We start from the raw sequence: 72,089 nt of genomic DNA, 5'->3' as shown, positions 1-72,089 counted from the left end.
TTCTAACAAGGGGGGGGATAGAAACCATTCTACAAATTATTAACAGAGAGAAAAAGAGGAAAAATAACCTTCCTAATCAGTTATTTTTTAAAGATTTTATTTTTTTTTCTTTTTCTCCCCAAAGACCCCCGTTACATAGTTGTATATTCTTCGTTGTGGGTCCATCTAGTTGTGGCATGTGGGATGCTGCCTCAGCGTGGTTTGATGAGCAGTGCCATGTCCGCGCCCAGGATTCGAACCAACGAAACACTGGGCCGCCTGCAGCGGAGCGCGCAAACTCAACCACTCGGCCACGGGGCCAGCCCCCTCTAATCAGTTTTTTAGTGTTCTAATCTGGATCTAGAACCAATAAATTGCCATTCTAATTCATTTTATACCGCCTTGAATTTATTTCTTCCGTCCAAAATTTATGAGTTTAATTTAAAATCTATTTAAAGACAATAAATATTACACAGGTATTGTAAGCTCAAAGAATGGACACTTTAAGAACATCACATCAGAATTTTAAATGCACATCAGAAATTTATAAACTTCTCGTCAGAAATGGTAAAGATTTTTGATAGTGAAAAACAACCTTGCTTAACTCTTGAGGACTTAAGGGGAATAAGCGAACAGCATTATATGGGAAAATCAGAAGAGATAACTGATTTCTACGACTTTTTAACTGGGGTTTGGCATATATGATCTGCACTACATTATGAAGAGGTTGTGGAAAGATTAAAAAGTGAGTGTTGTAGGTAGAAAAGCCAAGAGAAGGTATAGGTCTGTGGTGAAAGAAGAAAAAGATTAAGGTTTCCTCCTTATCCTGGCTGCTGGAGACCTTGGCAGAAGCTTTACGATATAGTGCAGGCTGGGTACTTATTGCAGAGCTGAGTGACCACCACGTTCTTCACCACACCCAGCTTCTCCAGGCTGTTCTCCATCACTGCAGAACAGAATTGACATCCCATGGCTTTCACTCCCACACTAAGTTGGACAAAGACAGGCAAACTGCCACAATTCGTTTCCACATCAATATCTGATTCACATCTGTTACTCGCATTGGTTGGAGGTCACAGCTACTTGCCACTTTATAGATTAACTCTCTGGCTAAACATATTATAGGCTAGATCTGGTATTAACATTGCCATGGTTAATAAGTTGTGTTAAAATAGCATTAAAGGGAGGCAGCACAAAGTGTCAGGAGCCTGGGTTCCCATCTGGACTCTGCCACTTATTACCTGAGTCACCTATGGCAAGCCTCTGCTTCCTCATCTGTAATGGGGGATAATAATAATAATACTCCCCTAATAAAATTGTTGTGAACGTTCAGTGGGTATATGTATCATGCACTCTTACAACAGAGCCTGACATATTGTAAGCACTCAGTAGATGTTAGCTGTTAGCCCTACATTTTATATAGTAATATCAGTAAAGGAAATGACTTGCAAAACAAAGTAAACTTTAATCACAAGATGGGACTTTAGGGGCCAGCCCCGTGGCCGAATGATTAAGTTTGCATCTCTGCATCAGCGGTCCAGGGTTTCACCGGTTCTGATCCTGGGCATGCACATGGCACTGCTTGTCAGGCCATACTGAAGTGGCGTCCCACATGCCACAACCAGAGGCACTCACAACTACAATATACAGCTACGTACCGGGGGTCTTTGGGGAGAATTAAAAAAAAACAACAAGATGGCACTTTAAAAATTTTCTTGAAATTCACATATGCATTCTATTTTACGGATTAAAATTTCTTTACTGGTCCAAAATCAGTAAAGTATATTTGAAATAAACACGTCCCCTCTAGCACCTTTAATCACATACCAACTCCCTAGAAAATTAACATACCTGAATTATGCTAAAAGAGTGAGATGGAAGGAAAGAGAGAACAACCTAACATCTGGGGATGTTTTATACAATGAGATCAAACAGATCTAAGTTAAATGGTGGTGAACACTATTGAAAAGTAGGACATGAGCTATTTGCTACATCTAGTACAACATATCAGTATTTTCCTGGGCAGCTCACCACATTTCCAATCACAATATCCTCAGAGAGTTCAGTGTGTTCTCTACAGTAAGTGCATTCCTTCCGTTTGATCTCTCGTTCATTCTCTCTCTCTCTGTATATATATACATATTTATGTCTGTGTATTTATGTACATGTATATATTTATATATACACATATGTATAATTGTGTTTTATATGTTTCTGTATACATGTATAATATATATATATTTGCAGTAGTGTCTCACTTAAGATAAAACATAAACAAATCAAACTACATAGTAATTTATTATTGATCTTTAATAAAAATATTAAAAATATATTTGTCTTTTGTTTAGGACTGGAGAAGCTTGCACAAAAAGGGAAATCTTTGTCCCCTTTAGCAAGTATAACTGGAATATCACTCTTCTTGATTATTTCCATGTGTCTTCTCCTCCTATGGAAAAAATATCAACCCTACAAAAGTAGGTTAAAATTAGAAAAAAAAATTTTTAATGGTTTTATGTATCTACTAAAAAGTATCTTACTGTGTTTCTTTCTTTCTTGGTTTTAGTTATAAGACAGAAGCTAGAAAGCAGGTAATGCATATGTTTCTATGAAAGTTTTCTTGAATGCTTTTTCCTCAGTTATTGATTCACAGAAATGCCAATTTGTCTTTTCAGGCCAAAAATGGAATACAGGAAAACTCGAACATTTTCAGGTAATGGCCAGGCTGCAAGGGGCTATTATCAATCTTAATGTATATTAATTAATCTTGTTGATATTAATTATTATATCTAACGTTCTGTTTATATAATAGAATTCATATAAGCTAATATTGATATAATGGTAACAGTCCCTTACCTTTCAATAGTCCTTCTCTTTACAAAGTGCTGTCCCTTGTATTGGTTTCATTTAAGTCCCACAAGTCTGTAAGATAAGCCTGAAGGGCACTCTTAACTCCATTTTACAGTCAAGAGAACTAAGGCTCAGAGAGATTGTCACTTGCCCACTGTCATTGGGTTCTGCTGAATTCTATTCCATTGATCGTATTCTTGGTTTGAAAATGCCCAGGGCTCTCCCTCCTTGTGAGTTCCTAAGGTAGCTCAGTGCTGGCAGCTCCATCCCAGGGAGAAGAGGAAAGGGGGTTTGACAGGTTTGCAGCTTCTCAGGCCCCCCGCTTGCCCCTCATTGCCATCACTGCTGACTACCTACTGAGTGGTTACAAGTTAACAATCGGGTTTTTGCTCAGGCCTCAGAGTCACACGGAGCTGGGTTTCAGCCCCATATATGCCACTTTACCCCAAAGTCACTTTGGGAAAATTTGTTACCTTTCCTGACCTCAACTTCCTCATCTATATAATAGAGATAATAACTTCCCCCCAGAGTTGCTATGAGAATTAAATACGATGATGTAGGTGGACTGCCTAATACATGCCTGGATGCTTAGTAAGTGCAGGTCTGCTTCCCCTTATCTAGTCGTTTCTCACAAATAGGAGAATGTCAGAGTCCAGCCCCAGAGACTATCTCGTTCCTCCCAACCACTACACTCCCGTCATTTTACTGATGATAGTAAATTGCTATTGTATTGGTTTATATTTTGAATATATGGGCAGCTATAGTTATTTATTCTTATTAGTCCTGGTGATCTCCGTTAGATCAAGCAGGGTGCAGTAGATATTATGGGTGGATTAAGAGCCACTATGACTGCCAGGCTGAAGCCTTAATGTCCGTAAGCCTCTGGTAACTGAGAGTTACAAAGGACAAGCCTGCCCACCTGTGTTTATTTGATGTGTTTATGTAATACACTGTTCCCACATCAGGCTCTAAAAATAATTGGTCCAGTTCAGTTTCAATTCTCAGCTTCAGAAAGAGTGATTTCCAACACTGCTTAGTGGCAATATAACTAGAGGGGATTAGGAAATGTTAAATTCGTTTTATACACATACCACTTGAAGCAAACAATAAAGATAAGTTTTACAAAGGTTTGAAAAGAAAAACAATAGCAATTCAAGGCATTTGGTTTGTAAGTAGTATTTGTTTTCCATTTCAGGCCATGAAGATGCTCTGGATGACTTCGGAATATATGAATTTGTTGCTTTTCCAGATGCTTCTGGTGTTCCTAGGGTTGGTTTTCCTAGTGGCTGATTAGCCAAAAAGTAGAATTCTGCTTCAGCAGAGGTGTAAACAGCATTCACTTAAGCCCTCGGACAGTATGGTCAAATGGCTACATTACCCTTAGCAGTGTTTACTCACTCTACAATGAATGACATTGCTGGATCCGGGGAGCTAAAGCGCCTTTCTCAGCCTTTATAAATAAGGCTAACACGCACAAGGAAGTTACACTAATTCATAAACATTCTTTACTTGGTAAGCTCAGTGAAGAAAGAACTAACTGGGTTCAAGGTCAAGAGAACTGAATAAATCAGGAGACCCTGATTTAAATCATTCTGCATCGCTTTGATGACCACAGCCTGTCACTTCACTGAACTTTCTGTTCCCCAGTTTCCCCTTCATTTTCCCCTCATTTCTCTTGAGGAAATTGCAAAGACAATTGAGCATACCCTTGAAGGTACCATATAAACCCAAAGTATGCAGGTACATATCTTTATTTTTATCCTAAAGTTACCTGAGATGTGAGAGGGGGAGCTTTTAAACAGTTGAAGCCATTTTTTTGGTCTGCAAAGACCAGGTCTTTTAAACGAATCGCTTTTGTCTAACAGGCATGCAGAATGTTTCTCTCAGCTAATCAGCTCATTAACATTTCTATAGATTTGTGTAGGACCAATCTTTCCTCTGCTTCCTTATTCTCCTAATTCATGTAAGGAAGGGGCCATAAACTGACTACTTGCTTCTGGGCATTTTCATTTCCTCTTTTTTGAAGAACTGTTTGTCATTAGGGATTGGTTACCTCCCTTGTTCAGAGAACTCTATCCATGTGTGAGGTTCATCCAGTAAGTTTCCTGGACACAGACTTTACTTCACAAATGCCATGTGAGTAATGGAGGGGGTTGATTAGATTTCACCCTCCTAAGGGTGAGTCAAGAGCACCAGTGCCCATGTCATCACAGATGAAGGGCAGAACTTTTGCAATGCCCTATTCAGTCTCAGATAAGATTGTCTCACCCTTCACTTCTACAACCAGAAAAGACAAAAATAAATATTTGGTGGATCAGTTATTTCAAACAGCTTCTCTCCGTGGCAGAAAGCACCCCTCTCAGGTGTGGCTTTTAAACGGAAGAGCAGGAAACTGAAGAGCTGATAAGACTTGGAATTGAATTTTTGAAGTCAGGAGTTTATTTAAAATAATGCACAGTTTTTATTCCTAGGAATTCATTAGAAAGGAGTGAGATCTACGTAAGAAACTTTAAATCTAACCTTGTCGTTAATCAGTATTTAGTTGTAAGATTTATTGTGAGAACCTCTATTTGCTCAAAATACTACAATCCTCAAGACTTGAGGCAGAGAAATGCATGCTTTGATTATATATCAGAAGCCCCACTTATTTCTGTCATAATTAGAATAACTTGATTTGCAGCCGTGCCCATCTTCAAAGCTGAAAACTCCTGATGAATCAGCTGAGGTTCTTCATCGGTGGTGTCAGGTGCTTTGGATGGAAGTGAGAAATCAACAGCAACCACCAAAGGAGGAGATGAGGGCCAGAACATGAGTAGGAGGATCTGTGTGAGAAGGAGCCAGAATGGCAGTTATGTGTGAAGATTAGCAGCTGAATACAACCGTTTCAAGAAGAAAAGGAAAAATAATAATAAAACCAAGGTCTCAAAATGGATGTTAAGAAAGGAAATAAGTTGAATTACTAACTTTTTGAGTTTTTAAAAATCAGATGCATCTCTTAGCTTGTTGTGATATGTGTGCAGATGGAATACTCCTCTCTATTTGCTGTACAATTCACTGTCCATTTTGCACGTCTTTGGAGGGTTGGACAGAAAGCAATGGCATGAAATGTACAAATTTATTACTTTTTAACAGCTCTAGTGTGAGATGAGTTAGTTATTATCTATAGATTGCATTTATCATAGCCCCTGAACACCTCACTACCAAAGAAAACCAAGAGTTGATCTCAAGTACAAACTGTAAACCAAAAATCTCCTTGATACAGAAAAGATGGGATGAAACTCATATCCTAGGACTGCCCATGAGAACTTTAGCAAGTGGATTGGAAACAGGAAATTGCCGAAAAACATAAAGCTAAGATCTTCCAATATAACCTAGCAGGTCAAACTGAGGTGAGAGAGAGAACTCCTCAGATGATTTATCAAGGGCCGAGTCCTCTAGGTGGAGCTATATAAATATAAAGAACAGAAAGAGGTTGGAAGTGTGATGAAAACAGGAAGAGTTTGGGATGAGGAGGGGAACCAGACTTTAGCTAAATAATTGGAAAGCAATGTTTACAGGAAGAAGAAAATTATCAAATACAAAGAAAGGGAGTTAATCAAACATGAATGCCACTTTCAATAAAATATATCTTGATTTTTATCTGACGGGAATACACTACTATACTTTCCACATTCATCCAAGCCCCATTACTGCATTCAAACTAAAACATCTCCCTTTGTGTGTTCTATATTTCTTGGTACTGTCTTTACGAACTTGCAATGTGATGAGGGCTTTTGACTGTACATTATTCTTTCTTTTCAACAATTATTGCACACATAATTGGCAAATAGGGTCAAAAAGATAATCGAGATGTAATGTAAAAGATAGTAATATATGCTCTCTGATTCTAAACTTTCCTGATATCTTCTCTTTTGCTACTTTTTCTTTCTGTTGTATTCCCTTTACAGTACTGCCAGCTTTTTTCTTAAATGAAGAAAAAAAAGTGATGGTTTAGTCAAGCTATTCCTCTTCTGACCTCATAGCTATGCTGCTGCACAGACTACCATAGGGTAAGTGCAGGGAGCTGTAGCAAGGAGGAAATGAACATTGTAGGGAAGATAAACAGTTCCAGTTCTCTAACCATCACTACTTCCAGTTGCTTTCAACTATGCAGCATAGTGGAAATACTATTTACTAGTCCGCTAATTTCTTTTAATGTGCCACATTTTCTAGATGCCAAGGTCTGTTCCAGCCTCTGATAGTATATCAGGACAAGATTTGCACAGTACAATTTATGAAGTTATTCAGCACATCCCTGCCCAACAGCAAGACCATCCAGAGTAAGTATGAATTTGCATTTGGTGATATGTTGCTTTGGAGAGATTTGGCTTTCAGCCCCTGCTTTCCCCAGAATTTATTGAAAGGCTCAGAAGAAAAATATTAGAATGGGAAATTATAGCCTCTGTACATTTGAACACACTTCCCCACCTGAAAATAGTTTTAAGAAATAAAACAGGCAAACACACAAGTGTCTTCTGGGGCTGTGCACTTGGGCCTGTGGACTAGATGCAGATCTCTAGAATCCAACATTTCCCCCAGTGAATCTAAATCCGGGTGAGAAAGGGATCTTTAATCCAGTTCTCAAGCCATCTTAGTTATCTGGGTGATTTTCCAGTGGCTATGGTGGTTTTAGAATGAATGATCTGTCACTACAAATAGGACCAGGAAAAAAACCCTACAAAATGTGCACAACACTGTCACCATCAAATGCCCAACCTCTTACAGATACAAAGCAATCTACCCCCAAGTGAAGAGAACCACAATGAGGACTGGCCTTGCACCTGGAGATGATAAAACCTGAGCTGAGGCCAAAGCCAGGAAACTACTTATTGAGTTAACCTCAGGGCTGACACTAAGGAGTTGCCCTCCCTTCCCGCCGTGGAGAAACTAAGCCTACAGCCTTTTGAAATGATGAAATGAACTTCCCTTTTTTCTGCGCAGTAGCTGCCTGTAGGCATAACTGCCACAAATCATCTTCCATCATTTCTTTATTTGTCATTTATTGACTTTGAAAAGAACATCAACAACCACACAAAGGAACTTCCCCTCTGGCAAAAGAAACAGTTCCAGCAAAGTAATTCATGCACACCTCTGGGTAAACACCAAAAATAACAGCTAGCAGTGGATGAATTCATGGGAAATCATCTTAGGGGAGGGGACCCAGTCCTGGGGGAGCTGTGCGATCATTTAAGGGCTAAATAAGAGGCAAGAGCCCCTCAGAGGATCTGGTCAGTGCATTCCTTGTCTCAGGGAGCCTGGAGAAAAGAGTCAGGGAAATTAAAAGCAGGCCTGTTGGAGCTAGGAAATTCTGGTTTGAAAAGAAAAGAAAATCATTTTAAAGCATTATATTATTAATCTAGTGGAATAGAAGAATAGAATATTATTCCATGACAGTTAAAGAAGAAAAAAAAAAACTCTCTAAAATAGTACCTAACCCTCCTTACTTTCTGGAGTAGAAAATTCAGGGATCTTTTTCTTTGTTAAATATAAGGAATAGAAAGGATTTTGAGAGTGTGCCTGCTTCCAAATTTTGACATTGTATCCAATTAAAAATTTTATTTGTTTTTCTATATGTCCTTTATTCTACGTATGATTTTTTTTTCAGTTAGAATGCAAACAGGGCCAGCCCCATGGCCAAGTGGTTAAATTCGTGCGCTCTGCTTCAGTGGCCCAGGGTTTCACCAGTTCAGATCCTGGGCATGGACACAGCACCGCTCATCACCATTGAGGCGGCGTCCCACATAGTGCAACCAGAAGGACCTACAACTAGAATATACAGCTATACTGGGGGGCTTTGAGGAGAAGAGGAAGGAAAAAAAAACACAAAGATTGGCAACGGATGTTAGCTCAGGTGCCAATCTCTAAAAAAGAAAAAAACACCGAGTGAAAACTTGAGGTTTAAGGCTTATAATAATTAAATAAATGCTGATTTTAAACTGTGGGATATGGCAGCTACAACTTCAGAACACAAAATAAAGTGATTAGGTTGGTTTTGCATGTAAAAAAAATCACCTTCCTGAAACTAGACTATTTCAAATATGAGCAATATCTTTAGAATTTCTTGGGAATATAAAACTTTATTTCAGAAATAAACTTTGAAGGTTGAAAATAAAGCAGAAATGTTCTTTTCAGGCACATAAAGGACTATTCAAAACTTCTATTGGGGACATGCTCCTTCTAGGGGCAGTCAACCCAAGGGCACCAACTCACACTCCCATCCCTTGGCCTCTCCTCACCTCCTTCTTCCCAGTTTTCTCAGCCTTTTCTTGCTTCCCTTTTTGTGTGTGTGTGTCTTCCCATGACTCTCTCTGCCTTTACCTCCATCCATTGATGTCTTCCCTCTCTGAATCTGCCCTTCTCTTTTCTTGGCTTCCTCTGTACTCTGTCTCCTCTCCCTCTAATATCTGTATTAAAATTTTCCTCCTCTGTTTCTCTTCCAACTCATCCTAAAGGGGAGGTAACATTTTTAAAAGTGTTATTTGAATGCAGATTTATGTTACCTATTCTAAATTTTAAAGGCAAACAAGTAGAATGTTTTCCTGTTATTTCATCAGACACTGTTTTGCACTTATTTTACTTACAGTCAAACCACAAACATTTCCAGGACATTAACTATGTGCTCGGGATAGAGATTAAATGAGACTGGCTTTTAAGGATATCATAATTTAGTGGGCTCCTGCTTGCTTATTTTAAGTAAAGACTAGTGGGCCTTAGTAGAATAAATATTCCTCAATAAAATAAATATTGCGTAAATGTGCAGAGACCATTTTTCTCTCCTGATTGCCTATGGTTTTATTCTCTAGATCCAATGAAATTCAAAGATCAATTTCATGAATAATGCAGGTATTACAGGTGGTTAATGAATCTCTCTCATCCCCTCTTTCCAAAGTGAATACCAGCTCTGGGTAAAGAATAGTAATTTTCCGCTTTCTTTTACCTCTATTTGGTGGTTGCTTCTGAGATAGGAAAGACAGCCAAAAAATTTTTTCTGTGTCTCTTAGACTATTCTGGCAATGTTCTCTTCATAACTACATGTATCTATTACCTAATTGGACTGATGTTTAACAAATTGTTAAGTTGGCCTGTGTTCATATTCGAGTACTCAGCCCGATTATTTGTTTATTGAACTTATGGCTGCATTTATTTAAATTCTGTCAGTTGACCTCATTAAATGTTCTTGGCACGGTTTGTCTTGAACCAAAGACTGGCTGTTAGTATCTTAAAAATAGGACATTCAAGTACGTAAACCTTTAGATTCAGAAGGAAATTATCTACAGAATTTAATGATTGCTTATTCATACTTATTGGTTTATAAATGTAATTTTCTTGAACTAGTTCAAAGCACTCATATTATTCATAGCTATGGAAAGGAACAAGAGAATTTGAAGTACTTCTACCTGTAGAATTGGAAGTCTGTAGAACATTTTACATATCTTATGACATCTCTTTGCCAGGTGAGCATTCGTGTGCAAAGCAGTGCATTGGAGTGAAATAATGAAGGAACATTTTTGAGGAAAAACAGTGAAAATGTATACTCATCCGGAATCAGTGAAGAAATCAAACCCAATACCCCTTACTCATTTTTCCTTTTAAATGCAGAATAGAGTCATTTATAAAAACTGGACTGCAGGTTTTCCAACACACACGAAGCATTGTGTACAGAGGATGATGTGGTGGGGAAATAGACTTCAGTGATCAGTCTTATCACGCTGACTGGGAAGAAGAAAAGGATGGGGCTTTCCACTTTTTTAGTCTCAAGTTTCTCTAAAAAGTTCAGTAGTTCTAATCTGTACTTTTACTTCCATCAACATTGACACTATCCTATCTAACCTACAAATGTGGAAACTTTATATTTCTAAAATTTTCAGCAAGCTTTGTTTTATTAAATTCTCATTACTGTTAAGATTGCCATATTTATTTTTTTATTTCATTCCCAAATTTCCTTCTTGCTATTTGTGCCACAGAATGATAAGGGTGATAAGGGTGAAGGATGGCTATCCCAAGAGCAGCACTGTGCCTTCTTCTAGGTTGTTGATCATCAATGACGTTTTTGAAAAGACTTATAAAACACTGAAGAAAAAGACTTAGTAAAGTCTTTTTATTTTTTTCAAGGAAAGATGGATTCAAATAAATTATTCTGTTTTTGCTTTTATATGGCCTTGATTTTTTGTCTTGTAGAGTAAAAATTTACATAAAAGTCAGATTGTAGAATTAGATTTTTTATCCTTATTTCGCCACATGCAATAAAGTATAGATTGTAGAGAACTATTGAAATAAGAATCTTGCTCTCTCATGGGTTCATGCTTGGAATTTTTACTTTATTAAATTGTTGATTCTGGGAAATGTCTTCTTCCTTGTTTACTGCTGTATTAAAAATAACCAGTTAGAGACCAAATGGTAGAATTAGAAAACACCATTTTACAACCCCCAAAGACATCAGATAAAACTACTAGGTGACCAAGGGTCAGACTGCAGAAACTCTGTGAGGGGAAGGCCGCCTGAGGCCTAGAGAGAAGAAGATATACCAAGTGGCCCAAGGCAACTGCTCCAGGTACAGTGAGGCCCAGAGAGTGGAGACAGAATGGTCATCTGAGTCTTGCAGATCTTGAAGATGAAAGAGGAATATTTATGTTTAATAACATTGGCTGCAAACACTCTGACCTGGCAATGCCACTCTTTAGGATTTCATTCTAGACAAATAAAGGTAGAAACAACCCAAATATCCAACAGTAGAGAATTTTAAAATAACATTAATGACATTAGATCTGTACAGTGGTTCACATTGCAACTATTAGAAAAGAAAATATATGGTTATATTTACTGACTTTACGTTTCATGGTCTATTATTTTATGCAGAAGAAAGAAATCAAAAGAATACCATTTCTTTTTTCAAGTGTCTCAAGTGAACCACTATATTTACACTGTACCTCTCATAGTCTCGTAGAAGCACATGGTAAAAGGAAAATTAAGACAACCCCTTCCTGGTGTTCTTTCTCTACCACCATTATATATTTTTCTGCTGGAAAAGTCCATCAGTCCTACCACAAATATTTTCTCCTGCATTTGGTAAAAAAGTATTTTATCTAATTAGAAAAGGAATTCATGCCCATTGTAAAAAATATATATATACTTGGAAATGCAGAAGGCTAACCATAAGACAATTAAAATCACTTGTAGAGAGTACATCTTAAATGTTCCCACGAAAAAAAAATTGTAATTATGTGAGGTGATGGATGTGTTAACTAACCTTATTGTGGTAATTATTTCACAATATATACACGTACCAAGTCATGACACCTAAAACTTACACAATGTTATATGTCAATTATATCTCAATAAAGCTGGGAAAATAATATAAAATCACTTGTAATCTCACCTCTCAGAAATAGTGTGTTAGCATTTCCTAGATTGGTTATGCATTTGTTTATTCATACTCCTTCCAGTTCCAGGAAGGATTTATGGTAGCTCATATAAATGCATATTATAACAAGATAAAATACACCCCCAAAAGAATAAAGTTGATAAAGAAAACAGAATGAGAGAACAATGAGAGTTTACAAAGGCAAGGTAAAGGCAGAAATGAGGTTAATAACTAGTATGATGAATTCCCTTTCATTTGTGAGTAAGGTTTTATATCACCGAGATCACACAGCATGTACAGGTGGATGTGGAAGGAGGGGCTTCTAAACTGAATACAATTTCTAATTGTCAGAGCCCAAGAAAGGTTGCAATCCCTTTACAGGGCTAGGAGAGAGCAGGTCAGCTTTCTCAGTCACCCAGTTGCCCAGGTCCAGTCACCTTTCCCCTCCTTTCTCAGTCTTGAATCCCCTCTCTCCCCGAGGCCATTGCAACTCTTTTTTTTTTTTTAATGGCATCAGTTATTTTATTTTATTTATTTTGGTGAGGAGGATTGGCCCTGAGCTAACATCTGTTGCCAATATTCCTCTTTTTGCTTGAGGAAGATTATCCCTGAGCTAACATCTGTGCCAGTCTTCCTCTACTTTGTATGTGAGACACTGCCACAGCATGGCTTGATGAGCAGTGTGTAAGTCCATGCAACTCTTACTTGGAGAGCAGATACTAACTACAATGAGCCATGGCTGCATCTTGGTGTTGCCCTTCCTAGACCCAACCCTGGAAAACTTTAAACCATAGACACTCTTAAACAGCCTTTTCTTCAACAGGTAATAGTATAGTCACACGACTCACAAATCAAAATCCTATAAAAAGTATGCACCAAGATAGCCGTTTTTATTAGTTTTTGGTTTTGGTTTGGGGTTTGGCTATTTTTGTGTATCCCTCCAGAGTTTCTCACCACAAGCCAAAGGAAACACAAACATATATTCTTATTTTTCCAATTCACTTTTCAATCACTTGTAAGTCCTCTCATTTCTGTATCTCTCTCACACTCACAAAAATATACAGACTCTTAGAGCATGGTTCCACTCAAAGCAGCCAGGAATTGCTGAAGGGAGAAATATTAAAGGATCTAGAATCCAATTAACTTTTGCTGTCATTGGTGTGTGACACTGGACGACTCACTGCTTTCTAGTAAATAGGGATGGAAATCTCACAAATTAACCAAGGTTTCCAAGGGGAGTGATGAACCAAACCCAGATGTTCACTTAATTAACAAATTAACAAATCAGCCTAAAGTGCTTTCCTTCTTACTAATCATAATCCTAGCTGTTGTTAAAATATTTAACTTTACATTGCTGCTTCTAACTTGGAATAGAATCATATTCCTACTGCTTCTTATTTTTCAAGAGTATATCCTACTGGTAGATTTTTAAGGAATAAGTTAAAATACTGATGAATAAAACACAGTTTTCCTTGTTTTTCTGGCATCTTCCATGCACTTCCATGTTAACAATACAGCTGCAATTAAAAAAACTGCACAAATAACCTTCAAAGAAGGTCCATGTGATTCCTTAGTTCTACAAAATCACGCACCTTATAAAATTTTGTTAAAATAATAAATTGAGGGGCTGGCCCGGTGGCGCAGTGGTTGAGTTTGCACATTCCACTTCTCAGCAGCCTGAGGTTCACTGGTTCAGATCCTGGGTCTAGACATGGCACCACTTGGCAAAAGCCATGCTGTGGTAGGCGTCCCACATATAAAGTAGAGGAAGATGGGTATGGATGTTAGCTCAGGGCCAGTTTTCCTCAGCAAAAACAAAAAAAACAAAGGAGGATTGGCAGTAGTTAACTCAGGGCTAATCTTCCTAAAATAATGATAACAATAATAATAATAATACATTGAGTGATAACATTGCATATAGGGAGCTATTTTACTATATATTATTAAAGATTTAATTTATTTTTAGAAAGTTTTTTTATTTTCTGCTCCTATATAGCTATGCATCCCTATGAATTCCTGTTATTCTTATATATTCCTCTAAAGTTCATGTTGAAATACATATGAATGTGTATGTTTTAGTTTCACGAAGCTGTAAGAAAGCAAAGTTTTCTTCCTCGTAAGCAGACACGGAAATCAGACACAGCACTTGGACTTAATACTGTTACTCTCCTTCCTTCTCATCTCCCAGGGACTGCCATGTTAACCGCAAAGTTTATAAACACTTTCACATCCATTACCTCCTTTGATCTTCACAAGAATCTTGTGGGCCGGAACAAGCATGCCCACTTTACAGATGAGGGAACAAAGACTCAGGAAGTTAAAAAACTTTCCTAAAGTCATCAAACCAGTGAGTGGCAGAGTGATCCTTAAACCGCACCTCTGCCTCCAAGTCCAGGCTCTATTCCAACACACCACGCAATTTCTCTGGACACTGCATCCTGGAGTGGAGTACACACCAGTTTTTCTTCCGTCAGCCTTACCTTGGGAACTTCGTTAGTTTTAAATACCATTGGGCCCCCAGGAAATAGTTTGTTTTTTGTTTGTGTCTGAGAACTTTCTCATTTGAATATGCTCCTAGAGAAGATGACAGCTCAGTTGTTCACCATACAATAGGGCATAAACTGGAAGATTGCTTCTTCCCTGCTGCAGAATTCCACTTTAGGTTTATGACAGAGGCTTTTTGAAGCTTCAGAGAAGTCAGTTCCTTAAATCCTACAAAAATCAGCTGTCCCAGGGGGTGGGGACTTCAGAGTCCCCTCTCTCCCATCAGAGCCACCGGCCCCCCATGGCATCCGTCCCATCATACACACCTTAGAACACAGACAATAAATGGTTTTTGAATTGTACTGAATAGGATTACCTGCCCTCTGTATATTTAATGAAGATAGCATCTCAAATGACAGGAAGCTCAAATGCAAGGTGGACTCCAGGACTGGTTTTTAATGACTCATCAAGAACCCAAGTTCTATTCTGTCCTCATGGTTGGAGAATGGCTGCAGCAATTCCAGAAGTGACATCCAGACAACACAAAATCCAGAATATGGAAAAAGCCATCTTTTCCTATGTCATTTCCTTAGGTGTTAGGAAACCTTTCCCAGCAGCCTCCACCAGAGTTCCAGTAGTGTTTCTTTGGCCATACTACAAGTCCTTTCCTAAATGAATTACTGGCAAGAGGAATGGGATTACCTTGATTGATACAGTACTCAGAATTTACTCCCCTGGAGATGGAGATGTCCCCAGAAGCACATGGCTGGATAGAGGAACAGTGGATATCTGAATAAAACCAGAAGTTTTCATGGAAATGAGTAATAAATGGAAATGGATGCAAGAATGAGATCAAAAGCAAATAAAGAAGGAAACACCCTTGAAAACAGCAGCTTCAGGAAATTAAAGAGAAGCCAGGGAAGGTTAAGCAGCTGTAGTTAAGAGAGCAAGACGAGAACTTGGAAAAAATTCTTTAAGGATAATCTGGGCACACTTGGAAAAGGCAGTGAGAGAGAGAAACTGAAGAGGAATTTTATTGTTGTGTCTCCATAAATATCTAGGAAAGAGGGTGGCCCTATATATTCTGGTTCCTGCTGAGGGAGGTTCCTGTGCTTACAGTGACCACCGCCCAAAACCACATTTTCTCAGACAGTTCTATTTTAGTGAAACTTTATTAGTCTAATTAATATACTTACTACATCATTAAATTTAATTTTTTAACTGTTTTATATTAAGAAATTTACCAATTGGAAGTCCTGATTCTTGGTTTTTAAACCCTCAGTGTAGAGACTAACCTGCCAAGCAATCATAATTGGATGTTAATAGTCAAATATATTTGCTGGATTCCATATCCATCAAACATCCATTGACCTCGATTTAGTTTCCCATGTCATGAAGGAAACTGCCCACCTTCTCCCCACCGTTCCAACACACACTTAAAATGCATTCATTTCACATACTACTCTCAATTTGAATAATGTGCCAATTGTGACCATACATGAAAAGCTCTTATCTGCCTCCTTGTCCTTCTGGAAAATTCCCGTTTACTATTCAAGATTATCAGTGCCAATATCACCTCTTCTATGCAGCCACCCTAGTAATGCCCAGTACCCTTATATGGTCCCATAACACTGCCCACAAAACTCTGTTGGAGCCCTGGTCATTGTCTGCTTTCCCCTACAAGACAGTGGATGAAATCATTTAGTTACTAGGTTACAAGCGTAGAAATGATATCGCAAACTACTAGGGTGTATGTCTGTGCGAAACCAAACACTGTTTTTTGTTCCCAGTCCTGGTTGTCTAAGCTGTAACATGAGAGAGTAGGACCAAACAAGCTCTTTAATTTCTTTAAGTTCCATGGCCTATGATTTATTAATTTACTAAAAATATCTGTATCTTCTTAGCAGACAGATATTGGAAGGTCCAGATCTCTTAACCAAACTGCTGCCTTTGCCTAAATACCTGAACCAGGAACTAGACATAGATGCTTTGTTTCCTCATTGGAGAACTCAGCCTGGTGCCTCACTTGTACCCAGGTGTGTAGGTTGTGTAAGCAGGTGTGTAGGGCCTCGCCTTCCACTGAAGTTCCAGCTGTCATGGGCTCCCACTCACTCCTAGGCCCAGGGACCATGGACACCCCTAGCTTCCCCGGCCGGAATCACCCAGCCCCAAGGGGACTTCTTCTGCTTATCATTTTCATGCAGCACTACTTAGTCTAAGTACCAATGAGTAATTACACACACAGTGTAGAGTGATGCCAGTAAAATGTTGTCTTTTTCTAGTCAGTATTTTTGGACTTTTTTCTTTTTCAAGTTATCCATTTAAAGGAAGAGAACAAGAAACGAGCCTAAACACCTATCAACGCAAGGGACCAGTTAAATACTAGTTACATCAAGTTAGTGCACTCTGTAGCTATTAAAAAGTAAGAAATAAATCTAATTGTAATAACATGGGGAAAAGTTCTGTACATATTATTAGCTGAAAGACAATATGTCACAGGTCAGTTTCATGGTATGATTCCTTATGTGGATAAAAAATTTCTTTATGCAAAGAAAATATTGGGTAGGAAACATACTAAACTATCAATGGTAGCAAACTCTGGAAAGAATGGAGTAGTGAGTGGAGAGGTTTAAATGTTTTTCTTTTTTACTTTACAGAAATGTGTACTGCTTGATACATATGTTTACAGTAGTAAAAGACAAAAACATTTATATGAGGAGAACCTAACATTCTAATCACACATTTGGCTGAATTCCATTTGTTCAACATTGTTCTGTCTTCTTCATTTACACTCTTTTTCTTTCTCTCCATTTTTCTTGTCCCTTTCCTCCTGGTTTTCCTTCTTTTTTTCTGATTTTATTTCTCCTCGTTATATTCCATATCGTCTGGCCTTTAATTTCCTTTCTCCCTGTCCCCAAGCTGGATCCCTGAAAGGGGGAAATCAGAAAGTGTGAACAGGCAACATTTTTGTTAGGTGGCACCTCTGGGCATGGCCCAAGGCTCCCCAAATAGATGATTCTGAACCAACTCTGATTCTGGCCAACTGAAAGGAACTGTGGCCAAGATGGAAGGACATCAAGATTCAGAAACTGGAAATAGAGATATTTAAAACAAAATTTTATGACTGAAACCCAGAATTTTCTTTCTTCATCAAGACGTGTAGAGATCTGGCTCTAATGGGCTGGTCATTCCTCCCGCTGGACTGTAGAGGAAGGAAGAAGGGTGAAACCTGGAGTTATGAAGCCTGGTCACCAAGAGAAGAGGGGGCCGTTACCATGGCAACTGCAAGGTTAGTCAGAAGGGTTAGTGAAAGATATAAAATATTTGGGTTCTTGCTTCTAATGGCTAAAAGTCTATGTCTTTGAACTGAATTAAACTGAATCAAATCAAATCGAATTGAATTGAATTGAATTAAAACACATTGAATTGGAACACAAAAGACTAACCTGAGGCAAAGGCCTTTCATGGATTCACTTAATCAATTTATAGTTGCAATCTATTGTGCAATATATGCCAACCTCTGCTGGGGACTTAGAATATATTCTCCCTTAACCCTCAGAATAACTATATGAAACATTATCCCTACATCTTCATCTTCATATAGATGAAGAAACTGAGATTCAGAGAAGTTAGGTCACCCCTCCAATGTCATCAGCTAATGAGTAAATGTCTGTCTCACTTTCAGCTCCCCCCTAGCCAATCCAGCAAAGACTACTTTGTGAAATTAAGTGGGAGGCTTCGTGAAGCCATGTGTTTACTTACAATGTCTGCAGCTGAAGCCTCTATGCTCTCCAGGATTAAACAGTTGTGGAACATTAATTATTCCATTTGTTCAGTGCCGAGGTGGCTTCCAGTTTACAGAAGGAAACTAGAAAAAAATGGAGAATTTTTTTTAAGAAAGTAGAGTCAACAAGCTGGAATCAAAAGGAGTATGTATCTTTCAATATGTATACAATATATACAGATATAAACATAAAAATGTTTATTTCTATAAAGAAACATCTATATAAATATTTATATATTCAGACTATGTTTCCATTGCAGAGAGGCAGACTGCAAACTACTTTATCTTCAGAGAGAGAAAGATAAAGCAGTGTTCTTGACATTTCTAGAATTGAATACCCAGAATTTCAGCTCATATCTCTGATAGCAAGCTGCTCCCAGAATGTTGTCAGTAAGAACTTTATTTATGGAGAAACAAGAAGGCCCAGATGAAGAAGGTGTGTGTGTGTTTAATGTGGCTCTGAAAGGTCTCTGAAGCAGTGGGTACTTGTTTAAACTAGTATAAACTAGTTTTAATGGTTAGACTCAGCTCTGGAGTTCTCTGCATCTAACGTATTTTTATTGTGCGTGGCTAGTAGCAGGGGTTAGCATTTTGTGACATAGCTTTGCAAAGGCACTAATGAGAACGCTTCCCATTGCTTCTCTCCCCTTCCTATCTCTGAACCATAAGTTGGGGGTGACTCAGATCGTAAGTTGGGGGTGACTGTCATTGCTGAAGGAGGTTACAGAGGGAGAGCCAACTCCCAGATTTTCATTTCAAGCTAAGTCAAGGCAAGCAGTACTTCATGTGTGTTTCTTCTGTAGCAGCAGGGGTGGCTTGGTCTTCTAAGAAAAGCAGGTGCCGGGCAAGCCTGTTTGCTTCTCAGTCACTGGCCTATTGAAATCTAGAAGAATTGGGTAAGAAGTCACATGAATGGCAAGAAGAGCTGAACATCTCCCACTAACAGTGTAAACAGTGGACAGTGGGGACATGCAAAACCATCTCTACCAGGACACATCAGTTTGGTATCTATATATTTTGTTTAAAACACAATTTTCACACTGCAAAACTAGAGAGTTACCATACAACTTAGCAAATTAAGTATGTCATATAGATTCATATCCAAAGTGTTACGGTGCTAATTTTTATGACCAGATCATGTGAGATTTATTTACCTTTCTCACTAATGGCCTATGTGTTTCCTTCTTGGAAAAAAACAAAAGTTATAGAAGCAGAAGAACAATAAGTTCTGTGTAAGGCAGTTGTTATTTTAAGGAATCATTTGCAAGGGGCATGGTGAAGTACACGCCACAGTCTAGAGGACAAGATAAATGCAAGTAGGCCTGCGTTGTTACAGAGTCTCAGGTATGACAGACAGTTAAAACTAAAGGTATAATATTAGAATGTGCGACCAAGGTGATTTATAGACAATGTTAAGAACAGAAGGGATTATTTTTCTACAGTTGTTTATAGCTTGTCTGCTATTAAAGAAGGTAGCTGAGTGTCCATTCATAGTCCCTTCCTGGAAAGGATGCTAGAAGTGGTTCCATTCGTTGATCCTTTAGTGCCACCTATGGTTCCAAATTAGAAAGTGTTAGTTTAAAATATAAATTCTAGATACTGTGAACAGTATCCTGGTTTTAAATTAGTGTATTTATCACTCTATTATATTTTGCCTTCTGGGTTTGACTAAATGAACTGAATATCTTTCTGGAAGGCAATTTGACAATATGTGTTATGAGATTTAAAAACGTTAAGACTCTTAAACCAGTAGTTTCATGTTTAAGAAATATGAGAAAGATTCAGGTGTAAGAATATCTGTTACAATATTATTTAAAAGAACTTAATGTTTAAATGATTATAATACATATATAAGGTATATAATGCAGCCATTTAAAAACTACGTCAAAAAAAAAAAGAAAATCAGCTTTAGTTGTAATTTCTATAATATTTCTCCTTATAGAAAAATTTTAGGTTTCTTATAAACTGTCAAATACCTACAAGATATATAACTCTACAGTGTGTAATAGCACACCAAAACTAATATAATCCGTAACACACAAAACTAAACAGCTATGTGCCTAAAAAGTAAAATTTGTAAATATGCTGCAAGAGATCATTGTATTTTGCATATACAACAGTCAAGATAAATAAGATAAATCCCCACTTTGCAGAGAAAATAGAAGTCACCAGATGGAAATATACCCAAACCCATGTCCTCCATATCCTCACTTCTAACAAACTATAGTCCTATCTCTCTCTCTCACTTTATAGTCAATCCTCTTAATTTTCTATATTTGTTATCACAATTTTCACACGTCCTGCTCAATCCTAAACTCACTTCAGTCTGGTATATGGCTCCATCATTCTGTTAAAACAGCTCTCTGTAAAGTCACTAATGACTTCCATGTTGCTAAATTCACGTATTTTTTTCAGTACTCATTGTCGTATCTCAGCAGTAGTCAACACCCTTGACCAATGCCTCTTTCCTGACACACTCACTCTTGATTTTCCCTTGTTTCTAGGCACTCCTCCATCTCCTTTGCTGCTCATCCTTCCTTTATTGGCCATTATCTATCAGAGCTCAGTCTTTGACTCTCTCCTCACTCTATAATCTCTTCCTAGGCAATTTCTTCATACCTATAGTTATAATTACCACCTATAGGCAAATAAATCACAAACCCTAATTTCTACCTCAGTGCTTTATAAGTTTACATATATGTGTGTGTGTGTGTGTGTGTGTTTCTTCACTTCTTAAAGGTCTCTAAGGCATCTCAATCTCTATTTGACCAAAACCCAACTCACGATTCTTCCTTCCAAATTTACTCCTTCAGTGCCCTCTTTCAGTTCTATAAATGGCCCCACCACCAATCTAGTTATGCAAACCAGATCCTAAAAGTCGTCCTTGATGATTCTGTCTTCTTCACCATCCACATTTAATCCATCTCCAAGCTCTGTTGCTTCTCTTTCCTACATCTTAAATCCATCTTCTTCTGTGCATCTCCACCACCTTATTGACCCAGGTCACCATTACTTCTTATCTACATTACTGCAATAGTCTTATTAGTTTTAACAGTCTTAATAGTTTTATTTCTTCTTTCCCAATATGTATAACATTTATTTACTTTTTTGTCTAAATGCACTAGCTAGAACTTCCAGTACAATGTTGAGTAGGGATGGTGAGAGAGGACGTCTTTGCCTTGTTCCTGATCTCAAGGGAAAATCATCGAGTTTCTCACCACTAATTATAATGTGAGCTGTAGGTTTTTGTAGATGTTCTTCAAGAAGCAGGGAAATTTCTCCTTGACTCCTAGTTTGCGGAGAGTTTTTATTATGAATAGGTGTTGGATTTTGTCAAATGCGTTTACTGTCTCAATTGATATGATTGGATGATGTTTTTCTTCTCTAGTCCATTGATGTGGTAGATTATATTCATTAATTTTCAAATGTTGAAACAGACTTCCATATTTCCATCCCTGGAATAAATCTCAGTTGGTTCAGATGTGTAATTCTTTTTAAACACTGTTGAATTCGATTTGCAAATACCTTGTTGAAGATGTTTGCATCTATGTTCATGAAAGATATTGATCTTTCTTATCATATCTTTGTCAGATTTGGGTATTAGAGTAATGCTAGCCTCGTAGAATGAATTAGGATGTGTTCCTTTGGCCTCTGTTCTGGAAAATATTGTATACAACCAGCATTGCTTCTTTTTTAAATGTCTGGTAGAAAGCACCAGTAAAACCATCTAGGCCTGGCGATTTCTTTTTTGGAAGGTTATTAGTTATTGATTTAATATATTTAAAAATATAGGCCTATTCAGATTATCTGTTTCTCCTTGTGCAGGTTTTTTTTTGGTTTTGTTGTTGTTGTTGTTCATTTTTATTGCTGAGGAAGATTTACTCTGAGCTAACACCTGTGCCAATCTTCCTCTATTTTCTCTGTGGGTCACCACCACAGCATGGCCGCCAATGAGCAGTATAGGTCTGCACCTGGGAACTGAACCCAGGCCACTGAAGCAGAGTGCGCCAAACTTAACCACTAGGCCGTGGGGCTGGCCCCTCTCCTTGTGTGAGTTTTGATAGTTTTTGTTTTGCAAGGAATTGGTCCATTTCATCAAAGATTCCAAATTTGTGATGAAAGGGTTGTTCATGGTATCTGTCTATTGTCTTTTTAATATCAATGGGATAAATATTAATGACCTCTCTTTCATTTCTGATATTATCAATTTAGGTTTTCTTTTTTTTCCTTTGTTAGTATGTTTTACGAGCCAAACTGTGTCCCCCCAAAATTCATATGTTGAAGTCCTAATCCCTAGTACGTAGGAATGTGACCTTATTTGGAAGTAGGGTCATTGCAGATGTTATCCTTTAAGATGAGGTTATACCAAAGTAAGGTGGGCCCCTACTCCTCTAGGACTGATGTCTTTATAAAAAGAACACCATGTGAACAGACAGAGACACATACAGGGAAGACCATGTGAAGATACCAGGAGAACACCACTACAAACCAAGGGTTGCTTGAGGTCACCAGAAGCTGGAAGAGAGGCATGAAATGAATTCTCCCTCATATTCCTCTGAAGAAACCAACCCTGCCAGCACCTTGATTTTTGACTTCCAGCCTCCAGAAGTGTGAGACAATAAATTTCTGTTGTTTAAGCCACCAGTATGTGGTAAGCTGTTTTGGTAGTCCTCTCAAATTAGTACAATGGACCCTGGGAATGCATGAGCTGAAGGTTTCAACATCTTTAAATTCCTCTAATATTGTTTTTGCCACTTTCTTAAATAGAGTCTGTGTTTTGAAGTTCTTTTAGCTATAATCCGCTGTGCTTATATTGGAGTCCCATTGATGTGGTTCTCAAGTGTGAAAGAGGGAAACCATTCCATAACCCTATGATTAAATATCAGTCTTTTAGTGAGCCTGGGTCCCTGGGCTGTGACTTTCACAACTGTTTCTTAGCTTCTTCCCCTTAGGTAAGACAGGAAGCCTAAAGTGAGCTGGAGTTGGGTAAAGGCCCTTCCTGGTAGGTGGGGTAAGACTCTAGTAAAGTCTTTTCTGCTGGAGAGTAAGCCTTTGGTATGAAGAGCGCTCTGGGTATATTTCAAAATGGCTGCTTTTCTCCTCCCCGTGCCAGAGCTACCAGGCAGAATTTTCTTGGTTCTTCACCATGGGTTTCCTGAAGGTAAAACTCTTGAAAGTGTGGGGGCCTCCTAAAGCAGAGAGTTTCTCATTCTCATGCTAGTCCATACTCAGACTCCAGCAATTCATCATAATTACCATTTACGTCCACACCAGTTTATGGCTTCATTGGCTTCTGCCTCAGGTAAGCAGATCTTAATGATGATTCTCTGTATTTGCTGAATTTGCCTATGTCTGAAGATTTCAGGATGGCAGTTTGCCCTGTGACCTCAATTCTTGCTGGTCCAAGAAAAGTCATTGATTTTCATGTTGTTGAGCATTTTTCTCATTATAAGACTGGGAGGGACTATTTCCAAGCTTTATGAAAGTCAAAGTCAAGCCAAGTCAAAGCTGAAACCAGAAGTCAGATTTATTTTTTAAACACAAACGTCTAAAATTTCTTTTGTGCTATATATTTACATAATCATGGTCAATTTATAGTACTGTTTTCAAGATTTTAAATTTTAAATGAATGGTGCCATATTATAGATACTTTCCAACTCGCTTTTATCATGCATTAATAAATTCTGGAAATTTATTCGTGTTGATACATATAGGTCTAGTTCATCCATCTTAATTGTTGTGTAATATTAAATTGTATGAATAGCTCAGAATATATTTATTTTTCCTCTGGATGTCAGACATTTGAATTTTTTCTTATTCTTCACTACAATAGCAAATATTCTCATTTATTTCTTTCTTGAACTTCTGTGAGAGTTTCCCTATGGTATAAACCTAGAAACTGAAAACCCAGCTTATGGTCATGGATATCTTCAACTTTTCTAGTACTGACTAACTGTTCTCCTTAACAATTTATATTCCCACAAGGAATGTATGAGTGTTTTGTTGCATCAACTTTTTATTTTATTTTTCCTATATAATGGATGTGAAATATTACCTTATCATATAATTTTCATATATATATTTCCCAGATTACTAGTGAATATGAAATATTTTCTTATGTTTATTGGACATTCAGGTTCTCTCCTATTATATTAATTCTTTACTTGATTTTCCCATTTTTCTAATAAGTTGTCATTTTATGTTGATTTGTAGGAGCTCTTTACATACTGGACATTAATTAACTAGTTAATTAATTTTGTAGATTTTATAATCCTATATTGATTACGTGACTTGTGGTTTCTCCCTTATATGGCCTTTTCTGTTATCAAAAAGTTTTTTTAATGTAAAAAAATTTGATAATTTTCTTTACGGTTTGTGTTTTTGTGCCCTGTGGCAAAAATTCCTTTTTCAAGTCTCAAGTTTTCAATATTTTTTCTGAAATATTTTCCTTCATATTTAGGTTCAACTGGATTGTGTGTTTGTCAATTTCACCACGTAATTCAGCTTTTGCTTTATAAATTTCAAGGCTATGTTTTTAGTTGCTCACAAATTCATTATTACTATATTTTGTTGGTAGAATGTTCTTTATTCCTATCAAAGTTTGTTTCTTGCATTCTATTTTATTTCATTTGAAATTAACATTGATATATATCCTTCGATTATTTGCCTGGTATATTCTTCAATATTTTATTTTAAATCTATTGCAGGATTTTTATTTTAGTTGAGTCTCTTGTAAGCTGCATAAGTCAACATGATAGACTGAATTTTGATAAATGAGTTTAGTCCATTTACATTCACTGTGATTACTATATATTTGAATCCTTTTGCCTTCATATTTCATGTTTTCTATCACTCTTTTTGTTGTTGTTTTCCTGCCTCCTGTTAAGTCGATAAAGTTTTCCATGTTCCTTACATTCCCTACTCTCATGGAAGTTCTAGAATGTATTTTTCTTCCTTTAGTGGTACCATATATTTTTTAAATCACTTTTATTTCAAAATCTGAAGTTAATCCATATCTTTATTCTCCTCTCTGAAAAACGCAATGCTTTAATATTCCTTTATCAGGACACATACACACACACCTTATTATTGCTGGCTAGAGTTTTAGTTAGAGAATTAAATTTTCAGCATATTTTATCAATTTGTGTGCCTACATGGTTTTCCTAATGTCCCATGTGCCTCCAATTTTTTAAGTCATGCATCTTCCGTCTAGGTTCATTTCTTTTCCCATCATCATGTAATCACTTTTTCAATAAGAATTAATTAGCCACAACTAGAAGGACCCACAACAAAGAATATACAACTATGTACCAGGGGGCTTTGGGGAGAATAAGGAAAAAAATAAAATCTTTTAAAAAAAAAAAAGAATTAATTAGTGATAAATCCTCTAGAAATCTGCATGTCTAAAAATGTCTTAATTTCATTTTTACCTTTGAATTATGGTTTACCTGAGTGTAAGTGTCCAGGCTGTTGCATATTTTCTCTCAAAATATTGAATATATTACTCCACCGTCTTTTTTTCATCAGACATTTCTGATGAGAGTTCTGCCTCATTTTTAGATTACTTGAGATTTTTCCTTTGGGAATTTAAATTTTTCCTTTTTATACTTGATACTTTTCAGTTTCATTATGCTATGTGTAGCTATAGATTTATCTTTATTTCTTCTGCTTTTATTTGTTATTTTTCTTTATTTTGAACCAATAAATTTATGTTTTTCTTCAGTTCTGAAAAGTATCTGCTGTTATCTCAATAAATATTACTTTGCCATTATTTTTTCTTTTCATTTTCCTGGAACAACAATCAGAGATATGTTGAAGTCTCTCAAACTCTTCACCGTGTATTTTAATTGTTCTTTCATATATATATATATTTTTTTCTGTATGCTTCATTTGGGTAAATCCCTCAGAAGTATCTTTCACTACACAAATTTCCTTTTCACTGTAATCAGAATTTACCTTACTTATTGAATATACACATATATATAGTATATGAGATGTAGGTACACATGAAATATGTATATATAATACATACATAACATATATGCATATATCATTAACACATAATGTATATATACGTATTTTGTATATGTATAATGTTTATGTATGTATTTATATATATGTATAGATATGTTTCTATGCATATATTTATATATATGTATATATATTTTTGTATGTATATAATTTTCAAGATTTTCGGTTAATTCTTCTTCCTATCTTTTCTTACTTAATTTCTACTTTTTTCATAATTTTTTTCATTTATTTGTTTATTTTTGGATGTACATCATAATATATTTCGAATTCTGTGTAGATTACATCATGTTCACCACCCAAAGACTAATTATAGTGCATCCCCTCACATGTGAGCCTAATCACCCCTTTTGCCCTCCCTCCTCCCCCGTTCCCCTATGGTAACCACCTATCCAATCTCCAATGCTATGTGTTTGTTTATCGTTGTTTTATCTTCTACTTATGAGTAGATCATATGGTATTTGACTCTCTCCCTCTGACTTACTTCACTCAGCATAATACCCTCAAGGTTCATGCATGTTGTCAAAAATGGCCGGATTTCATCATTTCTTATGGCTGAGTAGTAGTCCATCGTGTATAAATACCACATCTTCATCTATTTGTCCCTTCATGGCACCTAGGTTGCTTCCAAGTCTTGGCTATTGTGTATAATGTTGCAATGAACATAGGGGTGCAAGTATCTTTATGACTTTGTGTTTTCAAGTTCTTTAGATAAATACCCAGCAGTGTGATAGCTGGATCATATGGGAGATCTATTCTTAATTTTCTGAGGATACTCTATACTGCTTTCCATAGAGGCTGCATCAATTTCCACTCCCACCAGCAGTGTACGAGGGTTCCCTTCTCTGCACATCCTCTCTAACACTTGTTATTTCCTGTCTTGTTGATTATAGCCATTCTGACTGGATACCTCATTGTAGTTTTGATTTGCATTCCCTGATAGCTAATGATGTTGAGCATCTTTTCATATGCCTGTTGGCCATCCATATATCTTCTTTGGAAAAATCTCTGTTCAGATCTTTTGCCCATTTTCTAATTGGATTGTTGGCTTTTTTGTTGTTGTTGAGCTGCATGAGTTCTTTGTATATTTTGGATATTAACCCCTTATCTGATATATGGTTTGCAAATATCTTTTCCCAATTGTTAGGTTGTCTTTTCATTTTGTTGATGGTTTCCTTTGCTGTGCAGAAGCTTCTTAGTTTGATGTAGTCCCATTTGTTCATTTTTCCTTTTGTTTCCCTTGGCCGGTCAGACATGGTATTTGAAAATATGTTGCTCAGACTGATATCAAAGTGTGCACTGCCTATGTTTTCTTCTGTAAGTTTCATGGTTTTGGGTCTTACATTCAAGTCTTTAATCCAATTTTTTGGAAGAGTTTGAGAAGGATACGTATTAAGTCTTCTTTGAATGTTTGGTAGAATTCACCAGAAAAGCCATCTGGTCCTGGACTTTTATTTTCTGGGAGGTTTTTGATTGCTGTTTTGATTTCCTTACTGGTGATTGGTCTATTCAAATTTTCTACTTCTTCTTGGTCCAGTTTTGGAAGGTTGTATGTTTCTAAGAATCTATCCATTTCTGCTAGATTATCCAATTTGTTGGTGTATAGCTTTTCAAAGTATTCTCTTATTATCTTTTCTATTTCTGAGGTGTCCGTTGTAATCTCTCCTCTTTCATTTCTGGTTTTATTTATTTGAGCCTTCTCTCTTTTTTCTTGGTGAGTCTAGCTAAGGGTTTGTCAATTTTGTTTCTCTTTTCAAAGAACCAGCTCTTGGTTTCATTAATTTTTTCTATTGTTTATTTAGTCTCTATATCGTTTATTTCTGCTCTGATTTTTATTATTTCCTTCCTTCTGCTGATTTTAGGCTTTGTTTGTTGTTCTTTTTCCAGTACCTTTAGATGCGCTTTTAGATTGTCTATTTTTGATTTTTCTTGTTTGTTGAGGTAGGCCTGAATTGCTACAAACTTCCTTCTTAGAACTGCTTTTGCTGTATCCCACAGATTTTGGCATGTCGTGTTTTCATTTTCATTTGTCTCCAGGAATTTTTTTATTTCTTCTTTGATTTCTTCATTGACCCAATCGTTATTCAGCAGCATTTTTTAAATCTCCACATTTTTGTGGCTTTTCCGGTTTTCTTCCTGTAGTTGATTTCTAGTTTCATACCTTTGGGGTCAGAAAAGATGCATGGTATTATTTCGATCTTCTTAAATTTATTGAGACTTGTTTTGTGGCCTAATATGTGATCAATCCTGGAGAATGTTCCATGGGCATTTGAAAAGAATGTGTATTCTGTGGCTTTTGGATGGAAAGTTCTGTATATATCTACTAAGTCCATCTGGTCTAATGTGTCCTTTAAGGCCAGTGTTTCCTTATTGATCTTCTGATTGCATGATCTATCCATTGGTGTAATTGGAGTGTTAAAGTCCCCTACTATTATTGTGTTACTGTCTATTTCTCCTCTTATGTCTGTTAATAATTGCTTCATATATTTAGGTGCTCCTGTGTTGGGTGCGTAGATATTTACAAGTGTTATATTTTCTTGTTGGATCGTTCCCTTATCATTATGTAGTGCCCATCTTTGTCTCTTGTTACAGTTTTTGTTTTAAAGTCTATTTTGTGTGATATAAGTATTTCTACCCCTGCTTTCTTTTCTTTGCCATTTGCATGGAATATCTTTTTCCATCCTTTCACTTTCAGTTTGTGAAGGTCTTTAGGTCTTAAGTGTGTCTCTTGTATGCAACATATACATGAGTCTTGTTTTTTTATACAATTGGCCACCATATGGCATTTGATTGGAGCATTCAGTCCATTGACATTTAAAGTAGCTATTGATAAATATATATTTATTGCCATTTTGTCACTTTTTTTTCTGGTGTTTTAGTAGTTCTTCTCTGTTCCTTTCTTTTTCTCTCACTCTCTTCCCTTGTGGTTTGATGGCTATCTTTAGTAATATGTTTGATTTCTTTTGTCTTACCTTTTTTCTTGCTTGCTATATGTTTCTGATTTGTGATTACCATGAGGATCCTATTTAATATTCTATGTATATAACAATCTATATTGAGTTGATAGACTCTTTAGCTTGACCTCTTTCTAAAAGCTCTACTTTTACACTCCCCTCCTCCTACATTATATGTTTTTCAAATCATATATAGTCTCTTGTTTAGTGTGTGTCTATCCATTACCCTCTTATCATTGACATAGGTGATTTTAGTACATTTGTCTTTTAACCTTCATATTATCTTCACAGGTAGTTGATCTGCTGCCTTTACTATATTTTTACCTTACAAGTGATTTTATTGCCTGGTTTTTGTTGTTGTTTTGCTTTTTTGATAATTTTTTTTCATCTCTATTTGTGGTCACTGCTTTCCCACTTAAATAAGTCCCTTCAGCATTTCTTGCAGAACTGGTTTCTTGGTGATAAACTCCTTTAATTTTTGCTTGTCTAGGAAGCTCTTTATCTCTCCTTCCCTTCTGAATGACAATGTTGATGGATAGACTATTCTTGGCTGTAGGTTTTTTCCTCTTAGCACTTTAAATACTTCATGCCATTCTCTTCTCACCTGTAGGGTCTTGGCTGAGAAGTCCACTGGTAGCCTGATGGGCTTCCCTTTATATGTCACTTGGCCTTTCTCTTGGTGCTTTTAGGATTCCCTCTTTGTCTTTAATTTTTGACATCTTAATTATAATATGTTTTGGTGTGGGCCTCTTTGGGCTTTTCTTGTTTGGAGCTCTGTGTACCTCCTGAACTTGGATGTCTGTTTCCTTCCTCAGGTTAGGAAAATTTTCGTCTATTATTTCTACAAATAAATTTTCTGCCCCTTTGTCTCTCTCTTCTCCTTCTGGGACCCCTATAAGCCGAATGTTAGCACACTTGATATTGTCCCAGAGTTACCTTAGACTGTTCTCATTCTGTCCAATTCTTTTTTCTCTTTTATGTTCTGCTTGGGTGATTTCCTCTAGCTTTTTGTCTAACTCGCTGATCCGTTCTTCTGCTTCCTCTACTCTGCTATTGAGTCCCTCTAGTGAATTTCTCATTTCCAGTATTGTATTCTTCATTTCTGACTGTTTTTTTTTTAATATCGTCCACTTCTTTGCTGATGTGCTCACTGTGTTCATCCGTTCTTCTCCCCACATCTGTGAGCATCCTCATGATATTTTGTTTGAACTCTTTGTTGAGTAGGTCGCTAGCCTCTGTTTCATTTAGTCCTTTTTCTGGGGTTTTGTACTGTTCCCTTGCTTGGAAAGTATTCCTTTGCCTCCTCATTATGCCTCTTTCTCTGTGCTATTTTCTTTGTACTAGGTGAGTCGGCTATGTCTCCTGATCTTGGAGAAGTGGCCTTATGTATGAGATGCCTTATGAGGCCCAGCAGTGTGCTTCCCTCTCGTCACCAGTCCATAAGAACCAGGAATGACCCCTTTGTGAGCTACTTATGTCCTTCTCCTGTGGCAGGGTTGCTCCCACTGCAGATACCCAGGGAGTCTAATCTTTCCTTCCCTGGCCAGCTGTTTGTGATCTGGTTTGGGGAGCCCCAGCACTGTTGCTACAAAGTCTATCAGCACACTCCTATTGCAGTTTTCCTCTTAATTGGGTTGGTACCCAGTGTAGCTGGCTGCTAGGCTCAGGGGCGTACAGTTGTGATAGGCCTCAGGCCTACAAGGCTGTTGTCAGTTCTCACAGGAGTGCAGCTGAGTGGGGCTGGCCCTAGGCACAGGGGCACTCAATTGTTTCCAGCTTTGGAAGGTGGGGCTGATCCTTTTTATGGCTATTTGTGGAGCACAGGTCTTCTGCCACTGATAAGCCTCACCCCCCACAGGACCACATACAGCATCAACACAGTCCTGGTTGTGCACACTTCTCAACCCCCTGGAGCATACCCCGATGCCACACTGCACGGGCTCCCACTTCTCCACCATTGCTCCCCACAGTTCACCTGGTCCTCACACAGACCCTGCCCCACAGAGGCAGATACCCTTGCCTGCCTGTAGAGGATCAAGGCACCCAGTCAATGCAGGCTGAAACATAGCCTGAGGGCTTGCTGTTAGGTGGGGCCAGTCCCTAGGGCGGGTTGCCTGACCTGGCTGAACTGGGTTAAATCTGTGCTCTAGTGGGTGTGGCAGACCCTCAGGCTAACAGGCCAAGGGATGAACCTCAGTGGTGCCCACCAGGGTCTGTGTCAGCACGCCTGGACCAGCTCAGAACAATGGCCCCCACCAATGTCTCAGTCTCCAGAGAGGTCCCTTGTCTCACCAAGATGCCCCCAGAGCCCACCAGATGAGTCTCGTTTCACCAAAGGACTGTCAGCCTTCTGTCTGGTGATTTGAGGTTGCTGCAATGAGTGAGCTTGTGCGTGCGCCCTTTAAGACCTGGGTCTTTTCGGCTTTCAGCTGATAGCTTTTCTGGGGGAGTCCCCGCTGCAGTCAATAGCCAGCAAAGCCAGACAGTAAGACACCCGTCTCAGTTGGGCTGCATCTGAAGGATGCTTATAGCAGTATCGCCCCCTCTCCAGACCTCACTCCTCCAGGGAGGGCTGTGTACCTTAGGGTGGCTCCCACCTGGCCAGCTGAGAAGCTCCACTGCTCCCAAAGGTGGCTTTTTTCCTCTCTAGCAGGAATTACTGCCTCTTCTGCCTTCGTCAGAACTGTCCCTTGTTGTGGGGTTTTTTTAATCCAGTTTTCAGTTTTCAATCCAGGGTAATTTTTCCAAAAATTGTTGTAACTTGGTTGTGTTCATGGGCGGAGGCGAGTTCAACTTCTGCTCACACTGCCATCTTGACTGCAAGTCAACTTTTTTCATAATCTCTTGTTGTATTTATGGATAGTGTATCTTCATTTATCTCTTTGACAATCCTAAACCTGCTTATAAAAATTTTAATTACTTTTTTTAAAGGAATTTTACTCACAATCCCTTCCTTTTTTTTTTTTTTAATGATTGGCACCTGAGCTAACATCTGTTGGCAATCTTCTATTCTTTTTGTTTTTTCCTTCTTCTTCTCCCCAATCCCCCCAGTAAATAGTCATATATCCTAGTTGTAGGTCCTTCTGGTCATGCCATGTGGGATGCCACCTCAGCATGGCTTGATGAGTGGTGCCATGTCTGAGCCCAGGATCCGAACCGGCAAAACCTTGGGCCACTGAAGCAGAGTGCACGAACTTAACCACTTGGCCAGCCGTGGGGCCAGCCCCTAAAAATTTTAATTATTTTTGTTTGGAATGAATTCATAGTTAATTTTGTTGTCTGTCTCTTTGACATTAGCTGTTTTGTGTGTTTTGGAATTTTCATTTGTGAATGCATTTTTTTTTTTTTGAGGAAGATTAGCCCTGAGATAACTACTGCCAATCCTCCTCTTTTTGCTGAGGAAGAGTGGCCCTGAGCTAACATCCATGCCCATCTTCCTCTACTTTATATGTGGGACGCCTACTACAGCATGGCTTTTGCCAAGCGGTGCCATGTCTGCACCCGGGATCCGAACCTGCAGACCCCAGGCCGCCGAAGCAGAATGTGCAAACCTAACTGCTGTGCCACCAGGCCTGCCCCCCCGTGAATGCATTTTAAGTGGACCTATCCTCTCTCTCTCTATCTCAATCTCAATCTCAATCCCTTTCTTCACCAGTTTACCAGTCACAGTTTGGCAGACTTGCAGTTGCCTCCACCTGCCATCCAAGACTCCCATTGTGGTGATATTGAAGTTGTCATTGATGGAGACCTGAGCCAGTTGTTTTGGTTTGGTTCCTGGTTGGTGCTTTGTTGTGAGGTGATGCCTGTGTTCTCCCAACTCTCTGAATAGGCCCAGCTTCACAGAAAGACTCACCATGTCTCTGCCTAATGTGCTGTGGCTGTCCAATAATTACCTTGTAGCCTGTTCTGTCTGTGTAGGTGATTCTCAGCATTGGCTAGAGAGTGGCCCATAGGATTACCTCATGGCTCCCTGGTGGGAGTGATCCTGAAGAATTACAGTAACTCCTCCTCTCTCTCAGTGGGCAAATTGAGCTCATCCCCTAAGGCCATCTCTTACTTTACTAAGTCACCTCTCGGTGCTCGCACAGTGGAACCCTTTGCCAACTTACTTCACAACTCTTGAAATTTGATCCACTGGGAGCCGGAGCCTATTCCTTCCTGGCTATCAGGGCTCATGGCCTGTCCTCTACCCCTATTATTCCAGGGAATAGGAGGGAGCTTCCCATTATCCTTCACTCACTCTCCTGAGAATATTTCAGGTTCTTTCCTCCAGTTCCTTCACTACCTTCTCCCACCCATCTCCTAGACATCCTTGATCCCAGGGCAGGGTAATTTTTTTTAAATGATTTGGTCTGATCCCATCTAATTTCTAATTCTCAATGGTCTGCACTGTCCTTAGAGTCTGACACAGGAAAATTGAATTTCTTTGAGTATGGAAGCTAAACTGAGTAGTACCTTTTGATTTCTGAGTTCTAATAACCATCCCCCAGGCCCCGCCAATATTTGCCCAGGGAAAATGGTGACAATGGATCCCTTTTTCTCCTCAGATCATATTTTGGCCAGGATGATGCAAGGAAGAAAAATACAACAGATCATTTTATTTTTCTAGTTATTTGTTTCTACATAGTTGTTCTCTGCCATTTGAATAAAATGTGCACAGAAGAATAGTTTAATGCATGCTTAACCAAACACTTTTCTGCTCAATATGTTCAAGGATAATTCAGGAAAAATGACGCCAAGTACAAATATTTAAATAGTTGCAAAACTGAGAGGTGTGGTCGCTTAGGAGCCTCTGTTGCTCACAGACTCTGTCCTTTGGAAGATATGAGTCAGATCCCTCAGAAGTCCCACTTGCTGTGCTTCCTGAATGAGTGAGAACTTCAGCTGTAAGCACTGATTCTCATGGGCTCAAGATTTAGTCAATCAATTTCAAGCTCCAAAATTCTTAAATCCCTAGGAAAGTTTATATTTATAACAGAAAAAAGCCTCCAAGATAGTTCTTTTGCATGAAACTAGACATAGTCCAGGAAGGAACACATCAACTTGGAATGATTACTATACACGGAAGTTACCTGAGAAAAGAAAGCAAAAAGAGGGGCGGGCCAGTGGCCTAGCAGTTAAGTTTATGCCCTCTGCTTTGGCAGCCCAGGGTTCACCAGTTCGGATCCTGGGTGTGGACCTATGCACCACTTACCAAGCCATGCTGTGGCAGGCATCCCACATATGAAGTAGAGGAAGATGGGCACAGATGTTAGCTCAGGGCCAGTCTTCCTCAGCAAAAAGAGAAGGATTTGCAGTGGATATTAGCTCAGGGCTAATCTTCCTCAAGAAAAAGAAAAAAGCTGCCTCCATCTGAAATATTCTCCCAAACACTACAGGAAAATCCTGTGCCTTAGGGCCATAGGAACTGCTGCAGGCACATTTCCTTCCCTTACCAGATGGGAAATCCTGTAACGTGTAACACTTCTTCCCTTACAAGCTACACCTGCAAACCACAACACCACATCCAGAATTCATTCCTAACATTATACCAGACAGTATCTAAAGGGTTTTTGTACACACTATCTCATCTCACCTTAACAGGATGCTGTCATCCTCATCTTAATAGAAAGAGAAACTGAGACAAAGAGATTAAATAACTTGGTCAAGACCACAAGGCTAGCATAATGTTGAGTCAGGACTTCCCAGATCCTCCAGTACAATAAATCTTCCTTTGCCTTAAAATGGATCTCTTGAGTCTGATGAATTTTTGTGTGGAATCCTGTATCAATAAGTCATACATCTGTAATCACTCGGATGGTACTTTAAGTGCACTCCAGAGCACTCTAGGCAGGAAGACAAACATGTATGCAGAGTGGGTACCAATTCCAGTAAGGATAAATTAGTGAAGGGTGGAAGGACAATCAACCTATCATTAAGTGCCTGGCTGGTATCCTCCAAGGATGGTGTCATATTGAGGGCTCAACATGAATCTATGTTGTTGGCAGGTGGTTCAGTAGGCAGGGACAGTAGCTAGATCCAGCTTCATGAGAGGAAGTCATGCTACTGGGTACATGAATAGCCTCCAAACCTGTCATTGTAGCCACTCCATTCAAGGGCCTATTGTGCAAGCACTGAGGTGGCTAAGAACAGAGGTGCTGACATCTATAGGATGACTTGCCCCAGCTGGTAAGACAGATTGGTGGTTTGGTGCCTTCTCTTCAGTAAATGTTCTCTGGTAGGCATAACATAAGGCAAAGAATCCACAGGGTTTGTGATCACTCACAAAGATCCATCTATAGGCCTCTTCCTCAAACTTCCTTGTTTCCAAGATTCCAATTTTCTCTTTCCAGGCCCCTGAACAGCCCTCTAAGCCGTTTGCCACTGGCGAGGGTCCATGTATATACATACTTCACTTCATTTTACCCTCCATATGAATGAATGACCAACTGCACTGCTTATAGCTCTGCCTAATGGATGGATTTTCCTTTACAATTTTTTTTTGTCAGGGTTACTATTACTACTACAAGGCTATAGTGTGGCAATAGTCCATTTTTATTAGTGCCAATATATTGAGCTGACTCATCTGTGAACCAAGTCTTATTTTCTACCTTTTCTCTCAGTTAGTCATGAGGAATCCCCATGAGGTCATGAGGACAATTTGAGGGAGAGGCAACAACACAACTGAGATAGATGATCTGGCATTCCTATTTCTGATAGTGATATACCTGTCTCTGTTCCTACTTGTGAGCTCTGGACCTGCTCAGATGTGATCTAAATATGCCATTCTGTCATTTAACAGAGTGCAGTTGCACCAGCTTGACCTCATGACTCATTGGATCTGATAATACATAGCTTGTGCTGTGAAACTCTAGGCACATAATCACTTGTATCCCATGGTCAGGCACTCAGTCTCTTCTAGCACCCTCAAGTAAGTTCTCTGCTACAAAAGTCCTGCCGTTACTCCAGAATCTTGGAGAATCTGCAATGTGTCTCTCATATTAGGCCTTTCTAGTGATTCCATGAAGCATTTTTATCCACAGTGGATACCTCTAACCTCATGAAATCTGCCAGGCCACATGGCTTGAATAGCAGAGGAGCTGGGACCACAGTTTGGATCTTCTGCAGAGGTCCTTCTTCCTCTAGACTCCATAGACCGTAAGACCCCTAAAAACTTCACTGATGTAACAGACTCCTGAATTTGTGTGATACATCTTCTACCCTCTGGCGTGTGTTCTCTTCCTAAGGAATCCAGAGTACTCGCCATTTCTTGTACACTAAGTCTAATTAGCATGATGTTACCAACGTAGTGGACAAGTATGACATTCTGTGGAATATCAACATGATCTAGGTCCTTGCAGACTATATTAAAACTGTATTAAGAGATTTACTGTAGCCCTGGAGCAACACATGGATATGTACCACTCTCCTTTTAGTGTAAAAACAAACTGTTCTTGTCGTTACTGATACAGATTGAAAGCAATACATTAACCAGATCAACAGCTGCATATCAAGTCCCAGAGGTTGTGTTCACCAGTTGCAGTAAAGATACCAAACCCAGCAGAGCAGCTATGGTTGGGAATGGTAGTCCACCACCATATGCTTGATTCATCTACTGTTGCAGGGGACACACAGGTGATTTGAATGGAGACATTATGAGGATACTACTCACTCTTTAAGTTTTTTGTGGGAGTGCTAATCTCTGCAATTCTCAGGACAAAGTATTGTTTCTGACTCATTGTCTTGTCACGAGAATGTATGGGCAATTTTAGGAGCCTCCACCTGGCCTTTTCTACTATAATGGCTCTTGTTCCACAGGTCATGAAACCACTGTGAGAGTTTTGCCAGCTGATAAGAATATTTATCACAATCATGTACTCTGGGACTAGAGGCATGACCAGGGTGAGTTGGCAAATGCATTGGACCAACCCGTGAGAAGGACTTGTGCCAGGACTCTATTAATCTTCTTCCTCCATGAGCCTCTACTCTAACCAGAGGCCCACAATGGCATTTTGGATCCTTGTTATCAGCTCAGAACTTATATCCAACAACTCTCAAAAGGTCTAGGTAATCCCCTTTCCTCATTGCACACTTGGGTAAATGAGTACAGGTCCCTGTGGGGAGGGATTGGGGAAATATTTATCATATTTACTTGCTGTGGCATTGCAGGAGCCTTCATCAAGAGAAAGTTCACTTCAACCAATGGGCTCTGGGTCTATAAATTGGCATAGATCTCAAAACTGGCTTTCAGAACAAAATTTTCCAATGTGGTGACTGACAACTTCTCTCCGACTCTTGGCCTTTTGGATTATGCAAGTTTGGTATACTTGTCATTCTTATACCTCTTGGCTGCCCATGCATCTTATTCCTAGGAACATGCTGTGACCTCTTGGACAAACCACAGGCCCCTGTCCTGGTTGCCATTCTGGTCTTGCTGCTCATTATTGTTATTTTTTTCACCTTGCTTCTGTACATAAGTTCTCTCCCTTGGACACTGCCAGTCCAGAATGCCATTATCCTTATTGAACCCAGTTCTATGGCTGTTTCTCCCACTCTGTTAACACTGGCCCTCAGCAGATAGCCATCACTGAGCTTCTCAAAGATGCTGGTGCTGGGGCCTGCCTGGTGGCATGGCACTTAAGTTCGCTGGTCAGGATCCCAGGTGCTGAGGACCTACACACTGCTTAGCAAGCCATGCTGTGGTAGGCATCCCACATATAAAGTGGAGGAATATGGGCATGGATATTAGCTCAGGGCCAGTCTTCCTGAGCAAAAAGAGGAGGATTGGTGATGGATGTTAACTCAAGGCTAATCTCCCTCAAAAACAAACAAACAAACAAATAAAAAGATACTGGTGCTGCCTTTAGCAATGCATTCCATATTGCCTTAAACAAGAGTGTCCTCTGGTGAGTTGCCAAGGAACAGAAGCAAATAATGGGTTCTCTGGAATCATATAATAAATTTATTCTAAATTGCTCTCCTCCCTGAGCCTTGTGATCTCTTTTTAAATATTCTTCCAAGGTAATTCCAGCATTTCTACCTCTTTTACTACAAGACATTTATTACTTATATTATTACTTATTACTTATATTATTACTTATGTTATGCCTATTATTATTATTGTTATTATTACTATTGTAGGGGAGGAAGACATTTCCTCTACCTGCTCTGGGTGCTTCTGGATGGAGGACAAATTAAATTCACATGAGACAGAATAACAGGAGAAAATTAAACAAAGCTTTATAACATGTATACATGGGAGAGGCTCAGGCAAACTGAGCAACTCCCAAAATGACTGAAGCCACCACCTTAAATATCATCTTCAGCTAAAGACAAAGGAAGATGTTGGGGGTGGGGAGAGTCAGTTACGGGAGATCACCAGACAAGTACAGTAAACAAGGGTCAGGTTATTATGCAGATTTAAGTCCCTGCCTTCTGCATTGATAAGAGTTTCTAGAGATAAGGTCATCTCCCATTCTTCCTGGTACAGAGAGGGAGACACCTTTACAGATGGAGATTTCCTTTACATTGTACATGTCTCTTAACAAAGGGTAAGTCAATTCTACTTTTCAAAGTTTCTTTCCTGTCTGCAGTTTTTAAAAGTAACCAGCCCAAAATAATCCTCATGCCAAAGAGACATATCTTGGGGTGGTCAATTCTAGTGCCCCACACTATTATACTATACTTATATTATTACTTATATTATTTCTTATATTATATTACTATAAAACATATATTTGCTATAAGACTATTTGCCAGGATGTTAAACCCAGAGCAGGAAAGAGTGCCCTTTGGCAATAGATTTCCCCATTCAGGCTTACATTCTGCTGTTTTCACACCACCATGCAATGCCCTTAAGATCTACTCTCACATGTCACCCTTGTCTCTCATGGTAAATTTGAGAGATTCTTGTACTTTTGGGGTATGTATTCTCAGGCTCTAATTTTCCTGCTCAGTCTGTACTCAGACCTGACCCTAGCTATTGGTTCTCAGTTTACTGTATTATTGGGTCTGAGTTTGGCCAATGATAATGTCAAACATAAAAGCACTCTGTCAAAATGCGTCTCTTCACAGAAACATCAGCACATTTATTCCCCTACATCTTCCCAGATTTTCAAAGTTTTCATTGTACAAATCTCAACTTCTTCTGTGTCACGTGTTCGTCTTTTCTCTTCCCATTTTTTATCATGCCAGAAAAGCATATTGGACCTGAAAATTTTGAAGCATACAGAAGTTAGTTTTCACAGATTCCAATTTCACTTAAGGGAATATATGCTTTTTAGGAGTCATAGAATTGTGAATAGACGTCTGTGGAAGACATGGCTAATTATCTCTCAATATCTATTCTCCCTTGATATATAGCAATAGAATATTTAGCTGCACTGCTAGGTATGACTCTGTTTTTGGACTTCTGTTTTATTTATTTATTTTTTTAAGTATGCTTTTTGGTGAGGAAGATTGGCCCTGAGCTAACATCTGTTGCCAACCTTCCTCTTTTTTTTCCTCTCCAAATCCCCAGTATGTAGTTATACATCCTAGCTGTAGATAATTTTAGTTCTTCTATGTGAGATGCTGCCGCAGCATGGCTTGATGAGCAGTGAGTAGGTCTGTGCCCAGGATCTGAACCAGCAAACCCCTGGCCACAGAAGTAGAGCATGTGAACCTAACCACTTGGCAACAGGCTAGCCCCTGTACTTCTGTTTTATGCTTTCAAAATACATAAGCACCTACCATTTCCCTATCCCACTGACCATGGCTGTAACAAAGACATTATAGCAGCAGCTAGAGCAGCCATCTTGAGTCACAAGATGGAAGTCATGTGTTGAAGATGGCAGAGTAATGAGATGGAAGAAGCTTGGAACCTGATGGCTGTGGAGTTTCCATACCAGCCTTAGTCCAAATACTTGGACTTTTACATAAAAGAAAAATAAACTTCAATCCTTATTAAACCACTGCTACTTTGGGTCACAGTTTGAGGAAATGAGTGAAACTAATGTTCCACCTGATACAACAGCATTAATATACACTATCTTTGATATTAAATTCTATACTTTCTCTCAAAAGCGTGGTGGGCAAAAAGTCCCTCAGTTTATTTCCCTGGTACTTCTGCTGTGAAAAGATAAGCTAAAGGATAGATTTTTCACTAGGAAACACTACATATAAAAGAAGCAGTTTAAATTATCTCCCTAGAATTGTGTTAACTATTCAACTTAATGGATAAATGAAAGGATGCTGGCTTTAGCAACAGATTGGACAATTGATACAGCCTTAAAACAGTCTCAAAACTTAGCTCATCATCTTGATGCCCCAATATGCCTCTCCCTGTATTCCCTTCCCTGATTTGTTGGACCACCATTCAACCTGTTTCTCAAATTTAAAAATTTAGGAATGATTTGAGACTTCTCTCTCTCCTTCACACATCTACATCTATATCATATATTCTAACAAGTCCAAATTTTTCACAAATAAATAAAATGTAAAAAAGTAATATATAGACATGGGAAAAAATCAGACAGAACAGAAAGAAATACAGTTTTAAGCAAATCTCTTCTTACCCCTAAGCCCCAGTCTCTTTCCTCAGAGGTAACCACGTCCATTTTCTGCTAATTTTCAAAAAGGTTTTTATGCATATTCCTGCTTATGTATACATGTGTGTACAAAGAGTCTATGTTTATATACTTTTATACACTTTTAAATATTTTTACAGAAATTGGATTATATAATATCACCTGTTCTACCACTGAATTATAAATCTTGGATTCTGGAAATGATTCCATTTCAATAGGGGTGTACTAAAATTATTTTTAATGGCTATATTTCAGTTGTACGAATATGCTACCAATTCCTGTTTGTGGTCAGTAAGGTTGTTGCTGGCTTTTCTTTAGGATTACCAAAGTGCTTCAGGAAATATCTTTGTATAAATACTTTGATGTGTTTTAGAAATTTTTCATAAAATAAAGTCTTAGCAGGGAAATAATTGGACATTTTCTAGTATAAATTGAGTATTTTAAGTAAACTTTTTATACAAGTATACGATATATACAAAAAATGCACATATCAAAAGTGTACAGCTTGACGAACTTTCACTAAGTGACCACAGCTATGTTGCCAGCAGCTAGATTAATAAACAGAACACTGTCAACATCCCAGAATATATCCTTGTGCCTCCCTCCAAGTCCCTACTCATTTCTCAAGGGCAACAACTATCATGAATTCTCCCACCATAGATTAATTTTATCTGCTTTTGACGTTTGTGCAAATAGTGCATAATACCATTTGTATTCTTTCCTGTATGGCTCCTTTCACTCAACATTATATTGCTTCAGGTGACAATGGTTCGTTCATTCTCATCACAATATAGTATTTCATCATATAATTCTACCACTATTTCTCCCTTCTACTCTTGATGGACATAGCATGAATAAAGCTGCTATGAACTTTCTTGGACATGTCTTTTGGTGAAGACATGCATTCATCTTTCTTGGATATACCTAGAATGTTCAGCATTTGTAGATAAATCCAAACAGTTTTCCAAGGTGGATGTATGCATTTATACTCCCACAATCAGTGTATGAGCGTTCCAGTTGCTTGATCTTAATATATGTAATCTAATTTATCAATTTTTTCTTTAGTGTTAGCACTTTTAGGTCCCATTTAAGAAATCTTTGCCTACATTTATATTCTCCTATGATTTTTTTTTCTTCAAGCTTTGCTTTGGTTTTGAGCATTTATAGTTGTCAGAGATACTGCTGAATTTCTCTCAAGATTATTCTCATTTACATTTCTACCTACAGTGTATGAATTATCTTGCTTCTCCATACCATCCCCAATACCAGGTATTATTAAACTTTTTCTTTTTGGCAACAAGATATGAGAAAATATTATTGTATATTGTTTTGTTATAAAGCATTTGACTATGAGTGAGGTTGAGAATATTCTTGTGTTTATTGATTTTTTTCTTGAAAATTCTTTTCATATCTTTGCTCATTTATTTATCTATTTATTTTAAATTGAGCTGCTTTGTTTTTCCTTACTGATTTGTACAGAGTCTTTATAGGTTAAGTAAATTAGTTCTTTACAGCTAAAAGAAAAAGGAACTGAAAAGATAGAGAACAGTCTAAGGGACCTCTGGGACAATATCAAGCATGATAACATTCGTATTAGAAGAGTCCCAGAAGGAGAAGCGAAAGACAAAGGGGCAGAGAATCTATTTGAAGAAATAATAGCTGAAAACTTTCCTAACCTAAGGAAAGAAACAGACATCCAGGCACAGGAATCACAGAGAGCACCAAACAAGCTAAACCCAAAGAGGTCCACACCAAGACACATTATAATTAAAATGTCAATGTTTAAGGATAAAGAGAGAATCCTAAAAGCCACAAGAGAAAGGCAACAAGTTACATACAAAGGAAACCCCATAAGGCTATCAGCTGACTTCTCAGCAAAAACCTTACAGACAGGCTAGAAGGGAGAGGCATGATATATTTAAATTGCTGAAAGGAAAAAAACCTATAGCCAAGAATACTCTATCCAGCAATGTTATCATTCAGATGGAAGGAGAGATAAAGAGTTTCCCAAACAACCAAAAATTAAAGGAGTTTATCACCAAGAAACCAGTTTTACAAGAAATGCTAAAGAGACTTATTTAAGTGGGAAAAGGAAGACCACAAATAGGAATAAGAAAATTATCACACAAAAAAAGACAATAAAATCACTGGCAAAGGCAAAAATACAGTAAAGGTAGCATCAACCACCTAAGAAGATAATATAAGGGTCAAAAGACAAAAGTACTAAAATTACCTATTTCAATAATAAGAGGGAATGGATACACACACATACAAAAAGAGGTTAGATATGATCCAAAAAACGCAAAATCTGGGAGGAGGGGAGTAAAAGAGTAGAGCTTTTAGAAAGAGGTCAAATTAAGGGAGCGTCAATACAGACTGCTTATACATAGGTTATTATATATGAACCTCATGGTAATCACAAGCCAGAAACCTATAATTAATACACAAAAAATCAAGAGAAAGGGACCCAAACATAATACTGAAGAAAGCCATCAAACCACAAGGGAAGACAGCAAGAGAAGAAGAAAGTAACAGAGAAGAATTACTAAAACACACAGAAAAAAAGTAACAAAATGGCAAAAAGTACATACTTATCAATAGCCACTTTAAATGTCAATGGACTAAATGCTCCAATCAAAAGGCGTAGAGTGGATGAGTGGATAAACAAACAAGACCCATATATATATACTGCAGACAAGAGACACACTTCAGACTTAAAGACACTCACAAACCGCAAGTGAAGGGATACAAGAAGATACTCCATGCAAATGGCAATGAAAAGAAAGCTGCAGTAGCAATATTTACATCAGCCAAAACAAAGTTTAAAATAAAAACTCTAACAAGAGACAAAGAAGGGCACTATGTGGTAATAAAGGGAACAATCCAACAAGAAAATATAACACTTGTAAATATCTATGCACCCAATACAGGAACACCTAAATATATAAAGCAATTATTAGCAGACATAATAAAAAGAGAAATAGACATTAACACAATAATAGTAGGGGATTTTAACAATCCACTTACACCAATGGATAGATCATCCAAACAGAAGATCAATAAGGAAACATTGGCCTTAAATAACACACCAGCCCAGATGAACTTAATAGATACATACAGAACATTCCAACCAAAAACTACAGAATACACATTTTTTTTTCAAATGCCCATGGAACATTCTCCAGGATTGATCACATATTAGGCCACAAAACAAGTCTCTGCAAATGTAAGAAGACTGAAATAATACCAAGCATCTTTTCTGACTACAAAGGTATGAACCTAGAAATCAACTACAGGAAGAAAATCGGAAAAACCACAAAAATGTGGAGATTAAACAAAATGCTACTGAACAACGATTGGGTCAATGAAGAAATCAAAGGAGAAATCAAAAAATACCTGGAGACAAATGAAAATGAATATACAACATGACAAAATTTAGGGGATACAGCAAGAACAGTTCTAAGAGGAAGTTTATAGCAATACAGGCCTACCTCAACAAACAAGAAAAATCTCAAATAAACAATCTAACAGCGCACCTAAAGAAACTGAAAAAAGAAGAACAAAGCCTAAAATTAGTAGAAAGAAAGAAGTAATAAAAACCCGAGCAGAAATAAATGAAATAAGACTAAAAAAGCAATAGAAAAAATCAATGAAACCAAGAGCTGGTTCTTTGAAAAGATAAACAAAATTGACAAACCTTGAACTAGACTCACCAAGAAAAAAAGAGAGAAGGCTCAAATAAATAAAATCAGAAAACAAAGTGGAGAAATTACAACAGACTCCTCTGAAATACAAAGGATTATAAGAGAATACTATGAAAAGCTATATGCCAACAAATTGGATAATCTAGATGCAATAGATAAATTCGTAGAATCATAAACCTTCCAAAACTGAATCAATAAGAAATAGAAAATTTGAACAGACCAATCACCAGTAAGAGATCAAAACAGTAACCGAAAACCTCCCAAAAAATAAGAGTCCAGGACCAGACGGCTTCCCTGGGGAATTCCAGCAAACATTCAAAGGAGACTTAATACCTATCCTTCTCAAACTCTTCCAAAAAATAGAAGAGGAAGAGAAGCTTCCTAACTCACTCTGCGAAGCCAACATTACCCTGATACCAAAACCAGATAAGGACAACACAAAAAAAGAAAATTACAGGCCAATATCACTGATGAACATCGATGCAAAAATCCTCAAGAAAATACTAGCAAATCGAATACAACAATACATTAAAAAGATCATACACCATGATCAAGTGGGATTTATTCCCCAGATGTAGGGATTGTTCAGCATTTGCAAATCAATCAACGTGGTACACCACATCAACAAAATGAAGAATAAAAATCACATGATCATCTCAATAGATGCAGAGAAAGCATTTGACAAGACACAGCATCCATCTATGACAAAAACTCTGAATAAAGTGCGTATTGCAGGAAAGTACCTCAACATAATAAAGACCATATATGACAAACCCACAGCTAATATCATTCTCAATGGAGAAAAACTGAAAGCTATCCCTCTAAGAACAGGAACCAGACAAAGACACCCCACGTTCACCACTCTTATTTAACATAGTATTGGAAGTCCTAGCCAGAGCTATCAGACAAGAAAAAGAAATAAAAGGGATCCAAATTGGAAAAGAAGAAGTGAAACTCACTATTTGCAGATGACATGATTTTATATACAGAAAACCCTACAGAATCCACCAAAAAACTTTTAGAATAATAAATGAATATGGCAAAGTTGCAAGATACAAAATCAACATACAAAAATCAGTTGCATTTCTATACACTAACAATGAAGTAGCAGAAAGAGAAATTAAGAATACAATCTTATTTACAATTGCAACAAAAAGAATAAAATATCTAAGAATAAACTTAACCAAGAGGTGAAAGATCTCTACACTGAAAACTATAAAACATTGTTGAAAGAAATTGAAGAAGACACAAAGAAGTGAAAAGATATTCCGTGCTCTTGGACTGGGAGAATTAACATAGTTAAATGTCCATACTCCCTAAAGCAATCTACAGATTCAATGCAATCCTTATCAAAGTTCCAACAACATTTTTCACAGAAACAGAAAAAAGAATCATAAAATCTATGTGGAACAGGAAAAGACCCTGAATGGCCCAAGGAACCTTGAGAAACAAGAACAAAGCTGGAGGTATCACACTCTCTGATTTCAAAATATACTACAAAGCTATAAGAACTAAAACAGCATAGTACTGGCACAAAAACAGACACAGAGCTCAATGGAACAGAAGCAAGAGCCCAGAAATAAACCCACACATCTATGGACAGCTAATTTTTGACAAGGAAGCCAAGAACATACAATGGAAAAAGGAAAGTCCTTTCAATAAATGGTTTTGGGAAAACTGGACATCCACATGCAAAAGTAGGAAAGTAGACCATTATCTTACACCATGCACAAAAATCAACTCAAAATCGATTACAGACTTGTAGGTAAGACCTGAAGTCATGAAACTTCTAGAAGAAAGTATAGGCTCTACGCTCTTTGACATTGCTCTTAGCAACACATTTTCAAGTACCATGTCTGACCCGGCAAGGGAAACAATAGAAAAAATAAGCACATGGGACTACATCAGACTAAAAAGCTTCTGCACAGCAAAGGAAACCATCAACAAAATGAAAAGATCTAACAATTGGGAGAAGATATTTGCAAACTATATATCTGATAAGAGGTGAATAGCCAAAATACATAAAGAACTTACGCATCTCAACAACAGAAAGACTAACAATCCACTTAAAAAGTGGACAAAAGATCTGAACAGACGTTTCTCCAAAGAAGATATACAGATGGCCAACAGACATATGAAAGGATGTTCAACATCATTAACTATCAGGGAAATGCAAATCAAAACTACAGTGAGATATCACTTCCCTTCAGAATGGCTATAATTAACAAGACAGGAATTAATAAGTGTTGGAGAGGATGTGGAGAGAAGGGAGCTCTCATACACTGCTGGGAGGAGTGCAAACTCATGCAGCCACTATAGAAAATAGTATGGAGATTCCTCAAAAAATTAACAAGAGAACTACCATATGATCCAGCTATCCCAGTGCTGGGTATTTATCCAAAGAACACGAAAACACAGAGAACATGAAAACACGAATGAGTAAAGATGCATGCACCCCTATGTTCATTGCAGCATTATTCACAATAGCCAAAACTTGGACGCAACCTAAGTGCCCATCAAGGGACGAATGGATAAAGAAGATGTAGTATATATACACAATGAAATATTACTCAGCCATTAGAAACGGCCATTTGTTAACATGGATAGACCTTGAGGGCATTATGCTAAGCGAAATAAGTCAGAGGGAGAAAGTCAAATACCACATGATCTCACTCATAAGAAGAAGATAGAACAACAACAATCATATAGAGACAGAGATTGGATTGGTGGTACTAGAGGGAAAGCGGGGAGGGAGGAGGATGAAAGGGGTGATTAGGCACATGAGTGTGGTGATGGATTGCAATTAGTCTTTGGGTGGAGAACATGATGTAATCTACACAGAAATCAAAATATAATAATGCACACCTGAAATTTATCTAATGTTATAAACCAATGTTACCGCAATAAAAAATAAAATAAAATAATTTTTTTAAAAAAGAAAATTAATTCTTTGTAAGTATTGCAGGTAGTTATCCTGGTTGACCAAGTGCTCTTTTGGCTTATTTTATGTTATAGTTTGCAAAGTCATTTACATGTTTATGCAACTCAAATTTATTAGTTTTTTCTCTGTATGCCTTTTAGGGTTTACATTATTCCTTCCCCATTTTAATATTTTGAAAACGTCATATTTTTTGAGAGTGTATTAATGAATTTACTTACTACATTTAAATCATTGAGTCATCTGGTACTTAATTTAATAGGAGGAGACTTAAGTGATTTAATTTTATTTGGCCCCACAGCAGGGAGCATGCTATGTAATGAACACCATGTGGAAGACATACCATTAGCATCATTCTCCCAATCACGTTAAGCCCAGAAACATTGATTCCAAGAGAGGCCACAAGCCCCCATCTACCCTGAGTTAGATTCCATAGTTATTGTGTGTCAAGTATATATACATTTCTTTTTTCCAGAGAATTAGGTCACCTTTAAAGTGGTGACCTAATTTTTTTTCCACTTGCCTCTTTAACAACCATTCCCAATCCCTTCACAGATAGAGAGGGAAAAAGAGCTGGAACCTGCAGGTTATAATTACTGATCTGAACTAGTGTGAAAAAATATACTTAAGCAGAAGCTCTCCATGTCTCGTGCTCTCTGGCCTGTCATCCCTTCCTTGGATCTTATCTATTCATTTTCTATTTTCTGGCTTTCATTGCTGGAGATATTTCACTTTAGGAAAATCTGATTTTTATACCATCTGTCTACTACTTTCCCCTGATTGGGGTGAGGATGGAGACACTAAGATGATAGGAAAGGGTTTCTATTCTCAAGAGTTTTTTCTTCTTTCCTCTTGGTTGCCTGCCGAGCCATTTGAGTGGTTTCTCCACAGCTACGAGTATTTGAAATTTTCCAGGATTTTGCTTACTCACTTTTCCCTCATTTTGAATTTTGAAAGTAGATGTCACATGTCAATTCTTGGATTATTGTGTCTCTTTTCATGATTAACACTTTAAGTGTATGGCATAAGCTCGTACCACTTTCTTTGTTTGAATGTGGCTGGAGGCTTTTTCTTCTGATTTTTATTTTCTCTTCTATTCATTTTACTAAGTTTCAGAGAAAAAAATTCTTTAATTTGGTTTAATACTTCTATATACAAAAGAATAAAAGCCCAAGAATAGCCAAGACAATTTAAAAAGAAAAAGCTGGGAGGACTTCCCTTACCTGACATCCAGACTTACAACGTGGGGCTGGCTCCATGGCTGCGTGGTTAAGTTCATGCACTCTGCTGCAGAGGCCCAGGGTTCGGATCCTGGGCACGGACATGGCACCACTCGTCAGGCCACGTTGAGGCGGTGTCCCACATCCCACAACTAGAAGGACCTGCAACTAGGATATACAACTATGTACAGGGGGGTTTGGGGAGATAAAGCAGAAAAAAAAATAAGATTGGCAACAGTTGTTAGCTCAGGTACCAATCTTTAAAAAAAAAAGAAAGACATAACACTGTCACAATCAAGTCAGTGTGCTTTTCTTGCAGGGAGAGCAAATACACAATGGAACAAACTATGGAACCCAGAAATAGTCCGAAGAATATTTCTATACTTGAAATATTGTGTGATTTTTCAGATCAGTAGGAAAAGGATAGATTTTTGAAGATATGGTGCTGGGAAAATTTGTCAGCCATGTGGAAATAAATAAAATTGGACCGCTTATCTCATACCCTACACATAAATCAACTCCCAGTATAAGGCAAAGCCTAAAGAATTTACAAAACCATATGCAAGAATATCTTATGACCTCAAAATAGAGAAGATATTCCAAATAAGACACTAAAAGCATAAACAACAAGGAAAAGACACAAAAATTTAACCACATTCAAATTAAGAACTTCTGTTTATTGCCACAAAGTAAGCAAAAGGAACTGAAAACTAGAATTAATTTGCAATACATACAGTGGATAAAGGATTAGAATCCAGAGCATATTAAAACATTCTAAAACAAATAAGAAAAACACGCACAATCTGATAGAAAAATGTGCAAGAGAAATGAACAAGAATTTCATAGAAGAGAAAGCACAAAAATCCCTAAACATATGAAAAGATTTTCAACCTCATTAGTAATGAGGGAAAAGGAAATTAAAACCACAACCAGATACAATTTCACACCCACCTGCATGGCAAAAATTAGAAAGCCTCCTAATACCAAGAGTTGGCAAGGATGTAGAGTAAGGAGAACTCTTAATGAACTACTGATAGGAGTGTAAACTAGTACAACGTTGGGAAACACCTAGCATTATTTAGGAATGTTGATCATTTGCATACTCTACAACCCTCACTTCCCCTCCAAGCAATATTTTCTAGAATAGTTCTTGCTCATGTACATCAGAAGACATGGACAAGAATGTTCAGAACTGCATTATGCCAAATCCTCATCAACAGAAGCATGGATAAGTCAGATTCATACAATGGAACATTACATAGCAATGAAAAAAATTAACTACAGTTACATCAACATGAATGAATCTCAGAAACAATGCTAAGTGTGTGAATACATAAAACCCAGTTCTAACAGACAGAACTAAGCAATATATAGCTTATGGATACATTCATGTGTTGGGGAGGAAGACATTTCCTCTACCCTCTCTGGGTTCATCTGGCCGGAGAATGAATTAAATTCACATGAGACAGAATAACAGGAGAAAATTAAACAAAGCTTTATAACATGTATACATGGGAGAGGCTCAGGCAAACTGAGCAACTAGCCAAAATGGCTGAAGCTGCCACCTTAAATACCATATCCAGCTAAAGACAAAGGAGGATGTTGGGAGTGGGGGGAGTCAGTTACAGGAGGTTACCAGAAACAGGAATAAGATTATTATGCAGATTTAAGTCCTTGCCTTTCGCATTGATTAAGAGTTTCTAGAGATAAGGTCATCCCCTTTCTTCTTCCTGGTACAGAGGGAGGCACATTTACAGATGGAGATTTCCTTTACAATGTAAATGTCTCCTAACAAAGGGTAAGCAAACTCGCTCCTAAGAGTTGCTTTTATTAAAAGTAACCAGCCCCCAAAAAAATCCTCATGCCAAATAGATATATCTTGGGGTAGCCAATTCCAGTCCCCCACACATGAGTGGTAAAATCTCCAAAGAAAATCCAGGAACTCTAAACCTATTTGTTTGTATACTGATGGAAAATATGACATTTAGAGTGGGAAATTGAAAGTGTAAATATAAGAGGAGAAACTGTTGGAGTTAAGTCCCTGAGAGTAAAGAAGAGGATGGATTTCAGAAGATTACTTCTTTTTTTTTTTATTGGGGGTTGGGAGTGTTGTTATACAGGTGTTAATTGTATGATTCCTTTTTTATTTTTAATAATCACAAACTTGTAACCCATTAATCACAAACTTACAGATTAGTAGGAAGTGCAAAGACAAAAATTTTAAATGAACAATTTGAGTAAGATGTCTAATCGTCCCCCAATATCTGAGTGTGTAGTTCAATAAATGAGGAAATTCTTATCACGATACAAGGACACAGAACCACAACACAACTATCAAAGGAGGTTAACACTGATGTTAACTTAGATGCTAACATTGATTACTTTTATCTAATCCTCATACTTCATTCAGGTTTCACCAGTTGTTTCAATCATGTCTTTTATAGCAAAAAGACCCAATTTGGAATCACATTTTGCATTCAGTCTCCAGTCTGGAACAATTTCTCAATTCTTCTGTGACATTTATGACATTGGTACTTTTTAAGATTACAGGCCAGTTATTTTGTAGAATGTTCCTCAATTTAGGTTTGTATGATGTTTCAAGATTATTAGACTTAAGCCATGCATCTTGGCAGGAATATCACAGAAGTGATGCTTTGTTTTCATTGGATCATATCAGGTGGCACATGATTCTCATTTGTCTCATTTTGATGATGTTCACTTTGATTTGAAAATATCACTGAAAAACAGCAAACTGACCAAGCTTCTCCACAGTAATGTTAGTTTTCCCCCACCTTTTCATTAGTAAGTATTTTGTGGGGAGGTAATTAGAAACGGGCTGAATGTACTATTTCTCACTGAACTTCTCATTTATTCATTTATTTGTTTATATCTGTGTGGACTCTTAGTTTTCTATTTCATTCAGTAAATTAAAATCTGTTGTAAAACTATCTATTTTGATGCTCGAATTGTCCTAGATTTGGCTAGTAGGAGCCTATTCAAGTTGGTCTTTCAGATTTTTTGACAAATCCTCATCTTTCTCTGAGCTCTTCTTTGCTTTCTGGCACAAAACACGTTCCAAGCTTATATTTTCCCTGTCCCTAGACTCAGCCGTCTTGACAAGGTTTCCCGGTCCTTTACAGAGAAAAACAGCATTTAGAAGCCAAGATCCGGGTGCTAGTGAGGTGTCTCTCCTCCCCTTTCATGAGTAATCCCAGACGATACATTCCCAGCTATATTTATTTCTATATCTAAATATATTGAACACCTTGAGCTCACACAGATATCTCCAATTGTAGTTCCACAGCACAAGTTACTCTCTTTCCTACTTGTAACTCACTTCTCCAATGTGAGAAATCCAGCTTTCATTTCTTTATATATTTTTCTTATTTAATCAATTCCTTTATCCAATCAACGTCCTATCTCAGTGCTGCTGTTCCCTGCCCGGCACAGATGCTCTCCTCTCCTTACTCAGCTATGAATCTGGACCAATATGGCCTTAATGATCCCCTCAGCTTGACTAAGCTTTGGACAGGCTTCTGCCTAACTATAAGCCCCTGACTAAAGGTCTCTCACTTCTTAGAGCGTTAACTTTAGAAAACTCATAATTGCAAGTTCTTTCTCTGCCTGCCCCTTTAAAATGTACGTAAATCTTCTCCCAGCCTGTTGCCAGTTTTGCAACCCAAGATTGTCTTTTTCAAGCTCCAGGGAACCATGTCTTTGAAGTGCAAACATCAAGGGAGAGAGCACCCCTCTCTCCCAGTCTCTGTGGGAGGGTGGAAGACTAACTTAGAAGGGTGCCAACTAGCAAACCCAGATGGCCTAATCACAGAGAAAAACATTTGTGAACTCAGGAGTAGCTCGATGTGCTCCACACATCTCTTCCACCAGCCTCCCCTCTAGTACTCCAGTACTTTCCCACGAGCTCACCCAGGGCTTAAAGACCTTCCCAGCTTTTGCTTCAGTAGCGCTGAGTTCAGTCTCTCTCCCTCCATTGCCATAGTCTCGTATAAAGTCTTCCTTGCCTGTTTAACTTTGTCCAGTGCAATTTTTGCTAACACCCTTCATTTCAGGATTCTATCCCAGAGGGACACTTTCTCATTCTGCTTGCACTGTGACACCCCTCACCAGGCTTCCACCTGAACGCCCTCCGCACCTCCCTCAGGCTGAGTCCTCACACTGGGTCACCCCTGCAGGTGGATACTCTTCACACTATCCGGGTTCTGACTCCCCACCCCAGGTCATCCCTCTGAAGGGCCTCTTCCTGGGCCCTGACTGCCTGCTCTGGGCCACCTGGACTCCCCCATCTCCCACCACAGACACCTACACATTTCTCAGTGCATATAATGGTTTTAGGACTCAATTGTTTGCAAATGGAAGAGAAAGAAAGAGAAGGTGAAGGAAAGGAAGGTGAGGAGGAGGAGGAAGAGTTCATTCACTTTATTCCAGATGTTCTTTCCCTGGCTCTCTATTAAAACCACTTAGGGAGCTTTTAAAAATTACTGGTGCTTGGCCCTACCCCTAGAGATATATGATTGTCCAGTAGTGGTCCTGAGCATCTGCTTTTTTCAAAGCTCCCCAGATGACGCTAATGTGGAGTCTTGGTTGAGAACCACTGCTCCATTAGGGATGAATAGCAGAAGATTTAGGGGTGCAGGTGGCTTTGAAGATATGGAGAATAGAGCATGTGGGAAAGCCCATCTGATGGCTTCAAATTTGTCCATGAGGTAGGAAGAGATGTCATCAGGTGAGAGTGATGGGGTTCAAACCTGTCAGGGGAAGGGAAGTGGAGAATATGAAACAATGATTATTGAGAGAGAGGGACAAAGCTTAACAAAGAAGCATAGACTACTGGGCAGTGTACATTGCCTATTTGAAGTTGTATGTTTCAGGGCCTGGTAAAATTTCTCAAATATTAAATTTATATTTTTAAAGGTATGTATAGAAAAAAATGAAAGGAAGTAAACAATGGAAAGAAATTGTGAGAGATTGTGCTTGGATAACATGGGTTTTTTTTCCTCCTTCTTTGTATATTTTATACTTCTTAAGTTTGAAAATGAACTTTTATTATATTGATAATGGAAAAAATGTTTTAGTTTTCAAAATGTAATGAAATAAATGGTGACCCAACACACAAAAGTTTGCTGGAGTTGCCATAACAAACTTCCAAAGTCTGGGTGGCTTAACAATCAGAAATATATTTCCTCAGAGCTCTGGAGGCGAGAAGTCTGAGATCAAGGTGTTAGCAGGATTGGTTTCTGCTGAACGAAGCCTCTATCCTCGGCTTACAGATGGTTGTCTTCTCCATGTGTCCTCTCATGGTCTTCTGTGTGTGTGTCTGTGTGCTCCTCTCTGCTTACAAGGACAACAGTCATATAGGATTAAGACCCACCCTAGTGACCTCATCTTAACTTAATTACCTCTTAAAGACCCCCTCTCCAAATACAGCCACATTCTGAGGTACTGAGGGTTAGGACTTCAAGTGAGTTTTGGAGGAGCACAATTCAGCCCACAACAGGCACTTACATCACACAGAGATTTTACTGTTCTCCCTAGCATTTCTATTTCATTTTTTTCTCTGGGGCTCCCGCCAACACACACCCAGGGATTTCTTAACTCTTATGACTTAAAACTCTGATTGGTGAGCTTTCTCTAAGCAATGGTTCAACTTTATTTGTAACTTCCTGTGATGCTAATATTTGAAAACCTTCCAGATCCAAATAAATATGTTATCACGCAAAACTGAAACTTACTGAGTTTCTACTTCCTCCTCTGCTTTTGCACTTCACATCTCACACCCTCTCAAGAAGGGTCGGAGTATAGGGAGAGCAGAACACTGCACAACTTAAAGGCTTCATTTTTAAAAAGGATCCTACAATCGTACGTCTCCTAGCCATCAGTAGAAGAATAAGAAAGCAAAGGTTAAAATCAACTGTTTCAAGTTTCTGACATAAAAAGAGGAAGTTTTCAGGAAAATCCTGGTAAGTTACTGAATCATTAAACTTTTCTTTATTTTTTATGCCTATGAGGGGATGGCTATTTTTAAAACCTCTTGCTGTGCTTTTTATGGAAATACATGTGTTTGTACATAAACTATTACTTGTAAAAATATTGAAAGTAATTACAGATATCAATGGATTAAATAAGTTTCAATATATTTAACTGAGGCTTTTTAAATGCTCTTCTGTAAAGAAACGTAGGTTAAGTGTACTTCGAGTGGTGAGAACGGGTCTGGTTGTGCAGGGCGGTGGGAAAGATGACAGAGAAACAATGCCAAGAAGTCCAGGAATTTAAGCATAAAAGATTGTAAAGGATCCTATGACCGTGTGCAATTTTGCAAAATTCTGTCTTCCAAATCTTAAGATGTTCTTAGAAGTTTTACATTTAATCAAAGTTAGCACCCTCCAGAGACTAGCTATTTTTCTATGATGTTTCCCTCACATCTATCTCATACAGTAACCTGGTTAAAACTGCAGGAAAGTGAAACTTAACTTCAGGAAAATGCAACTTAGCTTGCTTGTTTAGGTTTCAGTTCGTCAGACCATCAGAGGAAGCTGTGTTCAGCCCTCCTGGGCTAGAGCCAAGATTCTGAAGTGTCTTTCCCCCACTATCAGCTCGAAGAGCCTTGCAGAGCAGAATAACTTCTCAGGGCTTGGATATCTGGGGCGCTGCTGAGGACCGCCCCCTAAGATGAGAAGGGTGGGCACCAGTGCTTATCCCTAAGAGCTCTGCTGTCTTGGTGCCTCTTGTTCAAAACCTAAAGAGAAAATTGGAGCAGTCACTCGAGAATGGCATCCTGTAGCTCCTTTGCCAATAATTAATGTCGCTACTAATAAGATTTGTATTCACAGTTGTTTCAAACATGAAGATGAGAGAAGGAAGTCTAGGAAGCCAAGAGTTATGTCAAGGCGTTCTCAAAATTTGCCCGCATCAGTCATTTTGATCTTTACTTAGCTCCAACAATATATATGCAGATGCTTAAAATTGAAAAAGTGCAAACTATTTTTTAAAAAAGCATTACTGAATGTAACAAGTTCAAACCACGATATGTTCACAACTGCGATCATGTCGGGGGAGAGAATGATAAACTTTTGACGTTGTAATAGGTCCAAGGATATTATTGAAGTTTTTAGTACATCATATGGAGACAAGGTATTGTCAATTTTTCCATTCAACAGAAGAGACTCCAGATTTGGGAAATAAATGTCAGTGACCTTATTTGAGAGGAGTATTTCTACCTCCCTGGTATCTATTGGCAGAATCTGAACAAAAGGAAGTGAGAGAAAGCTGTTGCTCGTTAGGTGGCACAAAGTGCCCTTTGCCACATCCCCTACACATGCTGAGTTGCTGGCTGTGAGAGGCCAAAGAATTATAAGAACAAGAAATGGGCTGCAGAGGGAAATTCTCTTTTTTTTTCTTTTTTGAGGAAGATTAGCCCTGAGCTAACTGCTGCCAATCTTCCTTTTTGTTGAGGAAGACTGGCCCTGAGCTAACATCCGTGCCCATCTTCCTCTACTTTATATGTGGGATGCCTACCACAGCATGGCTTGCCAAGCGGTGCCATGTCCACACCCAGGATCTGAACCTGCGAACCCCGAGCTGCCAAAGCAGAACTTGCGCACTTAACCGCTGTGCCACCAGGCTGGCCCCTGCAGAGGGAAATTCTTGATGTGCTGCTTTGTTTCTAGAATGCTAAGCCCTATTGAAATTTTGTAATCACTGGCTAAACGAAAAGAGAGAATCGGGAGGCTGTCCTCTCAGTCTTCAGGATATCCAGAGACGGAGTATAGATGGTGAAATTACTGAAAGAGGACTCTGGCTAAGAGACAGTATTACACAGACCTGAACAGAGGGTGTCTTTGGCAAGGGGTAAGCGCCTCACCAGATCAGTTTCCCAGAGCAAAGGCAGCAGACGAAAACACAAGAAGTGCTGAGGTCCTGACCCTGAAGACCCGGAGTAGAAAGGGACCTCCAGAGGGGAAAACCTGCTATGAGAAATGGCCTCATTTGGGGACTGTGAGTGACATAGCAGAAAACTGACGCAGATATTATGAAACTGGGGTACCTGGAAGGACTGGAGGAAAAAACATACTTTTAAATTTTCTTTTCCTTTTGATAAAACTTTTTACTCTCTGTGACCAGATAATTGAAGCTAGAATTCATTCTGGCCTAACTGGTAGCACAATAAAGAGATTTCCCCAGATTTCTGTCTGGGATTCAAGCCAAGTGAAATATTTGCCCTAGAGGAACGAGCAAAGACATTTGACCTACAGACATTGCTAACTCAAGGATTTTCAAAAATTCATTATTTTTAACTACTCTCAGAAAAGATGTTATTCATTCAACAAATTTTTGTTAAGAAGCTACTATGTGTGAGGCACTATAAAATTGTGAACAAAATATACAAATCCTTGTCCTCATGAAGTGCTTAGAATAATGGGTGGGACAGAAAGAAACACAAGATACATAGGTAGAAATATATGGAATATTTGATTGTGATAAGTCCTAAGTAGATTTTAAAAAAAAAAAAAAAAAAAAAGCCAGTAGAGGGATAGGAAATGTTGAGAGGTGGGATAAAGTTTTCAGGAGGCTGGCCAAGCAGCGCCTCAGTGAGGTGACATTCGATAGAAGACCCAGGGTAAGGGTGGGAGTGAGCCCTGCAGGTATCCAAGGACAGTCCCAGGAGAGGAAACGAGCGCAGAGCCAGAAGCAGAGGCAGGTGCCACCTACAAGGAGTAATAAGAAAGTCAGGGAGCTGGAGCAGATTTAGAGAAAGAAATAAAATTAAGATGTAGGATCAGAGGGGTAACAGGATATCAGGTCATGTGAGGCTAAGTAGTTCATAAAGAGTTGGGCTTTCACTCTGAGTCAGATGGAAAGCCACTGGAGGTAGTGAACAGAATATTGGCATGATGTTACCTTTGAACACAGTCACTCTGGCTGCTATTTTGAGAAATCCCCAAAGGACTCAATGGCAGTAAGAGGGAAAACTAGTGAGGAAGCTACTCCTGTAATCCAAGAGAGAGAAGATGGGGGCTTGGACCAGGTGGCAGTGGTGGAGGTAATGGCCAGTGGTCAGATGCTGGACATGTTTTGAAAGTACAACCTATAGGATTTGTTCCACATTGAATGTGGAATGTGGGAGAAGTGAAAGAGAAAGGAGGTCTGCAGCATACTTTTGGGTGTTTATTTGTTTTACTAAAAGTATTTAAATACAGGAAGAGGTGCCATTTAGGTGAAAGATATTCTTTTCACTACTCTTTCAAATCTTCTATGTTTGAAAATTTTCATAGTAGAAAGTTAGGGGGAAAATCTGTCCCATGAGTAGTTTCTAAGCAACAGTCCAATCATTTGCATTTTAATTTGCTGCGATATTTTTTTGATGTAACGGATTCTCAACAAATATACCTCAGGCGAAACTGGAAAAGGAACAGGTCTGGTCTCCCCACATCTCTACTTCCTTGTGGCTGCTTTCAAGGACTGACTCTTGCAAGTTCTCAAGAAAAGGCAGCTAATCTAACAGCCTGAGATCAAAGAACCTCCTGAAGACTTATTTCAAGTTGCTGATATAAAAAGTGGGAGTTTTCAGAAAAGCCCTGGTAAGTTTCTAATCATTAAAGATATGTTTTGTCAACTGTCTTTAAAAGCTACTTTTAAATACTAACTCTAAAATGTAAAAGCAGAACTTTTAAAATGAATATACTTTCAAGTGTACATAAGCTGTTCCAAACAAAATGATTCTAAAAGGAGTGAGAACTCTCACTGCTTTTATACACGTGTCGCTAGAAGTAACCTGCGCTGATGGCAGAATTCTTTTAAAGAGAAACCTTCCAAGAAGCAGGGTGCAGAGAGCGTTTCAGTTGGAGGTGGACGGCTCTTGGGACGAGGCTAGAAGACCTAAGTATAATGTAGATAAGATGGTCAGGAATGGAAGCACACCAAACTCTGTAGAAAATTGTAGCCATGTGCAGCTATGCCAAATTCTGTCCTGGAGAGTTCAGGATGATATCGAAAGTTTACATCTAATTAAAGATTAAAACCTCCAAAGTTCAATTTTTATTTTATTTAAGGCTTTCCTTCACAACTAGCTTGTACAGAGACTATAGGGAGAAATATATAATTTTAGTGTACACTCCCGGAAAATGAAACTAACTTGCTTTGTAGTTTCAGTTCTGAAGAACTTCAGAGCAGGGCGTGGGCCTGCTGGTCTCCTGCCAAGATTGTGAGCTTTCCTGGAGGCAACGATACCTGCAGGCTGCTGAGGTCCAGCCTCCTAGAGGTTGGGGTGGGTACAGGTGCTTGCCCTGAAAGTTTCTGGTTTCCTGCTCAGCCCACAAAGAGAGAAAATAAAAGTCCATAGGGAATGGATCCTGAAATTAAGTACTCATAAGGAGAACTCTGAGGTTCAAAATTTTCCCAGAACACAATAAAGGAGATAAGATGGAGGTCTTCTCCCCAGCTCCAACCAGAGCAACACCTTTATCCGTTTTTGACATAGAAGTTTCATGTACTTTTCTTTTGAAGAAGCAGAACAAAAACAACCAACCAAGACAACACTGGTTCGGGCCTAATTCCCCTGTACTCTGAATGGGAAAACAGGGTGGCTGAGAGAGACATAGTTTAATCACAGTTCCTCCCCCTTTGTCTACACTGTGTGGCTTCTTGCCAAACATAAAGGTCCCTCATGTTTAAAAAATATGCCAACACTCCAGGATGTAAATCCAATCAGATAACGTTCATGAAAGGACTTTATAAGCCTTAGAACAGTGAAGTATATTAAAGTTATATGTATATTAACAAACTGTCACCCAAAACAAGGTTGAAGACACTGATTGGGCCAAGGAGTTCTGTCGAAGCACTATTAAAACCTTTCTGCCCAAATCATTGTCGACTTGAATTAAAATACATAACTCCAGCCAAATATGGATCATAGGCCATATAAGATGCTCTTATACTTGACAAAGTGCAAAATTCATGTGAAAGTGTTATCAAATATATAGTAGCTTCAAATAGCTATATATCTTCTCAGCTCACATCATAGGGGTGGGCAGCTAAAAAATTTTTTGATGTTATAAATTGTCTTCATCTTTGAACAATGGGAGAACCTCTGAGATAAGGTAGAGATAAAACGACAGGCTTGTGGAGGACAGATGTCAGTCACCCTATTTGAGAAGGGTGCTTCCATCTCTCTGGTGGTTCCTGGCAGAATTAAGACAATAAAGGAGAAAGTGAGGGGAAGCTGTCTACCTGTGAGATGGCACGAAGACAAAACCTCCCACCATCCACGTGCATGTATGCGCGCACACACAGTGTCTCTGGGCATGTGGTGGCAAGGCACTCCAGGTGTCTGGAGTGGAGTGAGTGGAGGTTATAAAGTCAAAAAGATAGAGGAGTGGGCATATCCCGTAGGACCTTATGTAAGAACTTTGGCTTTTGCTCTGAGATGGGAAGTCATTGGAGGGTCTTGAGCAAAGTGACGTGATTACACTTACATTTCAACAGAATCGTGTTGGCTGCTGTATTGAAAATAAAGTGAATGGGTCGGGGCTTGGGGCAAAGCCAGAGTCAGAGAGAACAGGCAACAAACTACTAAAACAATCCAGGAGGAGATGATGGCTTAGACTCAGGTGGTGGCAGTAGGAGTAGCGAGAAATGGTGGGATTCTGGATATACTGTGAAGGTGGGCTTAAAAGCATTTGCAAATATAGTGAATGCAAGCTATGTGCAAAAGGAGGAGTCAAAGATGCTGCCAAGGTTTTTGCCTTGAACAATTAGCAAGTCCCATTAACTGATAAGACTGTAGGAGGAGCAGTTTGGGGGTAGAAGGGGCAGATATCAAGAGATCATTTTTTGCCATGTCAATTTTAAAAGGACCATTAGACATTCAGGTGGACATGTGGCAAAAGTGGTTAGATATATGAATCTGGCGATCACAGAAGAGGCCAGGGCTGATGATATTAATTTGGGATTCATGGGCATACAGATTTTATTTAAATACAAGATGGAGGAAATCCATAGGGAGAAACTTTAGATAGAAAAGAGACTTCCAGGTGTTAAGTCTGAGAGGCACTCCAACATTTAGAAATGGAGAGTTAAGAAGGAAAGAGCAGAGGAAACTGAGAAGGATTCAACAGAAAGGGAGGAGAAAAATTAGGAAGGCTTGATGTCCCAAAAGCCTGGGAAGAGATTTCAAGAAAAAAAGAGCAATCACTTCTTTCAAAAGCTGCTGACAAGTCAAGAATTATTTTTTAGCAAAGCAAAGCGCAGTTTCAGTGGAGTGGTGAGACCAAAACCTGATGGGAGTGAGTTCTAAAAGGAATGAAAGAAGAAAAACAAGAAATGGGAGTACAGACAGTACTGTGGGAAGAAAAAGAGAAATATAAGGCAGGAGAAGAGTCGAAAGAGTCTTGTTTAACATGAAAAAAAATAACATATTTTTGTGCTGAAGGGGAAGATCTGGTGGCCAAGGAAAGACTGAGGAAGCCAGAGAGAGAGAAGAGAATTGCTGGAGAAACTTCCTTGAATAGAAAAGAGGGATGAAAGGGCTAGCACACCAGTGGAGAGGATGATCTCACTAGGAGCGTGGACAGTCCATTCAGAGAGCAGAAACTAAGAATATATGGACCCAGTAACAGGAGAAAAGTCAAGAAGCAGGTTGGTGGTAGATGTAATTTTAGGAGCTCAGGGAAGCTCTCTTCTGATTGCTTCTATTTTCCTAGTTTCAACAGGAAGTAAGATTACAGGTGAAAGTGACAATGTTGAGGACCCATTGGAGATTTGATGAGAGAGGAGAATGTGAAATAGTCATTTAGGACAGTGAGAGAGTGAATAAATAGAGAAATAGAGCATGATAGCTGAAAGCATGAACAGCCCACTGACGGATAGTGGTCATGACTTTAAAGTGAGACCAGTCAGGGTGTGGAGGGTCATTGTCCAGCCATGTTCCACTGAGCTGACATAGGCAGAGCAATGGATTGTGGTATAAGAGGAAGGAGGAGAAAGCGAGTGATTATAATGAATGAACAAAAAAAATCAAGCTAGTCATGGGGCAGTGCGGGGGCGGGGGGTGAGAACATAAGGGGGAGGTAAGGAAAAGAGAAAGTAATGAGATGGGTGGATTATAGGTCTTGGTGTTAAAGAAATATTAGAGTTGGAGCACTAAAGGTAGTGAGTCTGAGGGGCAGGAGATGGTAGTGAGAGTGAGGTGCTTGAATCTGAGATGATGAAAGGCTTGTAGCGGCTGGTGACTCTATCAGTTTGCTAGGCCTACTGTAACAAAGTACCACAAACTGAGTGTCTTAAACAACAGAAATGTACGTTCTCACGGTTCTGGAGGCTGGAAGTCTTCAAGATCAAGGTATTGGCAGGGGTGGTTCCTTCTGAGGGCTGTGAGGAAGAATGTGTTTCTTGCCTCTCCCCTTGCTTCTGGTGGTTTGCCAGCAATCTCTGGCATTCCTTGGTTTGTGGAAGCATCACTTCAATCTCTGCCTGCATCTTCACATGGTGTTCTGCCTCTGTGTGTGCCTCCCTGTCCAAATTTCCCCTTCTTATAAAGATATCAGTCATCTTGAATTGGCGCCCACTCTAACTCCCTCATGTTAACCACTTACATCTGCAACGACCCTAGCTCCAAACAAGGTCACATTCTGAGGTACTGGGGCTAGAACTTCAAGACATGAACTTTGGTGGGGTGGGGAAGGAAACACAATTCAACCTGTATAACAATTATGATAAGGTCAATAGTGTGATCATGAGAGTGGAGATGGGTGGAGTCAAGATCGTTAGACAAGAGGCAGTCAAGAGGGTGAAAGGCCAATGTATTGGAAGGATCAACTATGTGTCTATTGAGTCACCAAAAATTATGACAGGAATAGTGTCTGAAGGCATGAGTGCCTCTTCCCTTCAGCTGCCTACAGAAAGGAGGTCAAAATATATTTAAAGGTATAAAAAGCAAGTATTCGGCAAATTCTCAAAGTATGAAATATTTTAGAACTAAAGTTTAAAATAAAGTGGGTATTCATATTTTTTGATTCAGTGTTTTCTCCAAAGTGACTTCAAAATAATCTTTCATTAGGAATATGTTTATTAACAACTGTTTATGCTCTTGGCTCCATATAGTGCTTGTAAGGCAGAGTTCCTCCCTTCAGTCTTACCTGAGATGACATATAAGGCCTCTTCAGAGGAGACAGGAGGATCAAGGATGAGCTTCCCTGGCCCCCAGGTTTGAGGAGTCATCTACTGGTCTGTAATTCCCTTTGCCCAGGAATTCTCTTTGGCAAGACCAGTCCCTGGCTCCAGGAGCAGGAGCAGGTACAGCCCACTGCTGGAGCACCATCACACTCATACTCCTTAGACCCACTAGATAGACCTCTGGAAGGTCCACCAGGTAGACTATCCCTTATTCCCTTAACTCTGCCCCCCCAGACTTTCTCCCTCCAACTGCCTCCCACCTATGCCAGCAGCCCCCTTTAATGTCACCTGCCCAATCCAATGTCCCCACACTTCTGGTGGTATTCCCTCCTCCTCACAGGTCTCAGTCCTTTGCTCCTCACTGTGTCTTGCACAAAACACTTATCACAATTTGTCATTACAAACTTTTTTGAGTGTATGTGTATGAGTTTTGTTTTTTTGTAATTTCCTCCATTGGACTCTAAGTACCACAAAAGGATTTCACATCTCTTTTGCTTAACACTATTTTTCTTAAGTATGATGCCTAATAGGTGCTCAACAAATATTTGTTAAGTAAACAAATGATACCATTTAAGATAAAATAATACTTATCTCTGGTTACAGTATGTGCACTAATTCTTGTGGAACCTCTAAGACTTCTTCCATCTAGCCTGTGAGTGAACAGAATTGATCATCTGACATATGTTTGTAATATTCATAGTGCCAGTTGCTCATGGTTCTGCTAATTAGCTCAGGACTAGATGTGTCCTACAGACTGAAGCCTGAGTGACTAAGAGGATTCTAGACTCTAACGCACCAAAGGATTTATCCAGGCAGGTAGAAGCTGCTGTGCCAGTGGTTGCATGCCTATAGACAGGGTAAATCATTCTGGTATGCTTATGGTATTCACACTATAAATGACTAACACGGGTTTACTCTCTGGCCAGTCACAGGGCTGCAGGCTGAGGCCTCAGTTTAGCTCCTCCTTCACATTTGACCTCAAGGAGAGCTTCGGAAAAGATTTTACAAGAAACTCCAAACACAGATGGGTCGACTTTGCAGTTTAGCTAGACTTTGTGACTTGTCATACATTAAATTTTTTAAAAACCTACGTTCCTTAAATCTTTGATTTAAAAATTTACAAATCTTTTTAAATGTTTGTATTTTCTTTTTTTGTGGTTTATTTTAATATTTTTGTTTTGTTTGATCCTTAATGCTTTTAGTCTATTTATTTTAATAATACTTTCACTTTCTTGTTTCCCTTATTTAAATCACTTTATTGATTCATCTTTTTAATTCTGATTCAGTAGGTCTAGGGTGGGGCCTAAGAATTTACATTTCTAGCAGGTTTCCAAGTGATGCAGATGCTGCTGATCTTGAGACTGATTTTGAGAACTGTTCTGAACCTTATCTGCACAATAGAATAACCCAGACAAATTTTTAAAAGTAGTAATGCCTGAACTGCCTCCCAGTCCCTCAACCAATTAAATCAGTCTCAGAATGTGGAGCCCCCAGTGATTCTAATGTTTAGCCAAAGTTGAGAACCCCTGTTCTATGGTGTTCTAGGATATTCATCTCTTGCGATTCAGCAAAGTATATGATTGTAGGACCTTCATTAGTCTCATACCAGTAATTTAGGCTGAAATGGTTTTAACGAAGTTAAAAACATATATTTTCCTTATCTAATTTCAGGCAGACCAGGCCAGTTTGAACTACAGTTAACTCTTTTGGTACCTCTGAGAGCCACAAGAATTACCCAACCAAACCAAGTATCCTAACATTTTGCTACCATATCCCCCAGAGTTCCAGCTCTAGTGGCCTAACAGCTTGAGTTCCAAAAGACAAAAGGTGATGAGTTAACTAATTGCTTTGTTACTATGTAACAAACATGGCCAGCTTTCTAGCTGTGCATGGAGTTTCCTGTTCCCCAACCCACCTACACTTACCTAGTTGCATATTTTGAAGTTTATTTGCAATATTTGGCTATGGGAACCATTTTCTGTGTTACTTAAGATTCTTATTTTAACTTATAAAAACCCAACTTTCACCAAGTTAAGCCTAAAATTATTATAAAGATAAAGGGGGTGTGTCACCATAGTTAGCAGCTACTGCTTATTTCATAATCACAAATATAATCACCTAGGAAACAAAACAAGGACACTATAAAACAGTTAAAATAAATAACAAGCAACTTAAGAGTCAGCCTAGAAGAATATTTTATATATGTTATTTATATGAAATTATATACATAATTGACTATGTGACTTCAATGATAAAGTATAATACTAAAATACGTATTGTATTACTTTTTCCAGGGAAGAAAGTTGCAGCTTTGATATGAACGAACAAGTAAATCTACCTGAAATGACCAAAGACTGGACCAAAGAGCATGTGAAACAATGGGTAACCAAAGACCTTAAGATTGGTGAGAAATATGGGCAGATTCTGCTTAATGAAGAAGTGACAGGGTTAGTCCTGCAAGAGTTAACCGAGAAAGACCTTATAGAAATGGGGTTACCACGGGGTCCAGCAATTTTGATAAAACGTGCATATAACAGATTGAATAATAGTTCCCCTGAAAGTAACAATCAGGATTCTGGACAATTAGATCATACAAAATCCTCCAAAGAAGAACACAAAGAAAAGCCACAACAGACAAAAAAGGAAAAGGAAAAATCAACATCATCCAATATTGATCACAATCTCAGAGAGACCAGAGATACCAAAGAACAAGAATCAATTCTTATGAAAGAAAATGCATTAAATGAAGTAGTGACTAAAGACAAACAAAAGAATAAGCTACAAGCTGAACAGTTGACTTGTATGCCATATCCTTTTGATCAATTTCACGACAGCCAACGCTATATAGAACATTATATTCTACAACCTGAAACAGGACCACTCAATCTCATAGACCCAATACATGAGTTCAAAGCACTCACAAATACAGAAACAGCCACAGAAAAGGACATTAAGATGAAATTTAGCAATGAAGCCTTCCGATTTGCATCAGCTTGTATGAATTCACGCACCAACGGCACCATCCATTTTGGAGTCAAAAACAAACCCCACGGAGAAATTGTCGGTGTAAAAGTCACCAGTAAAGATTCCTTCATTGACCACTTCAATGTAATGATCAAACAGTATTTTGAAGAAAGTGAGATCAAGGTAGCCAAGAAGTGCATTCGGGAGCCAAGGTTTGTGGAAGTCCTACTGCAGAACAATACACCATCTGACAGATTTGTCATTGAGGTAGATGTTATTCCAAAACACTCTATATGTAAAGAAAAGTATTTCTATATTAAGATGCAAAACTGTAAAAATGAAAAATGGAAACAAAACGAAGATCATTCACTGTTTGTGAGAGACGGGGCTAGCTCTAAGGATATCCTGGCCAATGGCAAGCAACGGGATATAGATTTCAAAGCATTTATGCAAAATTTAAAGTCACTAGTAACATCTAGAAAAGAGGCTGAAGAAGAATATGAGGTGAAGGCAAATAAGAAGGAGAGTGAAGGACAAAAGCTGGTTAAACTTCTCATAGGAAACCGAGACTCACTGGATAATTCATACTACAACTGGTACATTCTTGTGATAAATAAGTGCCATCCAAACCAAACAAAGAACTTAGATTTTCTAAAGGAAATTAAATGGTTTGCTGTGTTGGAGTTTGATCCTGAATCTCAGAGCAAGGGGGTCGCCAAAGCTTACAAAAAAAGCCGAGTAGCAAACCTTCACTTTCCAAATCAGTATGAAGAAAAGTCAACTCCCATGAGGGAGAAAATTTCTAGTCTGAATCTCTACCAGCAGCCCAGCTGGATTTTCTGCAACGGCAGAACAGACCTAAAAGATGAGCGGCATAAGCCTTTAGAACCACATTTATGGCAGAGAGAAAGAGCTTCTGATATCAGGAAGCTGATTCAGTTTCTCACAGACGAAAATGTAATGACAAGAGGGAGATTTTTGGTAGTGTTTCTATTACTCTCTGCAGTGGAAAGTCCAGGAGATCCCCTCATTGAAAGCTTCTGTGCTTTCTACCAAGCTCTCAAAGGAATGGAAAACATATTGTGCATCTGTGTAAACTCACAGATTTATCAACGATGGAAAGATCTACTGCAAACAAGATTGACAGTGGCAGACGAATTAGCAAACCATAGCATTTCCACTTTAAATTTAGAATTGATCAACAGTACTATTCTTAAACTAAAACCAGTGACTGAGTCATCAAGAAGGTTTTTGCCCTCCAGTGGGCTTTCTTCTGTTATCTTAGAGAAGAAGGAAGAAGATATCTTGACTGCACTGGAAATCCTCTGTGAAAATGAGTGTAGGGACACAGACATAGAGAAAGATGAATTTAAATTCCAAGAATTTAAGAAATCAAAAGAAGAGTACTTTTATCGAGGTGGCAAAGTATCCTGGTGGAACTTCTATTTTTCTTCTGAAAATTATTCTTCGGCATTTGTGAAAAGGGACAGTTATGAAAAACTTAAAGATCTGATACTGTGCAGGGCGCAGTCCCCTAAGCCACCATTTGCAAAAATCGTCAATCTTTATCATCACCCAGGCTGCGGCGGTACCACATTGGCTATGAATGTTCTCTGGGACCTAAAGAAAAACTTCAGATGTGCTGTGTTAAAAAACAAAGCAACAGATTTTGCAGAAATTGGTGAACAAGTGACCAGTTTGATTACCTATAAGGCAACCAGCCATCAGGATTACATTCCTGTACTTCTCCTTGTAGATGATTTTGAAGAACCGGAAAACGTCTGTGTTCTACAGAATGCCATCCAGACCATTTTCGCAGAAAAAGATTTGCGATACGAAAAAACACTTGTAATTATCTTAAACTGCATGAGATCACAGAATCCTGATGAAAGTGCAAAATCAGCATACAGTATTGCACTAATGCACCGACTTTCTCCCAAGGAACAAAGAGCTTTTGGGGACAAACTAAAGGAAATTGAAAAGCAACACAAGAACTGTGAAAACTTTTATTCCTTCATGATCATGAAAAGTAATTTTGATGAAATCTATATAAAAAATGTAGTCAGGAATATCCTAAAAGGACAAGATGCTGACAGCAAGGAAACACAACTCATTTCTTTCCTTGCTCTACTCAACTCTTATGTTATTGATTCTACAATTTCAGTATCACAGTGTGAAATATTTTTAGGAATCATGTACACTAGTATACCCTGGGAACCTGAAAGCCTAGAAAACAAGATGGGAGCCTATTCTACACTTCTAATAAACACAGAAGTCACAGAATATAGGAGATACACAGGTGTGCGCATCATTCATCCTCTGATTGCCATTTCCTGTCTAAAAGAACTGGAAAAAAGCTATGACTTAGATAAGTGTAAAATTGCACTGAAGATATTGAAAGAGAATTTATTCTATGATTCTGGAATAGGAAGAGACAAATTTCAACAAGACGTGCAAACTCTTCTGCTTACAAGACAGCGCAAGGAGCATGGAGATGAAACAGACACTTTGTTTTCTCCATTAATTGAAGCTTTACAGAACGAAGAAATTGAAAAGGTTTTAGTTGAAGGAAGTATTCGATTCCCACAAAATGCATTCATTTGTCAGGCTTTAGCAAGACATTTTTACATTAAAGAGAAGAAGTTTAACATTGCTCTGGAATGGGCAGAACGGGCCCAAAAGAGAGCACCTAAAAATTCCTATATCTCAGATACACTTGGTCAAGTCCACAAAAGTAAAATCAAATGGTGGTTGGGTGAAAACAAAAACTGTAAGGATATTACCGTCAATGATCTAGCACATTTCCTAGAAGCTGCTGAAAAAGCCTCAAGAGCTTTCAAAAATTCCCAAGAGCAAACTGATAGGAAAAACTATGAAACAGAGGCCTGGTTGCCACAGAAGTCCCAAAGAAAATATGCCATGTATAATACAGCTGGTTTCTTGGGTGAAATAGAAGTTGGTCTTTATGCTATTCAGATTCTTCAGCTCACTCCTTGTTTCCACAAAGAAAATGAATTATCTAAAAAATCTATGGTAGAATTTTTATCAGGAAAGGGGAATATCCCTACGAATTCAAAAAGTGAATATTATTTGGTTCTTAGGAAGTTCACATCTTACTTACAAAATTTACAATCAGATTTGAAAAGGTGCTTTAAATTTTTTGCTGATTATATGGTTCTTTTGGAAATGAAGAATACCCAAAAAGAGACAGCAGAACTCTCATTAAGCAAGAAAATCAGTCGTTGTTTTAGGAAATACATGGAACTTTTCTGCCATTTGGATTTGGGTGTGTTACAAAGCAGAGAGAGTCAGTTACTCAAAGAGGAGAATTGCAGGAAAGCTCTCGAAGCATTGAGAGCAGATAGGTTTTCTGGACTCCTGGAATATCTTAATTCAAATCACAAAGAGGTTGCAACCACTATGGAAAATGTCGTGAACAAATACACCTTCCTATTGCAGCAAAACCCAAATAAACAGCTGACAAGGGAGAAACAAAATTTCATTTTGGCCAACATTATTCTCAATTGTCTAAAACCCACCTCCAAGTCCATTCAACCACTTAGCAAGCTAAAAAAACAGCTCCAAGAAGTGTTGCATATTGAAGGACGACATCATCAATATCCAGACCCTTATTTCTTGGCCTGCCTCTTGTTCTGGCCGGAAAATCAAGAGCTAGATGAAGATTCCCAACTAATGGAAAAGTATGTTTCATCTTTAAATCGATCCTTCAAGAGACAGTACAGCAACATGTGCAGGTCCAGGCAGGCAAGCACTCTTTTCTATCTGGGGAAGAAGAAGGGTCTCCACAGGCTTGTTCACAAGGCCGAGATAGAGCAATACTTTGGTAAAGTACAAAATACAAATTCCCTCTGGCAAAATGGAGATGTGTGGGAAAAAAAAGAAGTGAAAGACCTCCTGTGCCGTCTAACTGGTCAAGCTGAAGGCAAGCGAATCTCTATAGAATATGGAACAAAGGAAAAAATAAAAATACCAGTGATATCTGTTTATTCAGGTCCACTCCAAAGTGGTAGAAACATAGAAAGAGTATCCTTCTATCTAGGATTCTCCATGGAAGGCCCTCTGGCATATGATATAGAAGTAATTTAAGAAGAGAGATTAACGCAAATATGTTTATTCATATCTCTCTCTGATTTTGTTCCCTCTCTCTATTCCTATGGCATTTTGATAACGTTATTGGCTTACCTCTAATCCCAGATTTTGCTTTTGTTTCCCCAGATGAATTATAAGCCTTTTTAGGGCAGGAAATGTCTCCATACACAGAGCTTGGAACACAGTAGAGTCAATTGTTGAATGTTTTAAGTATGCATTTTCAGACTAACATTTAATTAAAAAGTTTCAATTGGTATCCACTGTTCACATCATATCTGGTTGTAAGTCAATAAAATCTGTTTTAATTGTATCACTCATGAATTTTCTGAAATATGAATTATTTCTTCATTGTTAAAGCAGAGATTTAATAAGATGAATATGGAAGAGAAAGCCCCTCCTTAGTTTATTGAACTCAAGCCCAGAGATTCACACCAGAGTGCCACTTACCTCATCTTGGTATCAATAAAAACATACGTGGAAGGTAAATATTTTGTTCCCATCCTCCCTCTACCCCTCCACACACACAATTCTTTGTAACCCTTGCCCTTTGCCCAAATTACTGGTTCAGAAGGTAAAAGAGAGCAGGAAACAACGTAGTCACAAGCTTGAACTCTCTCCATCCTCTTGCTCCCATTATAGATGAATCTGTTTCTTTGGCCCTTCTTGCCTCCTGTCAAGTCTTATCTCCACGTTTTCTTTAGTCCCATCTCCCCTGGCTTCTTTTTTCCATTCACTACCCTCTTTGCTCTCTTTATTTCTCAACCTGTGCTACATGCATGCTGTTCTCTCTGTCAAATACTCCTTTATTTTCATCCAATATTTTCCATATGGCTATTCTGATTTGTCCGTCACAACTCAGTCTGAGTCAACTCCACCAGGAAGTCTTCCCTGACCACTGTAACCCCTGCCTGATTGGATGACTTCCTCATAGCAATATGTGCTCTCAACTTTCCAGCTCCAAGAATGCTATCCCAGAAGCTTGCTCCCAGACTCATACTGGATTTTAAGAGATATCCATTGCCTCTCAAGTGAAGCACATGCTAATATAGATTAAATTGAATACTTAACAAATATATGTTTATTTATCCACTTCTTTATATCGCCTTATAATGTAACTTAGATATTCCAGGCCTCAAACCCAATTCCTCTTGTTGTCAAGATGTCTGTTTCCTATCAGGGTTCGTTTCGTCAGTATTTCTATGAATCTCTGGGGAATGCTCACTTGATCCACGAACATATCCCTGTTGCTAGAAGCCACATCTGCCGCTGATCCTGCTCCAAACTGCTGCTTCCATCTTCCACAGTCCACCTGTCCATCCGGCAGCAGGCTCTCCCAAGTGGCTGTACTCCTGAAAGTGCTCATAGGCCTGTGCGCATGGGCATGTCCCTTAATCCTACACAGCTCAGCTAAGACCGGGCTACAATATTTAGCAAGACTTAATTAAAGGCTTGACATAAGAGAAAAAAGTTATAAAAGAAGGAGGCAAAGCTGTTAATTGTTCCTGCTATCCCTGACTATCCTCAGAGTGCATAGGCCCTGCTCTTCTACAGGTTTTCTAGGGAGCTTCTCTCTCCTCAGCCCCCCCCTCGCAACAGCTATGTTGCAGGGTGGCCCTTGCTCAACTCTCCCAGATGAGAGAACAGTTGAACATGAATCCTTGACTCAGAGATTGAGCTACAAACCCTCTGAGGTCCCCAGAAAGAATTATGCTTTTTCTGAAAAGACATATGGTATGCAGTGATGTCACCCCACCCACAATGAGGACAAGGTTTTACATTATTATGCAGAAAAGTTCAACTCTCCATTCCAGAAGAGATTCTTTGCTTTACTCTTCTAGAATCAAAGAGCCCACTAAAATGCTTTTCCAAAAACAAATGCTTAGTCTTCCTTCAAAGGTGAATTCGTGTTCTACCCGTGGAAAAATAGGAAACTTATAGTGGCCT

At 38.5% G+C, this 72,089-nt stretch overlaps 2 protein-coding genes and 1 long non-coding RNA gene across 8 annotated transcripts in view; 2 read left to right on the top strand and 1 right to left on the bottom strand.

The window, feature by feature from the left end:
- HEPACAM2 (HEPACAM family member 2) overlaps window positions 1-11,082 on the top strand; it is a 36,045-nt gene extending 24,963 nt beyond the window's left edge. For 2 of the 4 annotated variants that reach the window (XM_046670218.1, XM_046670220.1), the window contains exons 5-10: window positions 2,328-2,453; window positions 2,543-2,567; window positions 2,652-2,689; window positions 4,022-4,095; window positions 7,039-7,145; window positions 10,320-11,082. In XM_046670218.1, coding sequence (XP_046526174.1) covers window positions 2,328-2,453; window positions 2,543-2,567; window positions 2,652-2,689; window positions 4,022-4,095; window positions 7,039-7,145; window positions 10,320-10,323 — 374 coding nt within the window. In that variant the 3' untranslated portion in view covers window positions 10,324-11,082. Of the gene's footprint in view, window positions 1-2,327; window positions 2,454-2,542; window positions 2,568-2,651; window positions 2,690-4,021; window positions 4,096-7,038; window positions 7,150-10,319 lie in introns of those variants that run through there. The other 2 variants (XM_046670219.1, XM_046670221.1) reach the window with 1 other exon arrangement.
- Window positions 11,083-39,522: 28,440 nt separating this feature from the next.
- LOC124243525 (uncharacterized) lies at window positions 39,523-49,021 on the bottom strand. Its single transcript, XR_006889700.1, has 2 exons — window positions 48,888-49,021; window positions 39,523-39,664 (listed from the first exon to the last, which is right to left on the bottom strand). It is a non-coding gene; the product is annotated as an uncharacterized LOC124243525 (long non-coding RNA).
- A 5,615-nt stretch (window positions 49,022-54,636) lies between these two features.
- On the top strand, window positions 54,637-70,401 carry SAMD9L (sterile alpha motif domain containing 9 like). 3 transcript variants are annotated; one of them, XM_046670788.1, is made up of 4 exons: window positions 54,637-54,862; window positions 58,295-58,480; window positions 64,743-64,898; window positions 65,366-70,401. In XM_046670788.1, exon 4 carries the CDS (start codon window positions 65,388-65,390, stop codon window positions 70,140-70,142), a length of 4,755 nt encoding a protein of 1,584 aa, XP_046526744.1. In that variant the 5' UTR covers window positions 54,637-54,862; window positions 58,295-58,480; window positions 64,743-64,898; window positions 65,366-65,387; the 3' UTR covers window positions 70,143-70,401. The 3 variants fall into 3 exon arrangements, with proteins under 3 accessions (XP_046526744.1, XP_046526743.1, XP_046526745.1); XM_046670787.1 differs by lacking the exon at window positions 64,743-64,898; XM_046670789.1 differs by lacking the exons at window positions 58,295-58,480; window positions 64,743-64,898.
- The last annotated feature ends 1,688 nt before the right edge of the window (window positions 70,402-72,089 follow it).

The sequence above is a fragment of the Equus quagga genome, chromosome 8 (genome assembly GCF_021613505.1).
Source record: "Equus quagga isolate Etosha38 chromosome 8, UCLA_HA_Equagga_1.0, whole genome shotgun sequence".
Classification (NCBI taxonomy): Eukaryota; Metazoa; Chordata; class Mammalia; order Perissodactyla; family Equidae; genus Equus; species Equus quagga.
The sequence above is the reverse complement of the archived record's forward strand: the minus strand, read 5'-3'. Positions and strand labels throughout refer to the sequence as shown.

Coding starts and splice junctions, on each gene's coding strand:
- SAMD9L (XM_046670789.1), top strand. CDS start 65,388: ATGAACGAACAAGTAAATCTACCTGAAATGACCAAAGACTGGACCAAA.